Source organism: Macaca fascicularis, chromosome 10, assembly GCF_037993035.2.
Source record: "Macaca fascicularis isolate 582-1 chromosome 10, T2T-MFA8v1.1".
NCBI classification, from domain to species: domain Eukaryota; kingdom Metazoa; phylum Chordata; class Mammalia; order Primates; family Cercopithecidae; genus Macaca; species Macaca fascicularis.
In genome coordinates, this window is record NC_088384.1 from 51,977,575 (window position 1) to 52,049,663 (window position 72,089).

General features: G+C 37.7%; 1 pseudogene; it reads right to left on the minus strand.

Annotated features, from left to right (window-relative positions):
• Nucleotides 1-11,515: 11,515 nt before the first annotated feature.
• LOC102117549 (general transcription factor II-I-like) lies at nt 11,516-28,697 on the minus strand (annotated as a pseudogene).
• Between the last annotated feature and the right edge of the window lie 43,392 nt (nt 28,698-72,089).

The following is a 72,089-nucleotide window of genomic DNA, read 5'->3' on the forward strand; positions in this document are numbered from 1 at the left end:
AAGAGCAATGATTACAGTCTGAAAAACTGTCATTAAGCGATTAGTATTCAAAGTGCCATACTGAGGCCAAATCTTTTTGGCTTTCAATATCTAGCTTTATTATGTCACAATGACATTCAGATTCTTTTCCACTTACATTGTAAAACTGCACATGAACTCAAAACTCTAGGTAAATCTATAAACATATACCTATGAATCAACCTTTAGTTCATTAAAAAATATACTTTCTCTACACACACTTTCTTTCCCTTTCTAATGTGCATTATCTTATATAATCCTCAAAGCAATCTCTTGAGCTGGATTTTTTTTTTTTAAACGGATACATGTGCAGAACATGCAGGTTTATTACATAGGTATACACGTGCCATGGTGGTTTGCTGCACCCATCAACCTGTCACCTACATTAGGTATTTCTCTGAATGTTATCCCTCCCCTAGCCCCCCACCTCGCACAACCCCCGGTGTGTGATGTTTCCCTCCCTGTGTCCATGTGTTATCATTGTTCAACTCCCACCTATGTGTGAGAACATGCAGCGTTTGGTTTTCTGTTTGTGTGTTAGTTTGTGGAGAATGATGGTTTCCAGCTTCATCCTGCAAAGGACATGAACTCATCCTTTTTACGGCTGCATAGTATTCTATGGTGTATATGCACTACATTTTCTGGGAGTGTAAATTAGTTATTCCTTTTTTTTAACCTTAAAATTTGAATTTATGGAGCATTAAGTTCCGGACTGTAAAATCAAAAAGAAAAAAGAGATGTGAGGTCAAAGGAAGGAGAGATAGTGAAAAATGAGCCAGCAGTTGAAAAGTAAAATTTTTCAGTAAAGAGTAACAGTTAAGATGGCCGTTCATGTTGTTATCGAAACAAAAGAGGTTTGGTCTGGGTCCTGCTTCTCACCGCACAGAAACCCAGTGACAAGTATTGCTAAGAAAGAACGCTGTAACCCGGGTGGTGCAGCCAAGGAGAGGGAAGCTCAGTCTTAAATCCATCTCCTTCACTGACTAAAACTGGGAGTCTATTTGGCAGGAAGAAATGTAACATTGTATAAGAAAACAGGAATTAGGGAAGAGCAAGGAAGCATCTGGCACTGTGATCTGGTGAGTTTCAGCTCTTTGATACTTCCTGAAGGTCTTTTTTTGAGGGAAGGCAGATAAATACAAGTTTCAAGCTTTAACAGCAGGGTTAAATTTCTGTTTATCCTATGGGACTACCGGGCTGGTTTCAAAGTAAGCAATGATTCCATAGGCCCTTTCTGTTCTTTTAAAATCTGAAATAAACAACTGAATATATGTTATACGCTGAACCTAATGAAAATCCATTTCATGTGCTAAAAACCAGAGCAGATCGAAGTAAAAGCTGTTACAAATAGCCTGTAAGTATCAAGTTTGGGAACACCAGGAAAAATTCCAAAAAAGGTAATCAATTCATGAAACTTACAGATGAACAAGTGAATATTTCAGAATTCTTCTCAATACTAAGTATCAACATGACCTTATCAATATTTGCATTACTAATCATACAATAAGAACCTGACTTCTGACTATTCTAAGGTATAAATGTGTACTTTACCTTAAATAGGAAAATGTGTCATGTATCCATTTTGAGATTCATTACAAGATTCACAGAAGAGAAAACTGATAGCCCTGTATCGATTAAAACATTTTTTTTTTTTTTTTTGAGATGGAGTTTTGCTCTTGTTGCCTGGGCTGGGGTGAAATGACAAGATCTTGGCTCACTGCAACCTCCACCTCCCAGGTTCAAGTGATTCTCCTGCCTCAGTTTCCTGAGTAGCTGGGATTACAGGTGTCTGCCACCATGCTGGGTTAATTTTTTGTTGTTGTTGTTATTGTATTTTTAGTAGAGATGGGGTTTCACCATGTTGGCCAGGCTGGTCTTGAACTCCTGACCTCAGATGATCCACCCACCTCAGCCTCCCAAGAGATGGAATCTCACTATGTTGCCCAGGTTGGCCTAGAACTCCCAGGCTCAAGTGATTCTTCCACCTCAGGTTGGGGAGTGACAATAGGGTGCACATCCAGATGAGGGTAATTTTTGTAACAAAGGGAGGAAACTTACTATCAGAGAAACCTCAAGGCCCAGAAGGTTTCACTGGCATATTTTACCAACTTATTAAAAAAAGAACGTGATTAATTCCTAATGTCACAAGCAGTAAATTACTGAAAACTGCTAAAAACATGAAATTCACTTGGACATGGCTTAATATGTGTATACACATACTCACATAATTATGAGCCAGATTTACTCAAAACACTTTCAGTGTTCTCTAGACCTCATAAAAGCTATCCTTTGAGAGAAAATAAACCTATTAGGCAATTGCAAATTAAAACCACAATGAGCAATCACTGCATATCAACTTAAGATGGTAAAAATAAGATTGACCATACAAGTATTCACAAGAATGTCAACCAAAACTCTCATACCGTGCTGATGGAAATGTAAAATAAACCGTTTGGCACTTCCTTCAAAAGTTATATACCTACCATAGATCCCAGCTGTTCCATTCCCAGATATCTACTCAAGAGAAATGAAGGCCTATGTCCACACAAAAACTTGTACACAAATGTTCATAGTAGCTCTATTTGCATTAGCCCCAAACTGGAAGAACCCAAATGGCAATCAACAGACAAATGGATGAACAAATTTTGACCCAGGTATACAACAGTGTATTAATCAATGACAAAATGGAATCTCCTATTGATACATGCAACACTGGATGAATTTCATAACAACTATGTGAAGTAAAAGAAGCCACAATAATCTCCACCCCATGAAAATAGTCCACATGTTGTCATATCATATATCATATATATGGCTTTCTAGAAAATGCAAACTAAGCTTAAATGGAAAATCAGCATGTTGCCTAAATACTGGGCAGGGTCATGAATTACAAGGCGACACGAGAAAACTTTTGGGGGTATGGATATTTCAGTATCTTGGTGGCAATGAAGATGGTTTATTAGGTATGTGCATCTCAAAACTAACTGGATTTTATACTTTAAATATTTAATTTACTATAATTAAGCATTGATATAAAATTAAGCTGATTATATCGGCACTTGCCTAATAGGTTTATTTTGCAACACTAGAGACTGGGATTGAATTCTAAATTGTGCCACAACTTCTGTTTATACTTTTACAAACATGAATGACTATTTTACATATCCTCTGAATTGTGTGAGTTGACTTTATATCCACATTTAAAAAATATTTTATCCCAGTGACTGATTTACAAATACACATGTCAATCAAGAACTAATCGATAAAATACTACTTTAGAAGTTAAAGCAACTGATAAACTTTAATTTTAACCACAAATATTTTTTATAAAAAAATTGCATTAACCCTTATTACCTTGAATGTGGTATAAATCATAATCGGGATCTTGATTCTTCCTTTCCTGTCACTGCTGCCACTTCCAGGGAAATGCCTATAAAAGCAAATGAAATTATATGATTGCGTGTCAGGGCTTTCAGCTAGATTGTGTAGGGAACTCCTCTCCATGCTCCCTATAAATACAGCAATCTATACCCATTTTAAATAAAGACTTTAAAAGTCTTAGAAAGGACACAACTTTGCTAGGTAGCAGAGTGTAGGAATTGCCTATAGTCCCAACCAAGACAAAGTTTTAGCCACATATTAATATTCTGCAATTACCTGCTAATTTTTTTTCTCCAGCAAATTCTTATCTTTAGAATTAAAGAAAATTCAGTCACAATCCACGTTCACTGAATACTAAAAATACTATTATTAAAACCATTGAAAAACCCTTATATACATCAGTTTTAATAACTCAATATTTCAGCCAGGCGTGGTGGCTCATGCCTGTAATCCCAGCACTTTGGGAGGCTGAGGCGGGCAGATCATGAAGTCAGGAGATCGAGACCATCCTGGCTAACACGGTGAAACCCCATCTCTACTAAAAATACAAAAAATTAGCTGGGCGTGGTGGCAGGTGCCTGTCGTCCCTGCTACTAGGGAGGCTGGAGGCTGAGGCAGGAGAATGAATGGCATGAACCCGGGAAGCAGAGCTTGCAGTGAGAACACGCCAATGCACTCCAGCCTGGGCGACAGAGCGAGACTCCGTCTCAAAACAAAAAACAAAACAAAACAAAAAACTCAATATTCCAGAGTAGAGATGGTATAATTTTTGGCAATTTCAATGATGAGATACTTTGCTTTTTTTTTTTCCTCCTCATAAATCTCTTTTATTAACAAGAGGACAAAGCATACCTTTCTGCATAAAGCTTTGCCCACAATTAGGATAGGTAATTTGAAGCGGACTTTTGTGGCCAGATACAAAAGAGTGCATACTGGGTAATGTCTCTCATTTGAAGGTCAAAATAGGCAAACAAAATCCTTGTTATTGAATATCTAGGCTGGGAGTAGTGGCTCATGCCTGCAATTCTAGTACTTTGGGAGGCCGAGGCAAGCAAATCATCTGAGGTCAGGAGTTCAAGACCAGCATGGCCAACATGGTGAGACCACGTCTCTACTAAAAATACAAAAATGTAGCTGGGTATGGTGGCACATACCTGTAGTTCCAGCTACTTGGGAGGCTGAGGCAGGAGAATGGCATGAACCCCAGAGGCGGAGCTTGGAGTGAACAGAGATCGTGCCACTGCACTCCAGCCTGGGTGACAGAGCAAGACTGTCTCAAAAGAAAAAAAAAAAAAAGCCGAAAAGCCGGGCACGGTGGCTCATGCCTGTAATCCAGCACTTTGGGAGGCTGAGGTGGGTGGATTATGAGGTCAGGAGATCAAGACCATCCTCACTAACTTAGTGAAACTCTGTCTCTACTAAAAATACAAAAGATTAGCCAGGCATGGTGGCAGGCGCCTATAGTCCCAGCTACTTGGAAGGCTGAGGCAGGAGAATGGCGTGAACCCGGGAGGTGGAGCTTACAGTGAGCCAAGATTGCACCACTGTACTCCAGCCTGGGTGACAGAGCGAGACTCCATCTCAAAAAAAAAAAAAAAAAAAAAAAAAAAAAAAAAACTAAAAACGTTAATGTAAGGTAGTAAACTAAATAAGGAATCAATTTTTGTGACAATTGACAGCAGATTAGAATGACTATAGTTAACAACAATGCATTGTACATTCCAAATTAGTTAGAAGACAGAACTTGAAATCATGAATAGTCAAGGTTATAGACACCCCAGCTACTCTGACTTGATCATACCACAGATGATACATACAACAAATATCACAGTTACCCTATAAATATGTACAAATGTATGAATTAAAAAGGTTAAATCCAAAAAAAGTCTTGGAAGTTGCAGAAACATAGGCTGTAGCAACTATACGTATTTTCTTCCTTTCTGTTATGAATGTGTTTGTATGCAGATTATGTATTTGCATATATTAACTATTCCCTTCTTTTGTGCAATATTTTACAGAAGTTTTATTGGAGGTTTCTTTTCCATTTGTCCATTAGACTAGAGATTACTCAAATAGGCTAGGATTGAATTTGAAGAGTACGTGATACGCCTCATGACTAGTCAGTCTCCCAGAGACAGGTGTGGCTGTTGGAACACTACATCTCCTCATTTTGAGTAGATGGTAAAAAGTGATTTATCTGTAGGAAGTTGCACTTTGTTGGATGGAACAGTTGTGTTGTACAGAAAGTCACATGTGCAGGGAAGGGTGTGTATATTTCCTGAGTAGCCAGAGGGTAGCCGTGGCTAGCCATCAAAGCTGATGTCTCTCAGCTGCAAACCCATCCTCTGGGTTTGTGTTGAAGCTTGCGCTCTGCACAGCAACTGGCTTTGTGTGAGTCTCTGCCACAAGAACACACTATGTGGAGACAACAGGCCAGAGAAGGCAGAGGGATCTGTGCCTTCTTTTGGTCTCCTTGTCTGCACCCTAATCCCATCAAGGTCACTCCTTGGTACCCTCATTCTGCCTGGTGAAGGAAGGCCCTCCAATAACAAGATATGCGTCTGGTTGGCAATGCCTCTGACACTACCGAGAGCTTCACTATGCCCCAAAGCCGCCAGTGCCAGCCACACAGTATCCCACCTCCAAAGTCAAAAGGAGAGTGGGTGCAGTGGCAGCCATGGCCTAGAGTTGTTCCTCAGACACCTTAGTATTCTAGTTTTTTGGAAGAGGCCAGGGCAGGTGGATCATTTGAGGTCAGAAGTATGAGTTCAGCCTGGCCAACATGGTGAAACCCAGTCTCTACTAAAAATATAAAACTTATCTGGGCATGGTGGCACTCACCTGTAATCCCACCTACTCAGGAGGCTGAGGCAGGAGAATCACTTGGACCTGGGAGACGAAGGTTGCCCTGAGCTGAGATTGCACCACTGCACTCTAGACTGGGCAACAAAGTGAGAGTTTGTTTCAAAACAAAACAAAAAATAATAATACTTCTATAGTTTCTTGCAGCTCTCCCAAAATACACTTACATACATAAAAGCTCATTCACATGCATGCACACACTCATATTATCACAGTCCTTCCCCTCTCCCCAGCAATTCATTCCAGATGCCATTACATGGTGCTAAGTGTGGCAGGTGGTTGCCCCGGGAAGCACAGCAGGATGAGAAGGTTCAGGAGGAGCAGGAGAAGTTGCCAAGTCCCTGGGCAGACAGAGGCAGATGAGTGGCAGGCAAGGTGGTAACAGCCCACCAAGGAGTGTCCCATGTGAGTAAAGGACATGGGTCAAGCAGCGGGAGGCTCGATGGTGGCACTAGTACGCAAGATAAACACTGGGGAAATGATGGAATAAATCAACAGGCTGAAAATATCTGGTTGGTATGGTTCTATGAAAGAATTATAAATAGGAAAAGAAACAAACCAGCAAACAAAAAACAAGCCCTGGATGTTAAGAACAGAAGTGAAGATACAGGTATGAGCTTTTGGCCTTCAACCTGTGTAAGAACACAGATAAATACAGATGTAAACGTGCGCATGCACACGATGATTTTCCTTATTGTGCTGACTGTATTGTGGTTACACAGGCCAATGTCCTTGTTTATAAAAATTACACATGGAAGTAGCTGAGAGATAGGGCATTGTGCTGGCAACTTACTGTCAAATAGTACAGGAAAAAGTTTATTGCACCATGTACATGGATGCTTTCTGAGGGCTTTCTGTTAGCTTGAAATTGTTTCAAACTGTAACTGATTTTACAACAAAAATGTAAAAGAATTACAATATTATTTATCTCTTCTATATCAAGCTTTTCTCTTGTGGTCTATCTTACAGGTATTTCCATATGAATATAAACAGAGCCATCACTTTGTGTTTACTGGCAACATGAATAGAATTTCCAGAATGGAACTATAGGTTAATTATCTTTTTTATAAAGCAGCAATGGGTTAAAGAATATACATATCTTGAAAATAACAGATTTCATCAAAGTACCATCCACAAGATAGTTATAGTCTACATGCACATAAACAATGTCTTAACCTGCCTTTTTTTCCAAACCCTTTGCTAAGACTGAGCATAAGCAAAATTTACCGTCTGCCAACCTACTAGGTGTCAAACATTTTAATTCTTAGATTTTTAGCTCCACTTCTTTAATTAGATTGAGAATTTCTTGAGTCTCTTCTCATTTATTTTGTGGATTGCTTCTTTTAAAAAACTATACAGTGGGGGTCTTCCTTTGTTGCCCAGGCTGGGTTCAAACTCCTGAGGGCAAGCAATCCTCCCATCTTGGCCCCTCAATGCACTGGGATTACTGGTGTAAGCCACCGTGCCTAGCCTGGATTTGTTCTTTGCAAATCGAACCCTTTGTCATCTTCTTGCAAATAGCCTACCCTTTCTCTTACATGGCCTTTGACACATTTTAGTTGGTTTTGCCATACAAAACATTTAGATTTTTGGTCAAATGTGTGCATAGAATACATTTAAAGAAACTGAAGTGTATTTTTTTTCACCTGTTTTTAATCTAAAGTCTTATTATATCTGGATTTTAACATTTCTTGAAGTAATGTCAGATTATAAATGTTTGGATTTTATTCATTTTCTAAATGATTCTGACTGGTTTCCTACATATATAATCATATAACCTGCAAAAGAAGATGTGCCCTTTACTTTCTAATTATTTACAAGTAATCTGCACTGGTTTAAGCATCTAGGAAACTGATGAGTACCTGGGGGGAATGTGTATCTGTTTCATATGAAGCATGCTTCTAGTGGTTCACTATTAGATAATAATGGGTTGGCATTTGCAATAATATTATTGCAACCAATTATATTAAGGATTTCTGCTGCTTTTTCATGAGATACCCAGATGATACATTATTTCTAGTTAGTTCAATAATATGAGAAAATGAATTAAGATTTTTTATAAAATTATCCTGTGTTTCTGGATAAATCCTAAACCTGAAATTCACTGTAGAATATACATTTTTATTTTTTAAAGACAGAATCTTGCTCTATTGCCCAGGCTGGAGTGCAATGGTGTAATCCTAGCTCACTTCAGCCTCCAATTCCTGAACCCAAGTGACCCTCTTGTCTCAGCTTCCTGAGTAGCTGAGGCGACCGACATGCACCACCACACCTGTCTAATTTTTGTATTTTTTATAGAGGTGGAGTATTGCTATGTTGCCCAGGCTGGTCTCTAACTCCTTGGCTCCAGCAATCCACATGCCACAGGCTGCCAAAATGCTGAGACTACAGGCATGAGTCATCACACTGAGCCGGAAGATATTTTTTGAACTCATGTGAAAGCACAGTTAAAAGCCCCACGATGCCAGGATCTGCAACAGTGAAAATTCAGATAGAACACAACCGACAACTGGCTCTCATCCTCTGCAAGAGGTTAAGCCCAGAGACATCAACTATTTTTCAACAATGTAAAATTGTGTTTCATAGATTAAAATTTTTGGGCCCCACATATAACCTAAAGACAGGTTAAAGCGCTTAAAGGAACATATAAGCTATAAATCCCTTAATATACAAACTAGTGCCAGGCACGATGCTGCGTGCTTGTAATTCTAGCACTTTGGGAGGCCAAGTTGAGTGGATTACTTGAGCCCACAAGTTGATTTCTGAAAAAGGTTTTATGGTAAGTAAGTGGAGAAGGAATGGTCTTTTCAACAGATGCTGCTGGTACATCACGTGCAAAATGATGACTTTAAACTCTTACCTCACAATATGTGCAAAAAATAACTTACAATGGATCTTACCCTAAACATAACAGATCAAACTATAAATTTCAGGAAAAAAATCTGAGTTTAAACATTTGTGACCTTAGGTTGGACAAAGATTCTCTAGATACAACACCAAGAGCGTAGTAATAAGAGGAAAACTTGAAAAACTGAATTTCACCAAAGCAAAAGCTTTTGAGCTATAAGGGATACCACCAAGAAAATGAAACAACTAGCCAGACAGCAACAATATGTGCAGACTCTTATTTCTGATAAAAGACTTGCATCCAGAACATATCGAGGACTTAGCTATAACTTGTAAAAGAAGAACACAGTTTTTAAATGCGCAGACACTTATATAGACATGTCACACACAATAAAAGTAAAACAAAATAAAATCTTCATGCTTTTGGGTTAGGCAATGGTGTCTTAAATAGGAAGTCAAGGCTGGATTCGGTGGCTCATGCCCGTAATCCCAGCACTTTGGGAGGCCAAGGCAGGTGGATCACGATGTCAGGAGATCGAGACTATCCTGGCTAATACAGTGAAACCCCATCTCTACTAAAAGTACAAAAATTTAGCCGGGCACAGAGGCACGTGCCTGTAGTCCCAGACACTTGGGAGGCTGAGGCAGAATTGCTTGAACCCAGGAGGCGAGGTTGCAGTGAGCCAAGATCACGCCACTGCACTCCAGCCTGGGCGACAGAGCGAGATCCGTCTCAGAAAAAAAAAAAAAAAAGTGAAGTCAAAGGCACAAGTGCCAAGAGAATAATCTGGTTTCTCTCAAAATTAAAAACTTTTCTGCCTCAAAATGATACTACCAAGAAAGAGAGAAGACAACTTATATATTAAGAATAATGTAGAATTATTAGAATTGGAGAAAATATTCCCAAATCCTACACCACAGCCTGCATGAAAGAGCGACATCCTGTCTCACACACACATTTTTTTTTAAATCATCAATCAATTAGGGACTTATATCGAGACCATGTAAAACACTCTTCTGACTCAATAATAAAAACATACCCAATTTTAAAATGGGAAGAGGATCTAAATAGACATTACTCCAAAAAATATACGTAAATGACCAATAAGCACACTGAAAGATAACACAAACCTGTAATCCAAGCACTTTGGGAAGCCTAGGCAGGTGGATTGCTCGAGTCCAGGAGTTTGACACCAGCCTGGGCAACGTTGAGGAAAGCCCATCTCTCAAAAAAAAAAAAAAAAATTTCAAAAATCAGCCAGGTATGATGGCGCACATCTGTAGTCCCAGCTACTCAAGACCTGAGGCAGGGGGATCATCCGGTTGAGGCTGCACTGAGCCCAGATCATGCCACTGGACTCTAACCTGAGTGACAGAGTGAGACTCTGTTTAAAAAAGAAAAAGTGAAAGGTAACACAACATCAATAGTCATTGGAGAAATACAAAACAAAAGAAAAAATACCAAAATGAGATACCACTTCACACCTATTACGATGGCTAACATCAAGAAGACAGTAAGTTGGTAGCGATGTGGAGAATCTGAACGCTCATAATGTGCTGCTGGAATATAAAATGGTACAGCCACCTGGGAAAACAACTGGTCAGCTTCTTCAAAGTTCAGTGCAAATGTACCCTATTCCTGGAAATTATACTCCTAGGTATACATACAAGAGATATTCAGGTATATGTCCAGACAAAAACTTTCTCAAGTATGGTCACTGCAGCATTATTCATAACAGCAAAAAATGAAAACAACAGAATCATCAAGTGATGATGAGATAAACAGGTGGTATGTTCAGAGAATACTTAATGCTCAGCAATAAAAAGGAGCTACTGATACACGCAACAAGCCCAATGAGCCTGAGGTGAATTATGCTCAGTGAAAAAAAACTAATTTCAATAGAAACACACTATACATTCAATTTCTGTATCATAATTCAGAGACAGGGGTAATAAAAGCATCCTAAAATTAGATTGTGACAATGGTTGTAAAATCATTTTTAAAAAAATTTAAGACTGTAAATTTACCATCAGTGAATTAAATATTTCAGATGGGTGATTTTCATGGTGCATCAATTATACCTCAATAAAGCTGCTAAAAATTAATCTTTTCACTACAATGAGAATAAAACAAAGGTTAACAGAAAACATAATGTGTGTGTTCATGTGCATGAACACCCAAACTTGTGCCCAAAAACACCATGCCTATTCAGTGACATGAGGTCAATTAATCATACTCATAATGCTTGGAAGTGGGGGCAGATCTATGATCTTACCTAGAAAACAAGCAGCTGATCTGAAAACAAAAAACAAGTCTCTACTTTCTCAGCTCAATGAACTTTTCTTGGTTTATATAAATATCTAAGGATAATAAATGAAATCCCGACTGTGTTCTGCAAAATCCATTTCAGGGTTGCAAGATCACAATTCTCAGGGTGTTTAAAGGTAAAACCATCTGGAAGCCCCGTCCTATCAAAGCTGACTGGTCTTGTAGCATCTTCTCATATGGTACAGGCACCTCTGTGGGGTTTTGTAAAGCTTCCCCTGGGGCAGGTGAAAAGCAGATAAATGTCATTAAATTGTAAGATTTACAAAACCATCACTACCTTATTGTGGCTTAATAAAGACATACATGATCATTTGTAATATGTGATTTTAAAATTACTTAATACTACAGCGCCCTATTCACATGTAGGAAGTTCTAAACCTGACGCCGATCCAAAGGGCCAAAATGAAAAGTATACTAAATATATGACTTTTAAAACCACAAAAAAGGAGAGAGAAATGTCTGATTTCTTGCATTATTGTCTTTAAGATGGTCCTACTGTGGCGTATTTCTTGGGTTCCTCCTAACTAGAAATGGAAAAAGTAAGGTTATTCCTCATCCATTCAGTTTGTGAAAATGTGTGTTATATGACTGTTAAGTCAATGGCATAACATTAGAAAATTCTACTATATCATGTATCTTTTATAAAATTGCCTTTGAGATAGCAAAAGCAGAAATCGTCCTCAACTCTTTTTTCTGAGTGTTGCCATTTCTACAGCTTCTACACTCATCTGATTCGCCTGGGTTGTAGACTTCATTTTATGCATCTCTGCAACCTTTTCTTCTTCTTCAACACCTGTAACAAATATTAAGGTGCATATATATTCTCTTAGCATTTATTTGGCTTTTAATAAAAATAGTATTTCCTGTGTTCCAATATTTGTGATCTGTTTTACAAACAAAACATAAGAAAAATGAGGTGGCCCACACTTATAATCCCACCACTTTGGGAGGCTGAAGTAGAATTGCTTGAGCCCAGGATTTTAAGACCAGCTTGAGCAACATAGAAACAACCTATCCCTACATAAAAAGATAAATAAAATCAGGTGTGGTGGTGCGTATCTGCAGTCCTCGCTACTCTGGAGGTTGAAACAAGAGGATTGCTTGAGTCCAGGAATTTAAGGTTACAATGAGCTATAATTATACCACTACACTCCAGCCTGGGTCACAGAAAGAGACCCTGTGTTTAAAAAAACAAAAGCAGGGGGAAGATTTTAAAGGGAGCTTTTAAAATAAAAACCTAACATAAGAGTAATTTATTGGCTATAAACTGAAATATGGGAAGACTATCATCAAGAAAAAAATTCTAGGCTTACAAAGTCCAGCACAACAACCACTAGACACGCGTGACACTTGAAATGTGGCCAGTCCAAATTCAGATGTTCTGTAAGTGAACAACAGACACTGACTTTTGAAAACTCAGCACAAAAAGTATTCCAAATATCCCATCAATAATTTCTATATTGATTACACATTGAAATATTTTAAAGTATTGCCACTAAAATGATTTTCACTTGTTTCCCTGTATATTATAATATTATAACTAGAAAGCTGTAAATCATGTGAATGACTCACATTATATTTAGTTCTATTCAATAGCACTTCACTAAATCCCAGAGAAGGGCTCAGAATTCTCCTGAAGAATTTCTACAACTTCCTCATGAACCTATTGATCATGTTTCAGAAGAACATTATTGTAAACAAATAAAAGGTACTTGAGAATTAGGTACAAAAACCATTCTTCATGGTATCAAATTAGTAGCAATGTAAACAAATTACAAATACCAATAGACCGGGACTACAACTCGCAACGAGAACAACTCCCCTAATGCTTAGTTCTAATCAATGGAGAACCATGTATAACCATGGAGCACAGGAAGGGGAGAGTAAGCACAGCTGCCCGCAAGACTGTGGGATTTGTGGGTCAGAGGGCAGGTGATACACACACAATCAAAATAGCATTATTAGTATAAAGACACATACAGTCACGGACTTCACATTTCTCAAAATTATAATATTGGCAAAATTTAAAAAATAGGTTACTACCATAAAGCTTGGAAGATTGTATCACAGGTGGTGAGGGGAGGGTTACAGTGGCAAGGATAGTTTTTTTAAGAAACTAAAAATGCTACACAGAATAGGAATTGGCAAAAAATGCTACACAGAATAGGAATTGGCAAATAGTGAATTGGCAAAATTTTTAATACACTAGTAATCTGCTCAATTTATCATGAATTGAATCTAATCTGACGACAGAAATTTAAGTTTAAACCTTAGTGGCATACAGACATCTGTGGGAGATACTGTAGGTTCATTCCAGACCACCACAATCATGGAAGTATAAAGTGAAGTTACACAACTGTCTTCATTTCCCAATGCATTTAAAAGTTATGTTGAATCTTTCTTTCACAAAAGATCTCTGGGAGGTATGATGCTATTGGATACCATTTTATACACAGTGGAACTTCTTTCCAAATCGGAGTCAATCCTACGAAACCCTGCCTTTGCTTTATGAAGTAAATTTATGGAATATTCTAAATCTTTTGTCATTTCAACAATATTCATGACATTTTCACAAGGAGTAGATTTCATTTCAGAGACCACTTTCTTTGCTCACTGTAAGAAGCAACTCCTTATCTGTTCACATTTGATCATGAAACTGCAGCAGTTCAGACCCCTCTGTAGGCTCCACTCTTTTTTTTTTGAGACAGAATTTCACTCTTGTTGCCCAGGTTGGAGTGCAATGATAGGATCTCGGCTCATTACAACCTCCACCCACTGGGTTCAAGTGATTCTCCTGCCCCAGCCTCAAAAGTAGCTGGGATTACAGGTATGCACCACCATGCCTGGCTAATTTTGTATTTTTAGTAGAGATGGGCTTTCTCCATGTTGGTCAGGCTGGTCTCAAACTCCCAACCTCAGGTGATCCACCCACCTCGGCCTCCCAAACTGCTGGAATTATAAGCATGAGCCACTGTGTCCAGCCAGCAGGCTCCACTTCTAATTCTAGTTCACTTGCTATTTCCACCACATCTGCAGTTCTTTCCTCAACTAAAATCTTGAACCCCTTAAACTCACCAATGAAAGATGGAATCAACTTTTTCCAGTCCTGTTAATAATATTTTGTTCTCTTCCCGTGAATCAAAAATGTTCTTAATGACACCTAGAACAGTAAATCTTTCCCAGAAGGTTTCTGATTTACTTTGCCCAGATCCTTCAGAGGAATCACTATCTCTGACAGCTATGGCCTTACAAAATGTCTTTCTTTCTTTTTTTGAGATGGAGTCTTGCTCTGTTGCCAGGCTGGAGTACAGTGGTGCGATCTTGGCTCTCTGGAACCTCCGCCTCCCTAGTTCAAGCGATTCTCCTGCCTCAGACACCCAAGTAACTGGGATTACAGGTGCACACCACCACACCCAGTTAATTTTTGTGTTTTTAGTAAAGATGGGATTTCACCATGTTGACCAGGCTGGTCTCGATCTCCTGACCTCGTGATCTGCCTGCCTTGGCCTCCCAAATTGCTGGGATTACAGGTATGAGACACTGTGCCTGGCCTACAAAATATGCTTCCTAAAGAATAAAACTTGTAGGCTGAGTGCAGTGGCTCACACCTGTAATCCCAAGCACCGAAGAAGGCCGAGGTGAGCCAACTGCTTCAGCCCAGAAGTTTGAAACCAGCCTAGGCAACATGGAAACAAAACATCTCGACAAAAAAACCCCACAAAAATTAGCCAGGCGTGCTGGTGCGCCACCTGTGGTCCCAGCTATTCAGCAGGCTGAAGTGGGAGGATCACCTGAGCCTGAGAAGATTGAGGCTGCAGTGAACTGTGATTGTGCCACTACACTCAAGCCTGACCAACAGTGAGTTGACCTTCTCAAAAAAGAAAATATAATAATCATAAGACTTGAAATTACTCCTAGATCCATGGGCTGCAGAATGGATGTTGCATTAGCAGGCATGAAAACGACATTCATCTCTTTGTACACCTCCTTCAGGGCTCTCAGAGGGACTGGGTACAGTGTTAATGAGCAGTAATATTTTGAAAAGAACTTTTTTTTTTCTGGGCAGTCAGTCTCAAAAGTAGGCTTAAAATATTCAGTGAACAATGCTATAAAGAGATGTGCTGTCATCCAGGCTTCATTGTTCCACTGATAAGAGCACATGCAGAGCAGATTTAGCATAGCTAAGGGCCCTAGAATTTTTGGAATAGTAAATGAGCAATGGTTTCAATTAAAGTCACCAGCTGCATTAGCCCCTAACAAGAGTCTCAGTCCATCCTTTGAAGTCTTGAAGCCAGTAATAGAATTCTCTCTAGCTAGCAAAGTCCTAGATGGCATCTTCCAATGTAAGGCTGTTTTGCCTACATTAAAAATCTGTTTTTTGAGTGTAGCCATCTTCATGAATTATCTCAGTGAGATCTTCTGAAGAACTCGCAGTTCTTACACCAAGCACTTGCTGCTTCACTTTGCACTTTTATATTACAGAGACTGTGTCTTTCTTTAAACCTCATGTGCCAACCTCTGCTGGCTTTCAGCTTTTCTTTTGCAGCTTACTCACTTCCTCTCGGCCATCACAGAATTGAAGAGTTAGGGCCTTGTTCTGGATTAAGCTTTGACTTACTGGAATGTTGTGGCTGGTTTGATCTTCTCTCCAGACCAAAGTTTCTCTATCAGCAATAAAGCTGTTTTGCTTTTTTATCATTTGTGGGTTCACTGGAGCAACACTTCTCATTTCCTTTGATAACTTTTCCTGGGCATTCACCACCTGGCAAACTGGCCTAGCTTTCAGCTGCCAATATGTCTTCATCACTTTCTTTCTTCATCATTTTTATCTTTTGATTTAAAGTGAGCAGACTGCAACTCTCTTTTACACGAACACTTAGAGGCCACTGGAGGGCTGTTAACTGGCCTCATTTCAATATTGTGTCTCAGGGACTAGGGAGGCCTTAGGAGAGGAAGCGATGGGAAACCACCTGATTGGTGGAGCAGTCAGAACACACAACATTTGCCAATGAGGTTTGCCATCTTATATGGGTGCGTTCATGGAGTCCAAAACAAATTCAACAGTTACATCGAAGCTCACTGATCTCAGGTCACCTGAGGTCACATATAATAATCATGAAAAAATCTGAAATATTGTAAGAGTAACCAAATGTGACACCGAGAACCAAAGTGAGCATGTGTTGTTGGAAAAATGGCACCACAGACTTGTTTGACACAAGATTGCCACAAATCTTCAATTTGTAAAAACTGCAGTTTCTGCAGGGCTCAAAAAAATGAGTTATGCCTGTATGTATTCTGTGCCTATAGATGCCCCGCCTTTTTTTGTTCCCTTTCAGTGTTTTTAAGAAAATGCTGTATCACTCAGTTAACATGAAACCTATCGATAGTGTTAGGTTACATACAGATATGAAACCTGTCATACTGTGAAAGGCCATAAGTGTTAACACCCTATAGTAAATGCTGTGTTCCAATGTCAAATAAGCTCACTGCTCTAAATGAGGATTACAAAACCCACTGAAGATTCAGATAAGGTGATTCCACTCAGTGAGTTCAGAACTGTTTAATTCTGTACCATGCTTAAACAAACTCATTTGCACAGTGAATTTCTTGTTTTCAGTTCACCATCTTTATCTAGAACTCCTTATCTGAGTAAGAACTTTTAATCTATTCACAATTTCCCAAACTTCATTACTTTCTCTCTAATGTGTCTCATCAATCCAGAGGGAAGCCAAACAAGGAGCCCCACACAATAAACACTTGCCATTTTCCTCAATTCCTCAGTATCTACCCTGACATATTACCACCTCAGTGATTCCTTTTGAGCATTGTGAAATGTCTTCATAAACATTTCAGAAAATCATTCATAGTTTAGGCTGTGCACAATGGTTCACACCTGTAATCCCAGCACTTTGAGAGGCCGAGGTGAGTGGATCATTTGAAGTCAGGAGTTCAATACCAGCTTGACCAACATGGTGAAACCCCATCTCTACTAAAAATACAAAAGAAAAACAAAATTAGCTGGGTGTGGTGCCATGTGCCTGTAATCCCAGCTACTCAGGAGGCTGAGGCAGGGGATTTGCTTGAACTCAGGAAGCAGAGGTTGCAGTGAGCCGAGACCTCACCACTGCACTCCAGCCTAGACAACAGAATGAGACTCCATCTCAAAAAAAAAAATATATATATATATATATATACACACACACACACACACACACACATACACACACACACACAGTTTAAACTTCTTTCTGCTTTAGAAGAAAATATGACTAGTCTTATCTATAAAAATTTAGGTTTAAAATTCATGAAATAAAAATGACAAAAATACAATGCTTACAATATTTTACAAAGTCTATTTGAAAATTCTTTCTGGTATTGAAAAAAATTGTGTCCTCTGTCCTTCAGTTCCTCTTTATAATCTGTGATGCAGGTCACTTTGACCTTAAACTTGGCCAGTTCTTTAAACTACAATAAGAACAGCAAACATTATGTTAAAGGCAGACATTTAAAAGCACCATTTCTGCTAGATGAATTTAAAAATCTAACACAAGCCTGGGCAGAAAGCCTCACACCGGAAGTCCCAGCACTTTGGGAGGCTGAGGCAGGTGGAGCATGAGGTCAGGAGATCGAGACCACGGTGAAACCTGTCTCCACTAAAAATACAAAAAATTAGCTGGGTGTGGTGGTGGGCACCTGTAGTCCCAGCTACTCGGGAGGCTGAGGCAGGAGAATGGCGTAAACCCAGAAGGTGGAGCCTGCAGTGAGCCGAGATCGTGCCACTGCACTCCAGCCTGGGCAACAGAGCATGACTCCATCTCAAAAAAAAAAAAAAAGAAAAGCAAAATAATAATAATAAAGAAAGAAAGAAAGAAAGAAAAAGAAAGAAAGAAAAGAAAGAAAGAAAGAAAGAAAGAAAGAAAGAAAGAAAGAAAGAAAGAAAGAAAGAAAGAAAGAAAGACAAAGAAAAGCCGGATGTGGTGACTCATGCCTGTAATCCCAGCTACTTGGGAGGCTGAGTCAGGAGAATTGCTTGAACCTGGGAGGCAGAGGTTGCAGTGAGTCGAGATCATGCCAATGCACTCCAGTCTGGGTGACAGCGCAAGATTCTGTCTCAAAAAAAAAAAAAAAAAAAAAAAAAAAAAAAAAATATATATATATATATATATATATATATATATATATATATATATCTAATACCATTTTTTAAGTTACCACTCTTTCTAAATAGATTTCTGCCTGATTTTAAACAAAAGACAAGACAAAATTTATAAGAAAAAAATGCAGAAATCCCTTGTAATCTGTTATAGGTCAGATTCTTGAAGAAAAAGACTGAGATTTCAAGCAGGCTTGCTGGGGAGCACTGTCAATAACAGCACCCAGGAATGGGAGGCAGGCATGGATGAACAGGCAAAGTGCTGAACAGGATGCAGCTGCACCAAGGGCTCAGAAGCCAGTGTGGCCCTCCCCAGGGAAAAGGTGGACAAGGTGACTCAAACACTGGCAGCAGCTGGGGAAATTAGTGCCATCAGTATTGAAAGAAGGGACTGAAACCCACACTGCAACATTCAGTACATAATCCCCTCCTCCAGAAGTATTCCTCCATCTACACATAGCCAGAGTCACATTTAGGTGATTACTTACCGACTTTCACTAAGTATATTTCTATAAAAGTCAAATTCTTTAAAAACGTTATAGAGTACATAGTATTCCATTTTATGGATACACCATAATTCATTTAGTGCTAACATTATTTCAAAGGTCAGTAATTCAAACTTTCCCTCCTAAAAATAACACTATTGTAATAGCCTGGGAAGAAAATATTTATGTACATCTTCAATGACTTTCTCAAAAAAGACATGAAAGTCAAAAAAAACCACCATTGACTTGGAGAGCTTCTGCCAAGAGATCTGCTGTTAGTCTGATAGGCTTCCCTTTGTGTGTAACCCAAACTTTCTCTCTGACTACCCGTAGCATTTTTTCCTTCATTTCAACTTTGGTGAATCTGACAATTATGTCTTGGAGCTGCTCTTCTTGAGGAGTATCTTTGTAGTATTCTCTGTATTTCCTGAATTTGAATGTTGGCCTGCCTTACTAGGTTGGGGAAATTCTCCTGGATGATATCCTGCAGAGTGTTTTCCAACTTGCTTCCATTTTCCCCGTCACTTTCAGGCACAAGAATCGGACGTAGATTTGGTCTTTTCACATAATCCCATATTTCTTGGAGACTTTGTTCATTTCTTTTTACTCCTTTTTCTCCACACTTCTCTTCTCACTTCATTTCATTCATTTGATCTTCAATCGCTGATACTCTTTCTTCCAGTTGATTGAGTCAGTTACTGAAGCTTGTGCATTTGTCATGTATTTCTCGTGCTATGGTTTTCATCTCTATCAGTTCTTTTAAGGTCTTCTCTGCATTGATTTTTCTAGTTATCCATTCATCCATTCTTTTTTCAAGGTTTTTAGTTTCTTTGCGCTGGTTACGTAGTTCCTCCTTTAGCTCTGAGAAGTTTGATCGACTGAAGCTTTCTCTCAACGTGTTGAAGTCATTCTCCGTCCAGTTTTGTTTCGTTGCTGGCAATGAGCTGCGTTCCTTTGGAGGGGGAGATGCGCTCTGATTTTTTGAATTTCCAGCTTTTCTGCACTGCTTTTCCTCATCTTTGTGGTTTTATCTGCCTTTGGTCTTTGAAGATGGTGACGTACTGATGGGGTTTTGGTGTGGGTGTCCTTTCTGTTTGTTAGTTTTCCTTCTAACAGTCAGGACCCTCAGCTGTACGTCTGTTGGAGTTTGCTAGAGGTCCACTCCAGACACTGTTTGCCTGGGTATCAGCAGCGGAGGCTGCAGAAGATAGAATATTGCTGAACAGCGAGTGTTGCTGTCTGATTCTCACTCTGGAAGCTTCGTCTCGGGGTGTACCCCACCGTGTGAGGTATGAGGTGTCAGTCTGCACCTAGTGGGGGATGTCTCCCAGTTAGGTTACTCAGGGGTCAGGGACCCACTTGAGAAGGCAGTCTGTCTGTTCTCAAATCTCAACCTCCGTGCTGGGAGAGCCACTGCTCTCTTCAAAGCTATCAGACGGGCATTTACTTCTGCTGAGGTTTCTGCTGCTTTTTGTTTAGCTATGCCCTGTCTCTATAGGAGGAGTCTACAGAGGCAGACCGGCCTCCTTGAGCTTCGGTGGGCTCCACCCAATTCCAGGTTCCCGGTGGCTTTGTTTACCACCTAAGCCTCAGTAATGGCGGGCACCCTTCCCCCAGCCTTGCTGCTGCCTTGCAGTTAGATCTCAGACTGCTGTGCTAGCAATGAGGGAGGCTCCGTGGGCATAGGACCCTCTGGGCCAGGGATATAATCTCCTGGTGTGTCGTTTGCTAAGACCCTTGGTAAAGTGCAGTATTAGGGTGGCAGTTACCCGATTTCCCAGGTGTTGTGTGTCTCAGTTTGCCTTAGCTAGGAAAAGGGATACCCTTCCCCCTTGTGCTTCCCAGGTGAGGTGATGCCTCGCCCTGCTTCAGCTCTCGCTGGTCATGCTGCACCTGCTGACCAGCACTGATTGTCCAGCACTCTGCAGTGAGATGAACCCGGTACCTCAGTTGAAAATGCAGAAATCATCCGTCTTCTGTGTCACTCATGCTGGGAGATGGAGGCTGGAGCTGTTCCTGTTTGGCCATCTTGGGTGCACCAGAGTGGGGACCAATATTCAACATTCTAAAAGAAAAGATTTTTCAACCGAGAATTTCATATTCAACCAAAGTAAGTTTCATAAGTGAAGGAGAAATAAAATCCTTTATAGACAAGCAAATGCTTAAGAGATTTTGTTACCACCAGGCCTGCCCTACGAGAGATCCTGAAGGAAGCACTAAACATGGTAAGGAACAAAAGGACCAGCCATTGCAAAAACATGTCAAAATGTAAAAGTCCATTGATGCTAGGAAGAAACTGCATCAACTAACAAGCAAAATAACCAGCTAATATCACAATGACGAATCAAGTTCACACATAACAATATTAACCTTAAATGTAAATGGACTAAATGCTCCAATTCAAAGACACAGACTGGCAAACTGGATAAAGAGGCAAGACCCATCAGTGTGCTGTATTCAAGAGATCCATCTCACATGCAGAGACACACATAGGCTCAAAATAAAGGGATGCAGGAAGATCTACCAAGCGAATGGAAAACAAAAAAAAGCAGGGGTTGAAATCCTAGTCTCTGATAAAACAGACTTTAAACCATCAAAGACCAAAAGAGACAAAGAAGGCCATTACATAATGGTAAAGGGATCAATTCATCAGGAGAGCTAACTATCCTAAACATATACAACCCAATACAGGAGCACCCAGATTCATAAAAAGAAGTCCTTAGAGACTTACAAACAGACTTAGACTCCCATACAATAATAATGGGAGATTTTAACACCCCACTGTCAACATTAGACAAATCAATGAGACAGAAAGTTAACAAGGATATCCAGGAATTGAACTCAACTCTGCACCAAGCAGACCTAATAGACATCTACAGAACTCTCCACCCCAAATCAACAGAATATACATTCTTCTCAGCACCACATTACACTTATTCCAAAATTGACCACATAGTTGAAAGTAAAGCACTCCTCAGCAAATGTAAAAGAACAGAAATTATAACAAACTGTCTCTCAAACCACAGTGTGATTAAACTAGAACTCAGGACTAAGAAACTCAATCAAAACCACTCAACTACATGGAAACTGAACAACCTGCTCCTGAATGACTACTGGGTACATAACCAAATGAAGGCAGAAATAAAGATGTTCTTTGAAACCAATGAGAACAAAGATACAACATACCAGAATTTCTGGGACACGTTTAAAGCAGTGTGTAGAGGGAAATTTATAGCAATAAATGCCCACAAGAGAAAGCTGGAAAGATCTAAAATTGACACCCTAACATCACAACTAAAAGAACTAGAAAAGCAAGAGCAAACACATTCAAAAGCTAGCAGAAGGCAAGAAATAACTAAGATCAGAGCAGAACTGAAGGAGATAGACACATAAAAATCCCTCCAAAAATCAATGGATCCAGGAGCTGGTTTTTGGAAAGATCAACAAAATTGATAGACTGCTATCAAGACTACTAATGAAGAAAAGAGAGAAGAATCAAATAGATACAATAAAAAAATGATAAAGGGGATATAACCACTGATCCCACAGAAATACAAACTACCATCAGAGAATACTATAAACACCTCTACACAAACAAACTAGAAAACCTAGAAGAAATGGATAATTTCCTGGACACTTACACTCTCCCAAGACTAAACCAGGAAGAAGTTGAATCCCTGAATAGACCAATAGCAGGCTCTGAAATTGAGGCAATAATTAATAGCCTACCAACCAAAAAAAGTCCAGGACCAGATGGATTCACAGCCAAATTCTACCAGAGGTACAAGGAGGAGTTGGTACCATTTCTTCTGAAACTATTCCAATCAATAGAAAAAGAGGGTATTCTTCCTAACTCATTTTATGAGGCCAGCATCATCCTGATACCAAAGCCTGACAGAGATACAACAAAAAAAGAGAATTTTAGAGCAATATCCCTGATAAACATCGATGTAAAAATCCTCAATAAAATACGGGCAAACCGAATCCAGCAGCACATCAAAAAGCTTATCCACCATGATCAAGTGGGCTTCATCCCTGGGATACAAGGCTGGTCACATGATTATCTCAATAGATGCAGAAAAGGCCTTTGACAAAATTCAACAGCCTTTCATGTTAAAAACTCTCAATAAATTCGGTATTGATGGAAAGTATTTCAAAACATTAAGAGCTATTTGTGACAAACCCACAGCCTATATCATACTGAATAGGCAAAAACTGGAAGCATTCCTTTTGAAAACTGGCACAAGACAGGGATGCCCTCTCTCACCACTCCTATTCAACATAGTGTTGGAAGTTCTAGCTAGAGCAATCAGGCAAGAGAAAGAAATAAAGGGTATTCAGTTAGGAAAAGAAGAAGTCAAATTGTCCCTGTTTGCAGATGATATGATTGTATATTTAGGAAACCCTACTGTCTCAACCCAAAACCTCCTGAAGCTGATAAGCAACTTCAGCAAAGTCTCAGGATACAAAATCAATGTGCAAAAATCACAAGCATTCTTATACACCAGCAACAGACAAACAGAGAGCCAAGTCATGAATGAACTCTCATTCACAATAGCTTCAAAGAGAATAAAATACCTAGGAATCCAACCTACAAGGATGTGAAGGACCTCTTCAAGAACTACAAACCACTGCTCAGTGAAATAAAAGAGGACACAAACAAATGGAAGAACATTCCATGCTCATGGATAGGAAGAATCAATATTGTGAAAATGGACATACTGCCCAAGGTAATTTATAGATTCAATGCCATTCCCATCAAGCTATCAATGACTTTCTTCACAGAATTGGAAAAAACTGCTTTAAAGTTCGTATGGAACCAAAAGAGACCCTGCATTACCAAGGCAATCCTAAGCCAAAAGAACAAAGCTGGAGGCATCATACTACCTGACTTCAAACTATACTACAAGGCTACATAAACAAAACAGCATGGTACTGGTACCAAAACAGAGATATAGACCAATGGAACAGAATAGAGCCCTCAGAAATAATACCACACATCTACAGCCATCTGATCTTTGACAAACCTGACAAAAACAAGAAATGGGGAAAGGATTCCCTATTTAATAAATGGTGCTGGGAAAATTGGCTAGCCATAAGTAGAAAGCTGAAACTGGATTCTTTCCTTACTCCTTATACTAAAATTAATTCAAGATTGATTAGAGACTTACATGTGAGATCTAAAACCATAAAAACCCTAGAAGAAAACCTAGGGAATACCATTCAGGACATAGGTATGGGCAAGGACTTCTTGTCTAAAACACCAAAAGCAACGGCAACAAAAGCCAAAATTGACAAATGGGATCTAATTAAACTAAAGAGCTTCTGCACAGCAAAAGAAACTACCATCAGACTGAATAGGCAACCTACAGAATGGGAGAAAATTTTTGCAATCTACTCATCTGACAAAAGGCTAATATCCAGAACCTATAAAGAACTCAATCAAATTTACAAGAAAAAAACAACCCAAACAAAAAGTGGGCAAAGGATATGAACAGACACTTCTCAAAAGAAGACATTCATACAGCCAACAGACACATGAAAAAATGCTCATCATCACTTGCCATTAGAGAAATGCAAATCAAAACCACAATGAGATACCATCTCACACCAGTAAGAATGGCAATCATTAAAAAAATCAGGAAACAACAGGTGCTGGAGAAGATGTGGAGAAATAGGAACACTTTTACACTGTTGGTGGGATTGTAAACTAGTTCAACCATTGTGGAAAACAGTGTGGCGATTCCTCAAGAATCAAGAACTAGAAATGCCATTTGACCCAGCCATCCCATTACTGGGTATATACCCAAAGGACTATAAATCATGCTGCTATAAAGACACATGCACATGTATATTTATTGCGGCACTATTCACAATAGCAAAGACTTGGAATCAACCCAAATGTCCATCAGTGACAGACCGGATTAAGAAAATGTGGCACATATACACCATGGAATACTATGCAGCCATAAAAAAGGATGAGTTCATGTCCTTTGTAGGGACATGGTTACAGCTGGAAACCATAATGCTAAGCAAACTATCAGAAGAACAGAAAACCAAATACCGCATGTTCTCAGTCATAGGTGGGAATTGAACAATGAGATCACTTGGACCCAGGAAGGGGAGCATCTCACACCGGGTCCTATTGTGGGGAGAGGATGGGGGGAGGGATAGCTTTAGGAGATACACCTAATGTAAATGACGAGTTAATGGGTGCAGCACACCAACATGACACATGTGTATACATGTAAAAAACCTGCACGTTGCGCACATGTACCCTAGAACTTAAAGTATAATAATAAAATAAATAAGCAAATGATTAGTTGTGTAACTAAAAAAAAAAAAAAAACAAAAACAAAAACAAAAAACCGTTTAGAGTCAATATTCCAAACACTCAAAATCCACTAAAATTTGCTTTCTAATAATGTTCGTAATATCCCAGCAAATGTTACCACGTGACTTTTCCAGAAATCTTGAAAAAGGGTATCTTAGTATAATAAACATACTCCACTGATTGGTGTTAAAATTAAAGAGCATTGCAGCATAATTTTCTGCAAATTACTATATCCTTTGTCTATTTATCAAATGTGTTAGTGTATCTCCGACTGACCCATAAAAGTACATCACTTATTTTAGGCATAGAGAAGCCATTTATGGAATTAAATAATTACATAATAATTACATATATTTTGTTTTGGTTTTAAAATTTGTCTCAGTAAAACTATTTTTGCTCATCTAGAATTTAACTGATTACATGATGAAGACTATACGTTGAAGCTTGTTTTTACCAAAATTTTAACTTTTTACCAAATAGCCTATTTTCTCAATATCATTTGTTGAAAACTATAAGCTTTCCACTATTTGTTTTTGATTTGTACAATAATTCCCCTCTAATTTTTTAAATGGAGATTATTTCTGCATAATATTGCTTTAAAATGTTATCTTCAGTAACTAATTTAGCAGTTAGTGAGGGGATCAGAAATCTTTTGAGCTATAATAAAGCCATGGTAGAGAACTTCTGACCTGCAGGTGGCCCAACAGTTGTCCCAGAGTGAAGAATGATGGGCCACGGTAATTTCCTTCCATTGCACTTACATGACATGTGCTGTGACTACTCTCCTGTAAGGAACTATTATTTACTTACCTTGCAGTAAATGAGGGTACATTCTTGCTTCACTATCCGCACTCTTAAAACAATCCTGTTAACAATGGCAATGTTTATGAAAGAGTAAAGCAAGGTTCATGTACTATCCACAGATTAGCTAAAGGACGTCTACTAGCCAAGGAAGAGATAAAGTCAGCCTGGATCTGTTTAGCACTCAAGCCAGTGAAGCACTCACTTCAAGCCAGTGAAGAGCTCAGCAGTTTCTACACCTTTACTTATAGTGTGTAATATACAAGTAGAAATAGGAGAAGAAATAGTCTTACTAATGCTGGGGAGGAAGAAGTAAAGGCTGAGAATAGTGGAATGACTATGCCAAAGATGAGGGAACTGTAAAGAAATTCCAAGGAAGTGACTGGATCTTATGAGGCCCTATGGTACTCTTTGCAGAGATCAATATTTTAAAAAATGATTTTATTATCAACAGAACCGCATTTCATCTCCAAATTTTTATTTAGAATTTACAGTCACAAAGTTTGGCTGATTTTATGACAACAAGGAAGAAACAAGTCATTCATAAAACAACAATAGATTAATAACAAACCATTCTGAAATTTCTTTAGGGAGATAATTTTATAAAGTTTTTAAAACTTTTTTTAATGCCCTAATAAGAAAACAGAAAAGATGGTCAAGCACAGTTGCTCAAGCCTATAATCTGAACACTTTGGGAGACCGAGGCAGGAAGGTCACTTGAACCCAAGAGGTCAAGGCTGCACTGAGCTATGATCAAGCCACTGCCCTCCATTCAGAAAGAGTCAGATCCTGTCTCAAAAAAATGAAAGAAAAACAAAGCATCCACAAACTATGTCACACAGAGCTCTGTGAGGTTAAGCACCACCTAATACTTTTCAACCACTTAAGAGGAGGAAAATGCATAGCTCCTCCTGCTTAAAATGTTTACATTTAATATGTCAGAAAATACCTAAGGCCGTGCATGGTGGCTCATACCTGTAATCCCAACACTTTGGGAAGCCAAGGCAGGACAATTGCTTGAGCCCAGGAGTTTAAGACAAACCTGGGCAACATAAAGAAACCCTGTTTCTATAAAAAAAAAAAAAAAAAAAAAAAAAAAAAAAAAAAAAAGCTTAAAAATTAGCTAGGCCAGGAGCAGTGGCTCATGCCTGTAATCCCAGGACTTTGAAAGGCGGAGGTGGAACTGATTGAGCTCAAGAGTTAAGAGACCAGCCTGGGCAGTATATTAAGACCTCATCCCCATTAAAAAGCAAAACAAAGCAGCCAGATGTGATAGGACATGCCTATAGTCCCTGCTACTCCGAGGCAGAGGTAGGAAGACTTGAACCCAGGATGTCCAGGCTGCAGTGAGCCATGATGACATCACTGCATTTCAATCTGGACAATACAGTAAGACCCTTTCTCAAAATAAAGTAAAAAAAAAAAAAAACAGAAAACACCTAAGCCTGATACTTTTTATAATAAATACTAGTTTCAGCCATATACCCATAAAAATATAAATTAAATGTATAACTGCCATGATAGTAATATAAAAATACAAAACTACATAATCAGTACTCAATATTTCACTGTAATTATGCAGATGATAGGCTTTTTTTAAAGTAAAGAGGTGGCCAGGTGCAGTGGTTCTCACCTTCAATCCCAGCCATTTGGGAGGCCAAGGCAGACAGATCACTTGAGCTCACGAGTTCAAGATAAGCCTCGCCAACATTGTGAAACCCCATCTTTAGCAAAAATACAAAAATTAGCTGAGTACGGTGGTGCACGTCTGCAGTTCCAGCTACTAGAAAGGCTGTCAGGAGAATCACTTGAGCCTGGGAGGCGGAGGTTGCAGTGAGCTAAGATCGCACCACTGCACTCCACCCTTGGTGACACAGTGACACTCCATCTAAAAACACACACACACAGACACACACACACATATAAACAGCTAACACTAAACAATTTAGAAAGAGGTGGTTAACGCAATAGTGAATGTGTAAGCAGAAGAAATACAGATACACAATAGTAAAGATGCCATCACGACCCCAAATTCCGGAAATCTACATACAGATACAATAAAACTCCAGTACCACACTCTAGTATACAAACTCATTCTGAGTAACCACAAATATTAGATATAATTTCAAAGTTAACACTTGCAAAACAAATGATTGCCTAAAATAATGGTAGAAAATTATTTGAGATTCAATGTAAAAATTAAACACTCTGAAGCATGGTAATAAAATGTGATTTGAAAAGCAAAACTACTATCCAAGAAAAGAAAACTATTCCTTAAAACTAAAAAAAAAAAAAAAAAAACCCATAAAATTATATCTTCTACAAAAACAAATCAACTTTATCTACAGCCTAGTTCTACCCAACTATGGAATGTCAGAAGAGAAGGTCTCACCACGGACTCAAGAGCTGACATGAGGAATATCACCACTATCCTGCTGAGGACTCCTCATCTTCAACGGCCAGGGTGGACATTTTTACTTGGGCCATGATCTTTGTGAAACACAAGTAATAAGAAAGTGAGTGGTAAAAATCTGGTGTTCCAAACCCACATTCAGAGCTCTGAGGATCTCCCACTGGCTGTCTAATTTACTGCTTTTTTTTGCCTATGAGAAAAAACAAGACTCAAAAACTAAGCATGTGATTTGTCTAAAACTCTCATCACATAGAGAATCTATTCCATAACTTTGTATCTAGTGTTATTTCAATAACATTAGGTTAATATCACACCCAAAATAAATGCAGATGGCACTCAGAATCAGTGAAATTTCTCCCAAGGAGGAGGAGGAGGAGAGATAGACGGACTATCACAGACCAACGTGGGACAGAGCTGCCCAGCTCCCTCTTTCCCTTGCACATCCTGACATAACGAAGGGTGGGTGCAGTGGACTGAGGCTGGGGGGAGACACATTTCCCTTCTTACTGAGAAAACAGATCACAGGCATCAAGAAACAAGTAAGATGATTTATATTACAGCACGTTGCTCTATTTGAAAAATGTTTTGTAATATTTCGGTAACAACAAATACCCTCAAACGAATTTCAAACACTATCAATATTCAACACATAAACAGAAAATATGAACTGTCAGCAAGGATATCGGAAAACCGGACCTTGTACGCACTGCTCCTCAGAACGTAAACTGCTGCAGCCCCTGTGGAAAATGGTTTGGCAGCTCCTTAAAACATTAAGCACAGAATTATCACACAATCCAACAACTCCCTTTCAGGGTATATACCCAAAAGAACTGAGAGCAAGGACTCAAACAGGTATTTGTACATTCATGTTCACAGCAACATTATTCACAGTGGCCAAAAAGTACAACCAACCCTAAGGCCCATCAATAGGTAAATGGATAAACAAAATGTGATACACACACATACATGGAATATTATTCAGCTGCATAAAGTAAACAACGATTCTGGCCAGGTTCAGGGTCTTACTCCTGTAATCTCAGCACTTTGGGAGGCCGAGGCAGGCAGATCATCTGAGCCCAGGAGTTGCAGACCAGCCTGGGCAAAATAAATAGCAAGACCTCATCTCTGTAAGTTTTTTTTTAAAGAAAATTCTGATAACGCTATAGATGAACCTTGACAGCACTATGCAATCTACGCATGCAACAAAACCGTACTCATACTCCACAAATATGCAAAGTTGTTTTAAAATGGGGAATTCATCGAGGAAGAAACGTGACCCACAGAGAGCAGAGAGGAGTGAGACAGAAAAGCCACCCACCCAGAATCAGCGTGGAGCCCAGGGGTCTCCCCACGGCAGGGAAATGGTAAGTAAGCAAGGGCCACTGCTGACTCACCCTTCTGCCATCAACTTTTGAAATCCTGGGCACAGAAAATCCTCCGACACCCTCCCCACAGAGCTCCCCAACTGACACAGAGAGCTGCATGGAGTCTGGTAAGAGCCTCCAGTCAGGCCCACACGGAACCCTAAGGACGCTGGACCCCTGAGCACCACAGTGCCAGCTGCTATAGCTCTGCCACCAGAAGAGGCCAGACTCGCTCACATGCTCCCAGGATAGGGGCCATATCTATAGTGCTGAGGAGCAGACAGACTCACCTCCTGTCTCCACTCTACCTCCTGTAGAGGCCTCACCTCCACTACACCTCGCCTGGTAATGCCCACTGGCCTGGGTCTCACTGCAGCCACTTACCCCCCGCCTGAGCACTCAGGCTAACTGCAACTCTGTAGACAGACCTCCCAGAGGTACCTGTCAGGTCTGCTGTTTCTGCAATTGCCATGGCCCCTGCACTTTTACCTTTCTGAGGCTAGGGAGGGACCGAAGAGCCCAAGAACTGTCACAGGTTTCTAGCACACCACAGCTGCCTTACAGAGAGTGCACAAACTGTTTCCACGTTGGTCCCCCTCTCTGCTATGCCTCACTGGGAAGGTCTCCTGACCTGGGCCCCCAGCACAGCCATCCTGCACCCCCACCCTGACGAACTGCTTCAGTCAGTGGCATCTCTGCATCTCTCTGAGATGGAGCTTTCAGGGGTAACCCACAGGCTCTCTGCTATTGCCACTGTAGCAGTACCACCATTGCTGCCCTTGGTCTGGGCAAAGAATAAAGACCCTGATTGCTTTGCCAGCACCTCCAGCATGCCACAGCCACCAGAAGGAGAAAATTCCAGTTTCTCTTCTCTGTGAGCTTTCAGCTTCCTGCTCTTCACCAGAAGGAGCCCCAGGTTTAAGTCCACAGTTCGGCCACCTCACCCTTGGCAGAACATTCTCACTGGCAGTGGCTCTGTGTCTCTCTGGGGTGGAGTTCCCGGAGGCAACTGACAACCTTTCTGCCATTATTGCTGCAGTGATGCTGCCCTTGCTGCCCTCAGGTTGGGGAAGAAACAAAGTGCCTCAGTGCTTTGCTCACACCTGCAGCAGGCCACAGCCACCATATGGAGGGAAGTCCAGTCTGTCTTCCCTGTTGGCCCCAAATCTCCTGCTCTTAACCAGGCAAGGGTCCCAGCTTAGGCCCACAATGCAGCTGCTCCTTTTCTCACTGATCATTCTGATTGGCAGCAGCTCTGCATGTCTCTGAGGTGGTAGCCCAAGAGACAAGTGAAAGGCTGTCTGCCATTGCCATTGCCGAGGTCCCCAACCCTGCTGCTCCCAAGTTGGGGAGAAAATGAAAAGCCTGAGTTCACCCCAGAGCTATGATGCACAGGGCTATGGGATGGGAGAGCCAACCCAAGACCTATGGCTAGTACTCAAGTGGGGGACCAGCATAAAACTGCTGAAATGGCAGAGAATTCAGAGCCTGGATGCCAATGAAGATTGTCAAGATTCGGGAGAAAGTTCCAACTCATTTCAAGGAATCTAAAAAATTCAGTAAAACTATTCAAGAGGTGAGAGATGTAACAGCCTTCTTAAAAATGAACAAAATTGATCTGATAAAGCTGAAAAACTCATAAAAAGAATTTTGTAATACAATCAGAAATATTAACACCAGATGAGACCAAGCTGAGGGAAGAATCTCAGAGCTCAAAGACCAGTTCTTTGAATTAATTCAGTCAGACAAAACTAACTGAAAAAGATTGTTTTTCATGAATAAAAACTTTAAGAAATATGGGATCATGTGAAGACTCCAAATCTACAACTCATTGGCATCTCTAAAAGAAAGGAAGAGAGAAGAAATAACTTGGAAAACATTTTTTTAGGATACTGTCCAAAATAATTCTCTTTACTTTCCTGGAGAGGTTGAAATTCAAATTCAGAAAATTCAGGGGACCCCTGGGAGATAGTACACAAGATAACCATTCATCCCCAAGACATATAATCATCAGATTCTCCAAGGTCAATGTGAAAGAAAAAATATTAAACACAGCTAGAGACAAGGGGCAGGTCACTTATAAAGGGAACTCCATTAGGCTATCCGCAGACCTTCCAGCAGAAGCCATACAAAGACAAAAGCAATTGGGGGGTCCTATGTTCAGCATTCTCAAAGAAAACAAACTCCGACCAAGAATCTAAGCACACCAAACTAAGCTTCATAAACAAAAGAGAGAAGATATCCTTTCAGACAAGCAAATGCTAAGGGAATTCATTACCACTAAACTTGCCTTAAAAGTGATTCCTAAGGGTATGGTAAGCATGGAAAGGAAAGACTATTACTGGCCACCACAAAAAGCACACTGAAGTACATGGGCTATTTACACTATAATGTAAATACACAATCAAGTTTACATAACAAACAGCTAACAACACAATGTCAGGATCAGATCTGCACATGTCAATATTAACCTCGAAAAAGAATGTGCTAAATACTCACTGAAAAGGCACAGAGTGACAAGTTAAATAAAGAAGGAAGACCCAACTGCATGCTGTCTTCAAGAGACCTATCTCACATGCAAGGACATCCACAGACTCAAAGAAAACAGATGGAGAAAGATCTACCAAGCAAATACAAAACATAAAAAAGCAGAAGTTGCTATTATTTTTTCAGACAAAACAGACTTTAAATTAACAATGATTGAAAAAGACAAGGGGATTTCAAAATAAGGGGTTCAATTCAGTAAGAAGACTTAACTATTCTAAATACTAATTATATGCACCCAATGCTGGAGCACCCAGATTCATAAATCAAGTTCCTAGAGACTTATGAAGAGACTTAGATAACCACACAATTACACTGTGAGACTTGAAAACCCCACTGAAAGTACTGGACAGATCACCAAGGCACAATACCTACAAAGATATTTAGGACCTAAATTTGACACTTAACCAAATGGACCTAATACTCATCTACAGAACACTCCAGCCAGCAAAACCAGAATATACATTCTTCTCACCTGCACGGGACACATACTCTACAATTGACCACCACGCACTTGGCCATAAGGCAACTCTCAATATATTCTAAAGAATCAAAATCATACCAACCACACTATCTATTGGACCACAGTGCAATAAAAACAGATATCAATACCAAGAAGATCTCTCAAAGCCATACAATTTTGTAAAAAATTAAATAAGCAGCTGCTGGATGACTTTTGGGTAAAGAATAAAATTAAGGCTGGAATCAATAAATTATGTGAAACTAATAGAAACAAAAATACAACGTACCTAAATCACCAAGAAACGGTTTAAAAAAAGTGTTGAAGGGAAAGTTTGTAGCACTAAACACCCACATTGAAAAGTTAGAAAGATATCAAATTAAGAACCTAATGTTGTATCTTTTTATTGTATTTATTTATTTTTGAGACAGGGTCTTGCCCTGTCGCACAGGCTGGAGTGCAGTGGAGCAATCTCAGCTCACTGCAACCTCCATCTCCCAGGTTCAAGCAACTCTCCTGTCTCAGCCTAGTTGAGACTACAGGTGTGTGCCATCATGCCCAATTAATCATTTTATTTTTAGTAGTGACAGGGTTTCACCATATTGGTCAGGCTGGTGTCGAACTCCTGACCTCAGGTGATCCACCCACCTTGGCCTCTCAAAGTGCTGGGATTACAGGCGTGAGCCACTGTGCCAGGCAATATCTGGAGGAAACAGAAATGTAACAGCAAATCAACCCCAAAGCTAGAAGACAAGAAATATCAAAGCTGAACTGAATGAATGGAGATAAAAAAAAACTGTACAAAAAACTTATTTCTGAAAGAATAAATAAGATTGATAGACAGCTAGTTAAAGAAAAAAAGATGATCTACCTAAACACGATAAAAAGTGACAAAGGAAATATTATCACTGATGCCACAGAAATACATGAAACCATTAGAGACTATTATGAATACCTTTATGCACACAAACTAGAAAACACAAAAGAAATGGATAAATACCTGGAAACATGTAAACTCCCAAGACTGAATCAGGAAGAAATTAAAACCCTGAATAGACCAATACTGACTTCTGAAATTGAATCAATAATAAAAACTTTACCAGAAAATGCTCTGGACCAGATAGATTCTCAGCCAAATTCTACCTGACATATAAAGAAGAGTTGGAAGTTCTAATGAAACTATTCCAAAAAAAGGAGGAGGAGAGACTTCTTCCTAACTCATTCTATGAGGCCAGCACCATTCTGACACCAAAACCTAGCAGATATGGGGAGGGGGGGGAAGGCAAATTGGTCTGGGCGTGATGGTTCATGCCTGTAATCCCAGCACATTGGGAGGCAGAGGTGGGCAGATCACCTGAGGTCACGAGTTCGAGACCAGTCTGGCTAACAAGGTGAAAATCCGTTTCTACTAAAAATACAAAAAATTAGCTGAGCATGGTGGCACAGGGCTGTAGTTCCAGCTAATCGGGAGGCTGAGACAGGAGAATCCCTTGAACACAGGAGGCGGAGGTTACAGTGAGCCGAGATCACGCCATTGCATTCCAGCCTGGGCAACAAGAGTGAAGCTCCATCTCAAAAAAAAAAAAAAAAAATATATATATATATATATACACACACACACACACACACACACACACAAATATATAAATACATATTTATATATTTATACATACATTTATATTTATTTATATATATTTATATTATTTATATTTATTATATGTATGTATCAAACCGAACCCAGCAACACATCCAAAAAGCTAATCCCCATGATCAGGTAGGCTTTATTCCTGGGATGCATGGTTAAACACCCTAAAAAACTAGGCATCAAAGGTAGGTACCTCAAGATAAAAACAGCCATCTATAACAAACCCACAGTCAAGATCATACTGAAAGGGCAAAAGCTTGAAATATTCCTTTTGAGAATCAGAACAAAACAAGGATACCCTTTCTCACTATTCCTATTAAACAAAATACTGGAAGTCCCAGTCAAAGCAATCAGCCAGGGGAAAGAAATAAAAGGCATCCAAATAAAAAGAGTGGAAGTCAAATGATTTCATTTCACAAATGATATAACTCTATACTTAGAAAAGCCCACAGTCTCTGCCCAAAGGCTCCTAGATCTGAAAAAGAACTTCAGTAAAATTTCAGCATACAAAATAAATGTATGAAAATTAGTAACATTTCTATACACCAATAACATCCAATTGAAAATACAATTCTATTCACAATAGCCACCAAATGAATAAAATACCTGGAAACACAGCTAACCAGGGAGGCAAATGATCTCTACAATGACAATTACGAACCACTGTTAACAAAAAAATTAGAGATGACAAAAACAAATAGAAAAACATTCCATGCTCATGGATAGGAAGAATCAATACTGCTAAAATGGCCACACTACCAAAAGAAATTTACTTTTGAATTCAATGTTATTCCTATCAAACTATCAACAACATGTTTTACAGAACTTGAATACTCAAAGCTATTTTATGCAAAGGAACAAAGCTGGAGTCATCTTACTACCCAACTTCAAACTATACTACAAGCCTACAATATCTAAAAGAGCATGGGTACAGGTACAAAAATAGATACATAGACCAAAGAAACAGGCTAGAAAACCCAAAAATGAAGCCACACATCTAAAACCATCTGATTTTTCACAAAGCCAACAATAATAAACAATAAGGAAAGGACTCTCTGCCAGGCACGGTGGCTCATGCCTGTAATCCCAGCACTTTGGGAGGCCAAGGCAGGCAGATCACCTGAGGTCAGGAGTTTGAGACCAGCCTGGCCAATATGGTAAAACCCCATCTATACTAAAATTACAGAAATTAGCCGTGCGTGGTGGAGGGTGCAATCTCAGCTACTCTGGAGGCTGAGGCAGGAGAATCACTTGAACCTGGAAGGCGGATGTTGCAGTGAGCTGAGATGATACCATTGCACTCTAGCCTGGGCAATAAGAGTCAAATACCATCTTAAAAAAAAAAGGGAAGGAAGGAAAAGACTCTCTATTCAATAAATAGTGCTGGCATAACTGGCTAGTCATATGCAGAAGATTGAAACTGAAACACTTCATTTATACCAGATAGAAAAATTAACTCAAGATGGATTAAAGATTTAAATATAAAACCTAAAAGTATAAAAACCTTAGAAGAAAATCTAGGAAATACCATGCTGTACATTGGCCCTGGCAAAGACTTCAAGACTCTAAAAGCAACTGAAACAACAACAAGAAGTTGACAAATGAGACCGGATGAAGCTAAAGAGCTTCAGCACAGCAAGAGAAACTACCAACAGAGTAAACACACAACCAAAAGAATGAGAAAAACAAAAAAACAAAAAACTTGCAAACTACGTTTTTCAGCAAAGGTTTAATATGTACAATCTATTAAAGAAATTGTAATTCACCAAGCAAAAAAACAAACCTTATTAAAAATGAAAGAAGAACAAGAACATACATTTCTCAAAAGAAGATATACATGCATCCAACAAGCATATTAAAATGCTCAATATCACCAATCATTAGAAAAATGCAAATTGAAACTATGAGATACCATCTCACACCAGTCACAGCAGCCACATTAAAAAGGCAAAGAATAATAGATGCTGCTGAGTAGTGAAGAGAAAGCTTATGCACTGCTAGAGGGGATGTAAATTTTTCTAGCCACTGTGGAAAGTACTCCGGAGATTTCTCAAAGAATTTAAAACCAAACTACCATTTGACCCAGGAATTCCATTATTGGTATATACCCCCAAAATAGAAATCATTCAACTGTAAAGACACATGCATGCTTATATTAATCACAGATCACAGTACTATTACAACACTATTTACAAGAGTACACAGTACTATTCATAATAGCAAAGACATGGAATCATCTGATGTCCTTCAATAAATAAATGGATTTTACAAATGTGGTGTGTGTGTGTGTGTGTGTGTGTGTGTGTGTATACATAATTTCACTGTATATATACACAGAATGTAATATAGATATGTTACACAATAATGTAAATACACAATCGTATTTCATTGTGTATACATACCATTATACACACACACACACACACACACACACACACAATGAAATAGTATTCAGCCATAAAAAGATAAAATTCTGTCCTTTGCAGCAACAGGGATGAACCTGGAGGACACTGTGTTAAGTAAAATAATCCAGGCATGAAAAAAATATACTGCACATTCTCACTAATATATAGAATCTAGAAAGTTGATCTCATGGGATTAGAGAGTAGAATGGTGGTTACTAGAAGCCAGCGTATGTAAAAGAGCGCAAAATGAGGAGAAAATGGTCAATGGGCAGTAAGTTACAGTTAATAGGAGGAAAATATTATAGGGCACAGTAAGGTGACCATGGTGAACAGTTTTGTATTGAATATTTCAAATGGCTAGAAAAGAGAATTTTGAATGTTCTCACCACAAAGAAATAATAAATGAGATGTTGGATATGCTAAATCCCCTAATTTGATTATTACATATATAAACACATATCTAAAGCTCACATTGTACCCCATCTACATATAAAAGTATTGTGTCAATTAAAAACAAAATTAAAGGCTGGGTGTGGTGGCTCATGCCTGTATAAATCCCAGCACTTTAGGAGGCTGAGGTGGGCTGATCACGTGAGGTCGGGAGTTCAAGAAAGCCTTGCCAACATGGTGAAACCCCGTCTCTACTAAAAATACAAAAATTAGCTGAGCATGGTGGCGGGCGCCTGTAATCCCAGCTACCCAGGAGGCTGAGGCATGAGAATTGCTTGAACCCAGGAGGTGGAGGTCGCAGCGAGCCATGATCATACCAGTGCATTCCAATCTGGGCAACAGAGTGAGACTCCGTCTCAAAAGAAAAGAATTTAAAAGGAAAAATGAGGTCATGAGCTAAACATCTGCCGCCCAAATTGTATGGAAAGGTATATGAATAAAGATAATCACGACTCACCAGAAGAGAAACCTGTAAGAAAAAACTTCAGTAGCAATTAGTACTGTGGTAGGAAACCTACACGGTAATGGAGGAATTGCTGAAGCCTGAGAGTGGACAAGTGTGAGAGTTAAAATCTCCAGGGAGGCCAGTCTTAGTTCCTCCTTCTCACTTTTGAGAGTTTTATCTTCAGAAGCCTTACCAGATTCTTATAGTAGAGAGAAAAATCTCTTGTTTCTGGCATAGGGAAAGAAAATGCACCCATTCTAAAAGCCACCTAGAACATTCTATTCTTCTTACCAAGCTCTGTCATCAGAAAACTATTTTAGCAAAGCCTAACCTACTGGGGTTTTGTCAGAGTTTATATGACTCAGTTAAGGGAAACACCCATCACCAGACTGCTCTAGTCTTCAGTGGGGAAGAAGAGAAATATTCAACTTCAGACCACCTGAGCCCTTCATGTGAGAGAAGAAACATGTGCAACTCCCATCCCTCCAGCCTCCCTGTTAAATCTAAGGGGTGGGAAATGTGAAGCATTTTTTAAGATGACAAGACAGAGGCACAGACTCAGTAAAAGACACAGAACTCAGTGGCTGGAATGGAGATGTCCTTCTGTTCTCAATAAATGCATCAGGACAAATTGATGGGAGCGGAAGTAATAAGCAACCTAGGTTTCCTCCCTGTATCTCATGTTCTGTGTCATAGACGTGTCCTCTGGAGGATGGAGCACTTCTCTTATGTAGCTCTGAAAGAAGTAACATTTTTCTGACTTCCAAAATGCTTTTGATCTAGTTCAATTCAGAAAACAAAAATTCACTAAGGAACATATTTGAAAAACACTACAAATCACCTGTAGAGAACCCATAGAAACACATTAGCAAATGTGATATTGTGTTGTGCACGTTTTGAAGGCTGGATTATTTGGGAGGTACATTTTGTTGACAAGTTCTGAGAACATACAATCCATTAGGCAGAAGCTGCATAGAAAAATGAGCTTTCACATTAAAAAGTATGGAACCCAGACGGTACAATAAAAGTTTAGAAATTGTACACTCTGTGGATGTGTTGATGTTTTATATTATTTGATGTGGAAATGAGTGAAGAGGCTAGATTATCCGGAATGTATATGAGATAATCAGAGTTAACCAAGGTAAAATTAAAATGATCATGGTAATTATTTGGAGCACTAAAGAACAAACATTGATAATGCGAGATCTGTTGTTTTTTCCTAGATACATGAAATACATTTCTTGTTATTAAGATGAACATACTTTAAGCATAATGCTTCTGTTACACTTAAAAATACCTTTCTTCAGTCAGGCACGGGGGCTTACGCCTGTAATCCCAGCACTTTGGAAGGCTGAGATCATGCCACTGCACTCCACCCTGGGCAACAGAGCAAGACTCCTTCTCAAAAACAAAATACAAAAACCCTTTTTCCCCAACCTGTCTTTGGACTTTTAACCAACATCTCTTACCTTTTCTTCAACATCTTCACATTCCTTCATGATCAGAAATCGAAGCCCCATGACCTCATCAGCTGTAACTCGGCCTTCATTCATGTAGTGATGTTCCTCACTGTGGTGGATGCTTGGCCTCCAGATATGCTTGAATCACTGCACTTAGGGAATGAGTTCAAATGTAAGTCCTTGTCTAAACAGAGTGAGGATGGGCCTGTGTGTCTGTTAACACCTGTCTCTTGAGTGTACACCAGGCCGGCACCATCAGCCCCAGCAACTGCTGTTTGGCAAGGCTTCAACACAAATTCACAGTAACATTAGCAGTGTTAATTTTTTTTCTGGTCTGTCACTTTGTCTTTCATTTATAACATAATATTCTTCGCTGTGGCTTCTGCTAATGTGACCCAGACCAACCTACTTAAGGTCAGCAAATACTGTTCACTTTCTCCCATGAAGTCCTTCAGGAGAAAAGTATTCTTTACTCTGACATTATCCAGGGATGTCTTCATTATAGGAATGACACTGCATTCAATTGCACACATGGTGATCCTTTTCTCCAGGCATCAGAGGCGATCTCCTCACCTCTACAGCATCAGCATCTCTCCACCACCCTTCCCAGAGAAAAGGACCACTCAGACCATCCCGCTGTTAGTGAGCTACTTTCTCGTCATAAGCTGGGTGGAACTCACCATCTCATCTTCTTCAACCCTGCTGTGGACGCGTAACCCAGTCATCCTGAGTATGTAGAACCTTGTGGGCAATGTCTATGCCACTGTTGTTCCACCAGTACAAATCAGCTCTGATAAAAAGATAGATGACATTCTCCAAAATATGCGAAGTGCTATAAAGCTTTAACAAGTTGGTGACGGAAAACATTTCTAAAAAATAGTCTTCTCCTACAGTTAAATTGTTCAAGTAGCCCTGGAGTTCCTTTTATCTTATTTAATAAAATGCACGGAATCACACTTCTATTGTATTTATATGCTTTCAAAACTGATGCATCCAAGGACCATGTAATTTAATTCCAAAGTCTACCATGGGTTGACATTTCTGTATCAAGTTTCTTTCATTTTTATTTTCATTTTGATAGCAGAAAATGTTTCTCCTGAAGTATTCCTTTTTTTTTTTTTTTTTTTTTTTTTGAGACAGTGTTTCTGAGGCTGGAGGGCAGTGGTGCAATCTCAGCTCACTGCAACCTCCACCTCCTGGGTTCAAGCGATTCTCCTGCCTTAGCTTCCTGAGCAGCTGGGATTACAGGCACGCACCACAACGTCCAGCTAATTTTTGTATTTTTAGTAGAGATGGGATTTCACCATGTTGGTCAGGCTGGTCTCGAACTCCCGACCTCGTGATCCGCCCGCCTCAGCCTCCCAAAGTACTGGGATCACCATATTGGCCAGGCTGGTCTCGAACTTCTGACCTCCTGATCCACACACCTTGGCTTCCCAAAGAGCTGGGATTACAGGCGTCAGCCACTGCACCCGGCCCCTTACCTGTAGTTAATAATGCTTCAATAAACATAAGAGTGAAAATATCTCTTCTATCTCTTCAAGATAGTGATTTTATGTTCTTTGGATATTTACTTAGACGTGAGATTGCTGAATCACATGATAGTTTTATTTTTAATTATCTGGTGAAACTCCATGCCATTTTCCATAATGGCTTTACCAATTTACATTCCCAGTGACAATGTACAAGGGTCTCTTTTCTCTATATTCTTGATAACACTTGCTGTCTTTTGAATTTTTGATAAATATCACCTTAATATGTGTTTGAATGCTAACTCATTGTGGTTTTGATTTGCAGTTTTCTCAGAATTACTAATGGCTTCTTTAAAAAAAAAACTAGCTTTCTGGCCACTTTTTAAAACAATGTGTTACTTTTCATTGTTATTTTTATTTGGGGGGCTTAAGTTGTATGAGTTTCTTGCAGATTTTGAACACTAATACTTTATCTGATATTTGCCACACAGATATTTTTCTCCAATTCTGTACATAGCCTTTTAATGTCACTGACAGTCTTTTGCTTTGCAGTAGAAACTTTTTAGTTTGATGTAGTCCCACTTTTTTTTCCTGTGCTTTTGGTATAAAATACAAAAAAAAAGGAAAAAAAAAACTATTGCTAGGATCAATGCCAAAGAATTTTGCTTAGTGTTGTCTTCTGGAAGATTTATGGTTTTCAAGTCCAATGTTTAAGTCTTTAATATATTTTAAATTAATTTTATGTATGCTGTAAAGGTTGGGTGCAATCTGTTTTTGCATATGGATATCCCATTCTCCCATCACCATTTATTGAAGAGTTTATTCTTTCACCATTGTCTGTTTATATGCCTTTGTTGAAAATGTATTGACTGTATACAGATGGATATATTATATATATATATCTCTCTGAGCTCTCTATTCTGTTCCATTGGCTTATGTTTTTGTGTTTATGCCAATATTTTGCAGTTTTGATGACTACAGCTTTGCTATATAGCTTGAAATTAGGTAGCATACTGCTTCTCGCTTTGTTCCTCTTGCTCAAAATTGCTTTATTTGAGGTCTTTTATAATTCCATACAAACTGTGGATTTTAAAAAAATTTTTGTTGAAAATGCTATATACACCAATTTCAGTAGTACGAATGTTTTTTTTTTTTCTCTTGGTCTTGTTTTTTTGAGATGGAGTCTCACTCGGTCACCAGGCTGGAGTGCAGTGACGCAATCTCAGCTCACTGCAACCTCCGCCTCCTAGGCTCAAGCGATTCTCATGCTTCAGCCTCCTGAGTAGCTGGTAGTACAGGCATGTGCCACCACACTACCTAATTTTTGTATTTTTAGCAGAGACAGAGTTTCACCATTTTGGCCAGGATGGTCTCGATCTCCTGACCTCATGATCCACCCGCCTCAGTCTCCTAAAGTGCTGGCATTACAGGCGTGAGCCACTGTGCCTGACCAGTATGAATGTTTTAATACTAATTTTTCTAATCCATGAACACTAAGTATTTTTAAATTTGTCTTGTCTATAACTGTCTCCACTAATAGTTTACAGTTTTTGTTGTACAAATCTTTTACCTTCTTTATTTCTAAGTGTTAGGTTGGTGCGAATGTAATTGTGGTTTTTGCCATTAACAACCTAATACTTTATTATTTTAGACACTGTGGCAAATGTAACTGTCTTCTTGATTTTTCCCAGATACTTGTTGTTGGGGTATAAAAATGCAATTGATTTTTTGTGCATTGATATAGTATCCTGCAAACCTACCAACTTCGTTTACTAGTTCCAAAATTTTTTCATGTAATGATGAGCACACTGGCCTGTATTTATACATTGATAGTTTTTATTAACATATCACAGTGCCTAAAAGTGTGTTCTGTTGTATTTTTGTTGTGACAAATTCTATGGCATCTTTTAGTCCTAATCTTTTTTTTAAATGCTTTTGTTTGGTATTTGATAATAATGTGTCTATGGTTACTTTTCAATTGTGCAACAATTTATCTCCATGCCAAGTCAAACTTTCTAATGAAGTTAATAGTTTTATGTACATTTAGTTATTGTAAATCAAAACAGTAAATTTTTATGACAGTTTTAAAATTACTAAGATTGAGAATATGTCATTTTTTCACTGCCCATGAATCTGTGGGATCCTTATTTTAAACAATTATATATGAGGTATATATATATACCTCATATATATATATATATATACACACACACATACATACAGTCTTAGAATCTTGCCTAATATATTGCATGCACTAAGCAAGCACTAGTAAAATTATTCATCAAATTATCATCTTCATACCATTCTTCAAGTGGCATACTGTTTGTTCTAATTAAAAACTATGTTTCTGTCTTATGTAAGTATCAACAAAAATTAGAAGGTCTACTTGGTCTGCCCTCTTGAGAAAATCCAAAGTTAACTGGTAGTTTTACTAATTTCCTTTAGATTTAGTACCTTATTTCCTTATTTCCTCACAAAATAAATGTAAACATTAAGTACAACATCATATTTAAATGATCCGTCCTACAACAGACAGACTTTGGGTCATTCATTGATTGGGCTGAAGCCTCACTCTATATTATTTCTGATTTTTTCATGTTAACAGCCTAGAAAATCTATTACACATGGAATGTTATAAATTAGAAATTAATATCTTGGATGTACAAATTATGAAAGTAAACAGAAAAGTATAATGTAAAATAAATATTTATATATTACGAATTGTTACCCAAGTAAAGCAAAAGCATTCATTTAAAATATTTTCACAAAGAAAAGTCCAGGGAAAAATAATCTATATAAAACGTTCTACCAATATTCAATAAATAATTAATACTAATTCTTCAGCAGAAAATACTTCCAAAAAATGAAAGAGAAGGAACATTTTCCAATTCATTCTAGAGGCCAGTATTACTGTAATACTAAGGCCAGACACAAGAATAAACAGAAGGTCTGTGGGCAAATGTGCTATATTCATGTAGACGCATACAGCCTCAGAAAACTTCAGCATGCTAAATCCACGCACATAAAATATGACTATACACCAAGAACAAATGTGATTGTTTCGTAAATGTAGTTGTGACTTAGTATTTGAAATTCAATCAAGATAAGAACAAAAAGTGATCCTTTAAATAGGTACAAAGTTACAAATATCTAGCATCCTTTCCTGACAAAACCCCAGAAAACCACTAATAGAAGATTATGAGACCCACTAAGAGATATCTATAAAAAACCTACAGCTAACATCATACTTAATGGTGACAGACTTGTGCTTCTTTACCTGAAAGTTTGAGAAGTCAAGAGTTTCCACTTTAACCACTCTATTCAGCATTGCACTGGAGGTATTAGCTAGGGAAATTCTACAACAGAAAAAATTGTCCAGATTGTAAAATAAAAGTAGAACTGTCATTATAGCAAATGAAATAATTTTCTGATAAAAAAAAAAGGATTCACTAAAATATCACTAGAATTAATACACAATTTTATCAGGGGTTTTAAAGAACTGTGCAGGGTGGGACTCTAGAGGCACAGGTTCAGTGCATAAACATACATCTTTAGGAGGCCGAGGCGAGTGGATTACCTAAGGTCAGGAGTTCAGCCTGGCTAACATGGTGAAACCTGGTTTCTACTAAAAAAAAATACAAATATATATATATATATATATATATATATATATATATATATATATTAGCCGGGCGAGGTGGTATACACCTGTAATCCCAGCTACTTGGGAGACTGAGGAGGAGAATAGCTTGCACCTGGGAACCGGAGGTTGCAGTGAGCTGAGATGGTGCCCCTGCACCCAAGCCTGGGTGACAGAGTAAGACTCTGTCTTAAAACAACAACAACAACAACAAAAAACAGATCTAAAAGCAACTAGGGGTCACCTGTTAAAGTCTGTGCTGGTTGGGGATCCTACCTCCTTCTGATATCTGGTCAGGGGTGGAGAAGCTCTGGCGCTGTTGGGCCATCTGGCTTCTTTATATAGCTGTGCCTACAAATAAAATAAAGAAACTAAAGAAACAAAGTAAGAAAAAGAACTTTTGCAGTTATTTCATCAGGGTGGCCCTGGTAACATTTTTATTAATTTTTCTTTTATTTACTTATGTAGGTATTTTTATGTATTTATTTACTTTTTGAACTGGTGTCTTGCTCTGCCACCCAGGCTGGAGTGCAGTGGCTCGATCTCAGCTCACTGCAACCTCCACCTCCCACCACATTCAGGGGATTCTCCTGCCTCAGCCTCACACCCGGCTAATTTTTTGTATTTTTAGTAGAGACAGGATTTTGCCACATTGGCCAGGCTGCTCTCGATCTACTGACCTCAAGTGATCCTCCTGTGCTGAGATTACAGTCATGAGCCACCATGCCCGACCTTATTTTTCTTACATTTATGGAGAGCTTGCATTTATTTCAGTGTTTAATATTGTAAGTGTTTTGGGCCCTTGTAACTTTGGTGATGTTTTTGTGATCAGAAATATGCCATAGAAAACGAACTATTTCTATCAATTAGGCTATGGTAGAATGGAAAAATGGTTTAATTACAGGTCACAGTTTTCAAGAATGTATTAAATCCTCACACTAAATAAGAACTTACTGTATTCAGCACACAACGGATAGTCAGAAAAGCTTAAGCAAAAATGTGTAATTCTTTTACCAGAACACAGTTGATAAAGACGTTATTTTATGAAGCATCAAGTTTATAACAAAGTTATTAAATTATGTAGATAGTATTAGGGCTGTGAAAATAAAGGCCACATAGGTCCATTTGTCTGCAAGTCAGCACATAAACATAAGATGATTAACAATATAAGCTGTAGCTTATGCTAAATGTTGGCTGGAACAGACAATAAATTATGGAGAACTTCAGAGGTCACTAAGCTTGGATGGGATCTTGGAAGATTTACAGGTTAATGTCACTCCATCTATTGGCTGATTTTCACTAGTTTAATAAATGGACAACGAAGATAACATATATCAGAAGTTAAAATCATTTCATTGAGTATCTGCCACGTCTGTGCCATTGGAGTGTACTAGGTGCCTTATAGCACTCATGAGTCCTCTACTTACAAAATGCTTTTCACAAAATATGAAACTCCAGGCAAAGGTTCAGACATATGAAGTTTGTTTTTGAAATCTTTATTTAAATTAATTAATTAATTAATTAATTTTTGAGACGGAGTCTCGCTGTGTTGCCCAGGCTGGAGTGCAGTGGTGCGATCTCGGCTCACTGCAAGCTCAGGCTCTCAGGTTCAAGTGATTCTCCCGCCTCAGCCTCCTGAGTAGTTGGAACAAAACATGTGCGCCACCACACCCAGCTAATTTTTGTACTTTTAGTAGAGGCGAGGTTTCACCATGTTAGCCAGGATGAGTCTCGATCTCCTGACCTCGTGATCTGCCCACCTCGGCCTCCCAAGGTGTTGAAACTCCAGGTGTGAGCCACCGTGCCCGGACTGTTTTTAAAATCTTTATACAGCCTGGTATCCTTTTTCCTTTCCTTCCTTTTACTCTTTTATGAGTTTTATCTTAGACTAACCTCTGTAATGTTGCTATATGCCAGTATTCAGTTGCTGTGTTTGATGTATCATAAAATGGTGTAAACTTCAATTAATGTTCTTTTTAAGTAAAATATTTATGAATGCATCCAGCAAAATGCTTAAGATTTGGATATTCACAAAGTATTAGTTTTCTATGGATCTCTCTAACAATAATGTGAAAACCCAAAATGAATATAAAATATTAGCTAATATATATTTCAAAGTATTCTACAAGTATAAAAACTATGACATTATTACTTTCATATACATAAAACATTAATAAATTTTAGTCAACATAAACATGACCTTTACATCTAAACTTGTATTAATTCAATTAAGAGTTAATACAGTATCCTAAAGTCATCAAATACTCAAAAATAGAATGTATTCTGACTTGGAATGTGCATAAAATTAATTATTTTAAGCTGAGTGCAGTGGCCTATGCCTGTAATTCCAGCACTTTGGGAGGCCGAGGCAGGTGGATTGCTTGAGGTCAGGAGTTTGAGAACAGCCTGGCCAACAAGGTGAAACTCTGTCTCTAATAAAAATACAAAAGTTAGCCAGGCATGGTGGAGCATGCCTGTAATCCCAACTACTCTGGAGGCTGAGGCAGGAGAATCACGTGAACCTGAGAAGCGGAGGTTGCAGTGAGCCGAGATTGCACCACTGCACTCCAGTCTGGGTGACAGAGATTCCATATCAAAATAAAAATAATAATAACCATTTCCTGTGACTCCCAAGATAAAACAACATTATAGAATACTGAATAATCCTGAATTTGGTTTTCTTCATTTTATTTTGCTTTGTCATTATTTTTGTTCACCTTGACCAGTGGGCTGGTGGTTCTTAGGTGCACCTGAGTGTTCATTGTTACGTTCAAAATTTTAAAACTTTAATATGGTAATTTCTCTAATTTTTTTTGACAGTTATTTCTCAGGTTGCAAGTTAAAATAAAATTTCCATTTTACTAAAGTCTTTGATTTATTAATGATTTTATAATGACTTAATATATAATTTAATGGGTAATGAGGGGTACTACAAAATTTCAGAAATCAAAACTAAAGAACTTATTCATGGAACCAAACACCAAATGTTTCCCAAACACCTATTATAATAAAAAATATAAAAACAATTTTTTAAATAAAAACTAAAAATGAAAATGAAAAAATATATACCCAGGTTAAAAAAGAACTATTTCAGTTAAACAACAAATACTTTTTTGGGGGACTTTACTACAAAATTGTCTGTTGTTATAATTAAGACAGAAAAAAAAATCTAAGTTTTTAAAAATAAAAAATAGTAAAAAAAAAAGATATAACAAATATTGGTATATTGGTGAAGACTGGGCTCAGTGGCTGTTTTCCAAAGTGGTTACACCAGTCAGGTGTGGTGGCACACACCTGTAATTCCAGCACTTCAGGAGGTGGAAGCAGGCAGATCACTTGAGCTCAGGAGTTTGACACAGACCTGGGCTACATGTCAAAACCCAATCTCCACCAAAAAATGTAAAAATCAGCCACACATGATGGCATTCAGCTGTAAGTCCCAGCTACTTGGGAGGCTCAGGTGAGAGGATCACTTGTGCCTGGGAGACGACAGCTGCACTGACCATGTTCATACCACTGCACTCCAGCCTGCATGACAGAGCAAGGTTTTGTCTCCAGAAAAAAAAAAAAGTTGATGACAATGTGGAAGAATTGGAACCCACATACATTACTGGTGGGAACATAAAATGGTGTAATCAGTTTGAGTGTTTCTTTTCTCGTCATTTGATTTTTTAAAAAACCAAGATATTGTCTCCCTATGTTGCCCAGGCTGGTCCTGAACTCCTGGGCTAAAGCAATCCTCCAAACTCAGTCTCTCAAATACCTGAGATTAAAAGTGTGAGCCACTATGCCTGACTGGTATAACCACTTTGAAAAACAATGTGACCATCTCTCAAAGGTTGAATGTATAGTTATCACATAATGCAACAATTTCACTCCTGGGTGTAAATCCAAGAGAAATAAAAATATATATTCACAATAAAACTTGCATATGCTTGTTCATAGCAGCATTACTCATGATGGTCAATACACAGAAACAAGACAAATGTCCATCAACTGATGAATGGATAAACATAAGCTATTATTCAACTACAAAAGGAAAAAAAATACTGATACACACCAGAACATGAAAGAAATTTGAAAATATTGTGCTAAGGGGGAAAAAAAAGCAAACTACAAAAGCTCACATATTGTATAATTCTATTTCTATAAAAGATCCAGATTAGGCAAAACTACAATGACAGAAAATAAATCAGTGGTTGTCTATAAAGACACAGGAATGTGGAGGAAGTAGGAGGTAGTAGCTAGTAAGTGAGGGTTTCTCACTTATAAATGGGTAACTTGTAAGTGGGCAATCACTTCTAAAAGTGACTGTGGTAAGGAGTACACAGCTCTTTGAATATAAAAACCACTTAATTGCAAACTTTCTTTTTTTCTTCCTTCTGTCACCCACGCTGTAGTACAGTGGCACCATCTGGTCTCACTGCAACCTATGCCTTCTGGGCTCAAGTGATCTTCCAGCCTCATGTCCCCGAGTAGTTGGGACAACAGGCATAAGCCAGCGCACCCAGCTAATTTTTGTATTTTTAATAGAGATGCTGTTTAGTCTTGTTGCCCAGGCTAGTCTCAAACTCCTGAACTCAAGTGATCCACCTCCCTCAGCCTCCCAAAGTCTTAGCATGATAGGAATTAGCCACTGCACCCAGCCTGAATTGCATACTTTCATAAATGATTTGTATGATATTAATCATATTTCAATAAAATCATTATTTTAAAAAGGGACCATGTGCTGTGGCTCATGCCTGTAATTCCAGCAAATTGGGTGGCCGAGATGGATAGATCACTTAAGGTTAGGAGTTTGAGACCAGCCTGGCCTACACGGCAAAACCCTGTCTCCACTAAAATACAAAAAATTAGCCAGGCATGGTGGCATGTGCCTGTAATGCCAACTATTCATGAGGCTAAGGCAGGGGAATTGCTTGAACCAGGGAGTTGGAGGTTGCAGTGAGCTGAGATCATGCCACTACACTCCAGCCTGGGCGACAGAGCAAGACTCTGTCTCCAAAAGAAAAAAAAAGAAAGAAAATAGGGGTTGAACACAGATGGCTCCCACCTGCGTATAATCCCAGCACTTTGGGAAGCTGAGGCAGAAAGATCACTTGAGGCCAGGAGTTTGACACCATCCTGGACAACATAGCAAGATCCCATCTGTACAATTAAAAAAAAGAAAGAAGTTAGCTGGGCATAGGGGCAAATGTCTGCAGTCCCAGCTATTTGGGAGGCTGAGGTGGGAGGACCGTTTGAGCCCAGGGGTTTCAGGCTGCAGTGAGCCATGATCGCACCACTGCACTGCAGCCTGGGTGACAGAGCAAGACCCTGTCTCTAGGAAGAAAAAAGAAAAAGAAATGCAAGTTTTTATCACTTTCTGAGAGTAATGGACTTTCAGGAAGAATAGAGCAGAACAAAAGATCACTCAGTGGTTGAGGGTGGGTTGCTGGTTAGGTTCAGTTCTGAGCTGAGTAGTATCTGAAAAATTCATTAGTAAATTTATGGTTCTAGGGGTGAGTCCTGCAGTCAAATGATGAATGCTAAATCCATTACAAATGCCCATGGTCTTTCTTTACATGAATTCCAGTGAAAAATTCCTAAGTTCCTAAATAGCAAGTGAGTAACTAGAACTATAGGCACATGTTACTGTACCTGGCTAATTTTTAGAAAACTTTTTTGTAGAGATGGGTTTTCCCCCTGTTGCCCAGGCTGGTCTTAAACTCCTGAGCTTAAGCGATGCTCCTGCCTCAGTCTCCCAAAGTGCTGAGATTACAGGCATGAGCCACTGTGCCCAGCAAATACAAAAGAACGGACATCATGACAGTCTCTCAGACCACAGTGCAATCAAAATAAAACTCAAGATTAAGAAACTTACTCAAAATCACACAATTACATGGAAACTGAACAACCTGCTCCTGAATGACTACTGGGCAAATAACAAAAAGAAGGCAGAAGTAAAGCTGTCCTTTGAAACTAATGAGAACGAAGACACAACATACCAGAATCTCTGGGACACATTTAAAGCAGTGTGAAGAGGGAAATTTATAGCACTAAATGCCTACAAGAGAAAGTAGGAAAGACCTAAAATGGACAGCCTAACATCAAAATTAAAAGAACTAGAGAAGCAACAGCAAATAAATTCAAAAGCAAGCAGAAGACAAGAAATAACTAAGATCAGAGCAGAATTGAAAGAGGTGAAGACACAAAAAACCCTTCAAAAAATCAGAGAATCCAGGAGCTGGTTTTTTAAGAAGATCAACAAAATAGATAGACCGCTAGCCAGACTAAAGAAGAAAAGAGAGAAGAATCAAATGTATGCAATAAAAAAATGATACAAAGGATATCACCACTCATCCCACAGAAGTACAAACTACCATCACAGAATACTATAAACACCTCTCCACAAATAAACTAGAAAATCTAGAAGAAATGGATAAATTCCTAGACATATACACCCTCCTAAGACTAAACCAGAAAGAAGTAGAATCCCTGAATAGAACAACAACTAGTTTTGAAATTGAGGCAATAATTAATAGCCTACCACCCAAAAAAAGCCCAGGACCAGACGGATTCACAGCCAAATTCTACCAGAGTTACAAGGAGGAGGCAGCACCATTTCTTCTGAAACTATTCCAAACAATAGAAAAAGGGGGAATCCTCCCTAACTCATTTTATGAGGCCAGCATCATCCTGATACCAAACCTGGAAGAGACACAACACAAAAGGAAAATTTCAGGCCAATATCCCTGATGAACATCATTGTGAAAATCCTCAATAAAATACTGGCAAACCAAATCCAGCAGCACATCAAAAAGCTTACCCACAAGATCAACTTGGCTTCATACCTGGGATGCAAGGCTGGTTCAATATACACAAATCAATAAATGTAATCCATCACATAAACAGAACCAATGTCAAAAACCACATGATTATCTCTATGGATGCAGAAAAGGCCTTCAACAAAATTCAATAGCCCTTCATGCTAAAATCTCAATAAACTAGGTATTGATGAAGTGTATCTCAAAATAATAACAGCTATTTATGACAAACCCACAGCCAGTATCATACTGAATGGGCAAAAAATGGAAGTATGCCCTTCGAAAACTGGCAGAAGACAAGGATGCCTTCTCTCACTGCTCCTATTCAACACAGTGTGGGAAGTTCTAGTCAGGCTAGTCAGGCAAGCGAAAGAAATAAAGGGTATTCAAATAGGAAAAGAGGAAGTCAAATTGCTTCTGTTTGCAGATGACATGATATTATATTTAGAAAACCCCATCGTCTCAGCCCAAAATCTCCTTAAGCTGATAAGCAACTTCTGCAAAGTCTCAGGATACATCAATGTGAAAAAATCACCAGCATTCCTATACACCAATAACAGACAAGCAGAGAGCCAAATCATGAGTGAGCTTCCATTCACAATTGCTACAAGGAGAATAAAATACCTAGCAATACAACTTAAAGGGATGTGAAAGACCTCTTCAAGGAGAACTGCAAACCACTGCTCAAGGAAATAAGAGAGCACACAAATAAATGGAAAAATATTCCATGCTCATGGATAGGAAGAATCAGTATTGTGGAAATACCCATACTGCCCAACATAATTTGTAGATTCAGCTGTCCCCATCAAGCTACTACTGACTTTCTTCACAGAATTGGAAAAAAACTATTTTAAACTTCATATGGAACCAAAAAAGAGCCCGCGTAGCCAAGACAATCCTGAGCAAAAAGAACAAAGCTGGAGGCATCACACTACCTGACTTCAAACTATACTGCAATGCTACAGTAACCAAAACAGCATGGTACTGGTACCAAAACAGATATATAGACCAATGGAACAGAACAAAGCCCTCAGAAATAACACCAGGCATCTACAACCATCTGATCTTTGATGAACCTGACAAAAACAAGCAACGAGGAAAAGATTCCCTATTTAAAAGGTGTTGGGAAAACTGGCTAGTCATATGCAGAAAACTGAAACTGGACCCCTTCCTTACACCTTCGACAAAAATCATCTCAAGATGGATTAAATACTTAAATGTAAGACCTAAAAACCATAAAAATCCAAGAAGAAAACCTGGGCAATACCGTTTAGGACATAGGCATGGGCCAAAGACTTTATGTCTAAAACACCAAAAGCAATGGCAACAAAAACCAGAATTGACAAATGGGATCTAATTAAACTGCAGAGCTTCTGTGCAGCAAAAGAAACCATCATCAGAGTAAACAGGCAACACACAGAATGTGAGAAAATTTTTGCAATCTATCCATCTGACAAAGGGCTAATATCCAGAATTTACGAAGAACTTCTCAGCAAACTATCGCAAGAACAGAAAACCAAACACCACATGTTCTCACTCATTGGTGGGAATTGAACAATGAGATCACTTGGACTCTGGAAGGGGAACATCACACACTGGGGCCTATTATGGGGAGGGGGGAGGGGGGAGGGAAGGCATTGGGAGTTATACCTGATGTAAATGATGAGTTGATGGGTGCTGAAGAGTTGATGGGTGCAGCACACCAACATGGCACTAATATACATGTACCCTACAACTTAAAGTATAATAAAAAAAAAAAAAGAACTTAAACAAATTTACAAGAAAAAAAAACAATCCCATCAAAAAGTGGACAAGGATATGAACAGACACTTCTCAAAAGAAGGCATTTATGGAGCCAATAAACACATGAAAAAAAGCTCATGATCACTGGTCATTAGAGAAACGCAAATCAAAACCACAATCAGATACCATCTCACGCCAGTTAGAATTGCAATCATTAAAAAGTCAGGAAATAATGGATGCTGGAGAAGATGTGGAGAAATAGGAATGCTTTTACACTGCTGGTGGCAGTTGAAATTAGTTCAAACATTGTGGAAGACAGTTTGGTGATTCCTCAAGGATCTAGAACTAGAAACTCCATATGACCCAGCAATCCCATTATTGACTGTATACACAAAGATTGATAAATAATTCTACTATATAGACACATGTATACGTATGTTTACTGAGGCACTATTCACAACAGCGAAGACTTGGACCCAACCGAAATATCCATCAATGACAGACTGGATAAAGAAAATGTGGCACATATACACCATGGCATACTCTGCAGCCGTAAAAAAAAAAAAAAAAAGGATGAGTTCGTATCATCTGCAGGGACACGGATGAAGCTGGAAAGCATCATTCTCAGCAAACTAACACAAGAAAAGAAAACTAAACACTGCATGTTCTCATAAGTGGGAGCTGAACAAGGAGAACCTGTGGGCACAGGGAGGGGAACATCACACACTGGGGCCTTTTGGGGGATTGGGGGCTAGGGGAGGGACAGCATTAGGAGAAATACCTAATTTAGGTGATGAGTTGACGGGTGCAGCAAACCACCATGGCACATGTATACCTATGTAACAGACCTGCACATTCTGCACATGTACCCCAGAACTTAAAGTGTGGAGGGGAGTAGAGAGAGAGATTAGCATCTTCTATTTCCTGTCCCTTGGAAGACTTGCTTTTAGGATACTGCCACTATGCCATGGAGAACATAAGCTGTTCCGTAGAGACTCTCATTTGGAAAGGAAGTGAGGCTCCTGAATGACAGTTACAGCTGAGGTACCAACTGACAGCATCCATCACCCACATCTGTGAGCTGTCTTGAAAATTATACCTGTGGCCCCAGTGGAGTTTCCTCAGCTGACCTGATTGACACAGACAGAGATGAGACCTTCACACTAGGCCCTGCCCAAAGTTCAGTTTCAGGAACAAGATAAATTATTTTGTTTTAAGCCATGAACGTTTAACAGGGCAGTTTGTAATGAAGAAACAAATAATAACAAACGATCTATCAAGCTAGAGAAAGATCCCATGCTCATTTCATTTTGCCTTACTTCACTAGTATTGCAAAGGGAAAGTGAGAAAGAAAAAGAGAGAGGGAGAGAAAGAAAATTGAGAGAAAAAGAGAGACTCCAAACAAAATGATTATGTCGCAAAATAACATTTTTCATCTATTTGTCTAACATACACACACACACACACACACACACACACCTCTATTGCTTGGTATCCCACCCTATTTTGTATCCCTGAGGATTTGAGTCCTTGAGAAAGCCCCTTACGAACATTAGAGCTCCTCTTAGGGTTAGTGGGGAAGGGGTATAACTGAGCTTTCCCTATAGACTGGAGTAAATGTGCTAAGCCAGAATGTCTTCTTCTTCCTCCTCCTCTTCCTCATCTTTCTCCTCTCCTCCTCCTCTTCTCAATTTAAATAGTCTATATATGATTTTTATTTCTTATGTAATTGAGTTCCTAAACATGTCCCAGACTTAGTTTCTCCACACTCTTAGAAACCTATGCTTTCAGAAATCCTTAGGTTCCGGAGTCCCCTAGTCTTGCTTGGTATCTTCTTGTGCTATTTGCTATTTTTATATTTGTCATTTACTAGCTGAATTAGTTCATTTCCTCACTGCTATGAAGAAAACCTGAAGACTGGTAATTCGTAAGGAAAATAGATGTAATTGACTCATAATTCCATCCGCTGTTAAGGAAGCATGATGCTGACTTCTGCTCAGCTTTTGGGGAGGCCTCAGGAAATTTACAATCATGGCAGAAGGCAAAGGGGGAACAGCCCTTCACATGGCTGCAGGAAGAGCAAGAGAGAGAGATGGGAAAGGTGCCACACACTTTTGAACAACCGCATGTCATGAAAACTCGATCACAGGACAGCACCAAGGGAAAGGTGCTATACCATTCATGAGAACTACACCTCCATAATTTAATCACCTCCCACCAGGCCCCATTTCCAGCACTGGGGATTACAATTCAACATGAGATTTGATGCCGTCAAAGATCCAAACCATATCATTAAATCTTTTCTATGAATCAGGTTTAAAAAAAAATCTGTTAATAATGGCACCTATAATTTGCTGTGAGGATTTGATAAATTAAACTTATCTGTCAATAACAAAAATGTTCATGAAAAAGTTGATTCAAAGTTAAATAAGAAAATCCTTCTATGCTTCCAGTAAGCATGAGTTAATAAATGGTAGTTTCTGTTTCTTATTAGTTTTGTTAAAAACAGTATCTTCTACATGTGAGTAATGGTGAAATGGGACAACAATGTGATTTGTTTCAAATAATTTATTTTTATGCTGGCATTTCCTACTTTAGAATAAATGAAAATATAAATTATTGAATCTGACAATAAATCATATTATTTATAAATAAAAGCAGAATGGAAGATTAATTTGGATTCAGATATTAAGAAGACTGAATAACTGATACTAAATATTCCTACACACTAGTTTTAAAATTATGTTCTACAAGGTAATTTTGAGGATTTTTTGAAATGACATGTTTATGGTAGACAAATGTATCGTATGCTCTTATGAATATTCAGTATGTCAGGAAAAGATCCAAATCTAAATTTTCATGTTAGAGTCAGCTTCCTGAGACCACTCTATGCATAACTGTGTTACACAGGTTTCCTGAAACAGACCTTGAAGTGGAGGATTGCTGGCAGAATCTTTGTTGTGGAGTGCTCTTGAGATACACACCTGCAAGGAAGGGAGAAATGCAAGGTTAGACAAGAGGGGGAAGCTGCCAAACAGTAAGGTGACAATCGAGGATTCTGCTGATTCTATAAACAGCTCTGGACTTAAAATGAGCCTTCAACACAGTTCCAAATAGAGTTATAAGAGTTCAACTTTGGTATCCCCACCATAGGACAACAATGGATCTCAGGATGCATTCACGCAATGGGCATACTCTTGACATATGCAGGTTCCTGTGGTTGAGGGCAATTCCTAATTGAGTGATGAAGCTGTAAATGGTCTTCCTCATAAACTGGGAAATGAGTTTCTTGGAGGCCCCGAAGATAAAAACTGAAAGAGTATCACAATAACAGCTACAATATCCTAGATCTAAAACAATTTTAAAATATTTATTAGGGTGATTCATTTTCTTTATTTCTTTCAAAACACGTTTACAAAAACATGTTTTGAAAACATTAAATATCTTTGATATAGTTTAGTAGGAAAATACTCAAAATCAAAATTGTAAAAAAATGTATTTCTTATACAATTAAACTACATTTCAAGTAGATGGCAATGTAACACAAATCTTGAAAAGGTTTTCTTTTCTAAAACAAGGGTCCCAATGATGTACTATACTGTAATTAACACTGAAATTCTGGGAACTACTTTATCATTTCCAGCCACTATAGTTGCAAAGCTGGGAAGTAAACACTGTACATAAGATGATTGATTTCCCATGGAATACAACAGGCTGAAGTTCCCTTCATTATACAAATTAATAAAATTCAAACTATATAAAATATGTATTAGTCATTGATGATTAATTCATCCATATCTGGGTACCAGAGGTCTGGGCTACTTAAACCATGTAGATTCAAAATTCTAGATTGGGAAAAATTGTACGGAAACGTGAAGCTTTCATATAGTGTGAAAATTATTCAACACATATGGGTAATTTTTGATGTTTGAAATAAGCAGAAAGATCTCTAATGGAGATGACTTTATGACATTGTTTAGGAACAGCATAAAAGAAACATTTTAAAGTGCTGTTATATAAAAACAAAAAAACAGTTATTTCTCTATGTTTTGAAAGCTACAACTAAATAAATGTGAGTAGGAGCAGAGGTGCTTTGTGACAAGTGCTTCTCAAGCACTTACAATTAATACCTTTAATGGCGGAGGGAAAAAAATCTGCTTCAACAATATAAAGAGAAAGCAGTTCAAAGTGGCAACCAAGCAAGATATTACTTTGGCATGCCCTGCTTTAACAGCATACCTGGGGGACTCTGCATTCTCCTCTAAACTGGGTTTAATGTGAAGCAAATCCCACCACAGCTGTCTTCAAGCTTGCCAGTAAAATGGCCCTCTGGAAAGATGATCTTTGTTGTTAACCCCTGTCAAAATGACAGCTTGCCAAATGGAGAAGTCAAATCCCAGAAGAAAACAATAGAAAGTTTCATAGAAGTTAGTGAAAAAATAAAATTTTGAGTGCTAACTGATTCTCACATACTAAATACCACTTTACTTATTTTCTCTAACAAATCCATTCATCAGTATCATGATAATTTATGACCCTTAATGTAGTACAATGCTATCCTTTCATAAAGGTACTTCAATGAAGTAGGATTACTCCTGTATATTGCGACTATGGATACTACAGTCATCCTTTTTTTGTGCTCAAGTTGCCATGAGCTAAAGTCTCATTAAAAAAGGTAGATGTATTTCTAGATATATCTATTGCTATATTTTATCAAATATGTATGTATGTATGTATGTAGGTAGGTATCACAATATCTAAATATTAACAAGCATATGAAACAGTGATATTGATAACAATAATTTCAGTGGAATTAAGATCTTCTTTGAGATCAGAAAATAAAGCTATGTTAGATTTAGCTTAGAATATGTATACCTAAAAAATTGCTTAAATTAGTTTATAAGTGAGAACTATGATAAGTATGTTAAGCAAACAACTTACTGGATGTGATTTCTTCCCCTCTGTATACTCTTAACTACCACATATCATAAAGTCCTAAGAATCTAGTTTAGGAAAGCATAATGGAAGACTGAAGCAATTATTTAGATCATTTAATCTAAAAAAAGTCCCATCATTGTGCCAATTCTTTGGTATTTCAAGGAAAATAAGATCAATGCTCTCCATGATTATTGTTAGTATTATTTTATCATTAATTTTCATTAATTTGTCATTTATTTCATACTTTGAGAATATCGGTATATCTTAAAATCCTGCTAAATTTTACATGTGTAAATTCTGGATATTACTAAGCTGACCTAAACTACATATCTCCAAAAAGAAAAAACAAGGTGACAATACAGCTAAAACTAAATTTTAGTTTCAGATTCTGAGAAAATAATGTATAAATCTGAAAAATAGCTATGTTCTTATATAATTATAAAATAAAAATGTTATTTCTATCTAAATTAAACATGCAATGTATTAATCTAGATTAATGAACATGCTCTAAATACTCTGAACCAAATTACTGTGTTCCCATCTATTACAGCATATGATTTGTACTACTTTGTACATACATGTATTATTGAAATTTAACTATTATGTCTCCTTATATTTTAATTGTAACATTTAAAACATTCTCATTATTTAAAAAAAGTATATGCTAATACTTATGAAAAGGCTTTTTTTGTGCCTGAGATTTACATAACTGTGAAAAGCATAAGGGAGAATTTCCTTTCCAAAAACATAGACATTAATGAAGTTGATTTTTGTTTTCTTTCACAGATGGGGCCTGTTCTGCATAACGGTTTTCTAGGTGATGGACTATTTATCAACTTGCTCCATAATCCATTTAGAGTTAAAGAGGGCCACAGAAACTGCACATACAGGTGTCACAGGTTACAAAACTAATAATTAAAAAAATTTTAAAACTTATCTCAGATTCCCTCCTGGAGTCTACCGCCTTGTTTACACAGGTGGAGGACAAAGTCAGCCACTGCCTGAATTCATATTCTGCACTACGCGATTCAGGAAACAGTGAGTCCAAGCATTTCTTACTCTTAAAATTGTGTTCAATGTTTGCAGTCACTTTCCTATCCCTGGTAGTATCAGGAAAGGGACTGCAATTTTCTTTCTACTTCTCTGAGTCAGCTGCAAAGTCTCAGATGTTTTCACAGTTGAGACAAGAGAACAAGCAGCACCAATGAAAACCATGGGGTTCTATGGAGGCATCATGGTGTAGTAAGTAGAAGCATGCTGCTCTAGCTGTATCTCACTGGGTTCAAATCCTGACTATACGGCTTATGGTGCACTAAGGGCCAGGTGACCACAGGAATTTCCATGCTGGTAAAATAGGTTTATAATAATGCCAGTTAATCTAAAGACGATTTAAGTAAAGACTATCCAGTATTTTTCAAGGACTCAATAATCATTAGCTGTGATCATGATCTTCCCGTTACCTACTTTCAATAAGTAAATAATTTACATTTATTAAACAAAAGAAATTTAACCTTGCTTTTCTAAAACAACACAATTCTATTTCAATTTTCTTTACATAGAGAGAAGGAACATCTCACCACAAATAAAGGTGTATGTATATTTTTCTCCACTCAAAATTATGCTGATACTCAAAAACAGAAATATGTAGTATGATATCAATTCATGTATCAGTTATGTTTAGAAGGAATTGGGCTGAACATGCAGCATTCATTTAAAATGAAGGCCTCCCATCATACTTTGCTGATGGTACTTAAGTATTGAAAGCCAACTTCTTCTACCTGTTTACTATCATGTCATAGTAGCACGATTTCCCAGATGGCAGATACTTTGTCTTTTTGTACATAGATAGGCATTTGATGCTTGTAACAGTGACTTTTCAATAATTATGCATTGCCAGGGAAGATAATTACTTTAAAAATTTATTTAGGAAATTATTTAGCAAATAGTAAATAAATAGTATTAGTTGGTTGCTATTATTTCTGAATATCTTCAGTTTCCCTCAATTTTCTCATCTGAAAATGGAGATATGTATCTCACAGCAGCATTGTGAGAGGTAACACAGTCAATATAGATAAAATTCTCCAAAGACAAAAACTTTATCTAGCTCATAATACGTTCTGCGTAAGTATTCATTTTTTTAAATTACTGTATCTTTTTAACTCATTCTGACTAAAATTTAAAAATGTTTTCTCTTTCCAAGAACTTATGCTTCTCCTATGTTCCCAATATGCTGGACATCAGGTGTGGGTGATAATAGTACCATGATTTTCCTTTGGAGACTCCAAATCCTCAGTCCGAATTACTTTATTCCACCTATAACTCCACAGACGCCATGAAATCCAGAACTCAGTACAGAGAGTGACTTCCATGAACTTTGCTAAAAATGTTGGACAACCTTTACTCCCTTTCGATTCTAAATGGATACGGTAATGTTGTCTCAGTGCAGCACATTCACAGCCTACTGAAGCAGGAGCCGATGTTGAAGCAGAACTGAAAGATGTAGAGGCAGAGTCCGGATGACACTGTCTGAACACCTGAAAACACGTGAACACTGATGAACTTTACTGTTCTGTTTTAGTCCAAGGTCAGTAAGCATCTTCTGTAAAGGGCTAGATTGCAAATATTTTAGGTTTTTATGGAACATACAGTTTGGGTGCAACTATTAAGCTCCAATGATGGATATGGCTGTGTTGCAATTAAACTTCATTTACAAAAACAGGTGGCAAGATCAATTTGGCCGTGGACCACAGTATATTGACTCCTGCCTGTTCCTGACAAAGTAGAATTTCTTTACCTGGCAACCAAAGCAGTTAGTCTTAACTAATATCCCCTGTATCAGGAGCTGGATTAACAAATTTTTAAGCCAGAAATTTGAAAAATAATTATTTATTACTTTTCTCTGTTCCCTTGCAGCATAAATATAATATCAGAAAGTATGTTTCCCTCAAATGTTTCCTTGGTCTATTTACTCTTTCCATTCCCACCTATAACTTGTTATTTCAAATGACAATCATCTCCTGCTTAACACTCTACAAAAACTTTTTACATATTCGTTTGAGTCCAGGATTCCTTTCAATTCTTTTTCACACAGAAGGTCTTATATTTCCACAATACATATATTGGCATTACATGGCCATATCCAGGTGATTGTTTATGAAACTTTGACATGGATAATATCTCCTGTCATGAAGTACATATTATTTGACTTATTTATTAAACTGTATCTATTGTTTCTAGAATATAAATTATGTGAGGATCAGAGCAATTTTTTTTTGTTTACGGCTTTCTTCAATTGTTTATACATGTGGTTGATATAATGTGAATAACCAATATACGTTTCTAAAAAGAAGGCCAAATGACTCATCAGGGAAAGTAAATATAAGAATAATGCATTTTTCTGAATAAATACAGACTTAAACCATATAATAAACTTCTGCATTTAGAAAACCATTAAGGTCTATAATACATATTTACTATTCTATGGTAATCTCTTAGATTTATCTTCCACCAACATACTAACATTTTATTGGAATAAAAACAGAAAAGAGGTTTTCAAAAAATATTATTTTCATATACCTAATTTTTCAATTGTCTTTCTATTCCCATTGGCTCTTAAAATTTACTTATTGTTCAATGTCCAGTCCAAGTACAGATTCTCATTGTCTTTCTAATTTACTTCCTGTAGGGCTAGTTTATTTTTGACACGTTTTCTGTATCACACATTTTTATAGTTCCTATTGTATGTAAATTAAATTGTTGCAGATTCTTCCTATGTGCATGTCTTTGATGCACATGTACAATGAATGTTCCCAGAAAGTATTAATAAAGAATACATTTTAACTTCTTTTTAAATCACCAATTTCAGTATGAAGCAGTGTACACAGAATATATTCACTAAATTCTAAATGAGTGAATTTCAAAGGAAATTGGAAAATGGATGATCATAAAATTACATCTGGAAGGAAATCAGGCCCAGAAAATTTATCTGATGACTGCGCACACAATTTTTGCAAATACTGTGCTGAAGAAAACAAGTGTGTTACAATAACATGAAACATAGCCAATGGTTGGGTTACACTTCACATCATTCACTTGGTATTTTGGTGTGGAGAAATAATATTTGATCATAAGTTAATAGAATTTAAAATTGTCTTTGTTTTATCTTTATTCTAACTAGTGATATGAATCACACAAAAGGTGTTTAGGACCTTTTCTTCTATGGCATAAGAATATTTTTAAAAATATATTTAGCTATTCAAAAAGTACAATGATATAAACAGAATATGGAAAACTTAGCAGAAAAAGCAGGAATTATAATTAATGACATATTCAATATAAACTTACAAACCATAAAATGAAGTGCCAATCTCAAATCATTTTTAAAAATATGTGGTCTGAAATCATCAAAACTGACTTTAGAAGAAATCAATACTAAAATATTTGTCATACAAATAATTAATGAGAAGATTATCAAAATTTCATCAAAGAACTCCTATAATAAAGTTCCTGGGCCAAGAATTCATAGTTCAGAAAGGAAAAGAAAGAATACATAATTTCCTTAATATATAAATGGATTCAAAATAAAAACATGAAAAACTAGAAGTTACTTTTATACAGCTAGCATAAACTCAAAACAAGTGTACCTGAGTATGCTTATGCACACAGATGATGGCATATGTGTACGTGTGTGTGTGCACACCTCATGTGTATGCACTACACAGGCAAGATGAATTCTATTTAAAAACATATATGCAACAAATCTAGTAAGAGAAAATAGTAGAAATTAAATCAACAAATAATTATCTCAGTGACGTCGGATTTTCACTATCATATACATGTCACAGATGGATGTGATCTGTGATCATTTGACTGAGGGCACAAAAACAAATGCTTAACTGTTTCAGCATAGTACAGCATTTACAGCTGTGTGCTATAAACTATATTGAATAATATCATTGATTTGAAAGACCAAATTTAACAAAATCTTAACTATAATACATCTATTTCGTCTTCCTCTTTCATTATTTAATTTTGCTATTCCATCATTATTTTCTGGTTTGAAATAACATGGTTATCATATGTTTAGATAAACATCATATTTTTATAAGTATAGGCAGGGATCCTTAAAATTGGTAAAACATTTTACTCTTTTTTAATGTTTCTTTGTAATTCTCACTTCCACCCATCTAGTCTTCCACAGAAACTTTAGAAAGAAATTATTAGGTTTCAAAAAGTATCCAAACAGAACAGACTGATATGGCTGTGAATTAATAGTAAAGGCCGAGCATGGAGGCTCATGCCTGTAATCCCAGCAATTTGGGAGGCGGAGGCAGATGGAGCACTTGAGGTCAGAAGTTTGAAACAATCCTGGCCAAATGGTGGGACCCCGTCTCTACTAAAAATACAGAAATTACTTGGATGTGGTGGTGTGTGCCTGTAGTCCCAGCTACTCAGGAGGATGAGGCAGGAGAATCGCTTCAACCCGGGAGGTAGAGGTTGCAGTGAGATCGCACCACTGTACTCCAGCCTGGAGATAAGAGCAAGACCCTGTCTCAAAAAAAAAAAAAAAAAAAAAAAAAAGAGAGAGAGACAGAGAGAAACTGGAAATAATTGAGGTCTTTAAATATTGAGTTACACCATGCATTAAAAGCAATTCTCTTTTTTTTCTTTTACATACCTAATTTTTTCTTTCACATAGTTAAGTAAATTTTAACACATTATATTCCAATGTATTTATTGTTAATTTATTCCTAGGTAATTTGTATGTAGACATAAATTTCCTATAGTAAAATGAATTTCTTATATAATTTTCATTTTTCTTTTGATAATGTATAAGAAATATGTTATTTGTTTTATGCTGACCTTATAATTAGCCCTGTTTTATACATTCTTATTAGTTCCTTTTATCTTAACCATATCATTATGACTTCTGCAATACAAAATAATCTAGATTCTTTCTGCTTGATATTCACTCTTTTATGTACTTCCTAGTTTTATTGCTATTTTATTGAAAATCATCTCAAATTTTCCATTTAAAATTAGTCATAACAGGCATCCTGGTTTCCAAAAGAAAAGATATCTTTCTAATGTTTTGCTTTAAACATAATATGCAGTAAATATTTATTTTTAGTGTATTTTTCTGAAACTATGGAGGTAATCGTATAATCCTTCGTCCTTAATCTTTTAATATGACATGCTTACATAAGTTTTTTAAAATTGTATTATCCTTGAGTTCCTGATGTAAGTGTTTTTGTAATAGAGTAAAAGGCTTAATTTATAAATTTCATTTTGGCATAATTCCAGACTTACAGAAAAGTTGACTTAAGAGTACCAATAATTACTACGTATCAAAAGTCCCCAACTATAACATTATACTATTAATTCCTCTATCATTGTCTTTTTCCTTAAATGATGCAGACATTGTGTTCCTTCAAGGCATTCTCTTAAAGTTGTACTTGAATCAAAGAAAAAATTCACAGAGAAGTTGGAAAACCTTTCGTACTGAAAAATAATACTACTATGTACCACAATTTGTACAAACACAGTAGTATTTAAAATATTTATATTTCTGTGTATTGATCCTAAAAAAGATAATGCAAAATCAATTATCTAAACATCCACAATAAGCTACAAAAACAGATTACATTAAAACTAAAGTAAGAAGAAAATGGCAACAGCAAATATAAAAGTAGAAATTAAAGACACAGAAAAATACAAGGAAAACTTGGTTCTGTGAAAGATTAATATATTTGTTTGACATGTGGTAAGTCTAATAACACACACACACACACCCAATATAAGGAATTTTTAAAACAACATTAGATACAGAATGTACAGAGGTGCATGATTTCTTTCCCAGATAGCTTGTGTTTTTCTAAGTATCTTATTTTTATTTATTTCTAACAATATGCTTATGATCAGAGAATGTACTTTATTGAGACAATGTATGGCTCATCATATATTGTATCTTGTTAAATGTTTGGTAACATTTGCCAATTGAAAAATATATATATTTTGTTAATTGGTTATAAATGTCGAATATTTATTTGGTTTTTTTTAACTCTTCTATTTTCATACTGATATCTTATTCATTTGATGAAGTGGTGATGGAAAGGTGTTAAATTATCTTTAATAGTTTTTAGGGGAAGAGGTGGTTTTTGGTTATACGGTAAGTTATTTAGTAGTGGTTTCTCAGATTTTTATGCACCCATCACCCAAGCAGTGTACACTGTACACAATGTGTAGTCTCCTTCACTCTCTTACCTCCCTTCCCTTCGAGTCCCCGAAGTCCATTATATCATTCTTAGGCTTTTGTGTCCTCATAGCTTAGCCCCCACTTATAAGTGAGAACATGCAATGTTTGATTTTCCACTCCTGAGTTACTCCACTTAGAATAATAATCTCCAACTCCATTCAGGTTGCTGCAAATGCCATTATTTCATAATTTTTTCTTTTCATTTTTTGTTTTTGGAGACAAAGTTTCACTCTTGTTGTCCAAGCTGGAGCACAATGTCACGATCTCGGCTCACTGCAACCTCTGCCTCCCAGGTTCAAGTGATTCTCCTGCCTCAGCCTCCCGAGTAGCTGATCTTACATGTGCCTGCCACCATGCCCTGCTAAGTTTTGCATATTTAGTAGAGATGGAGTTTCACCATGTTGACAGGGCTGGTCTTGAACTCTTTTTTTTTTTTTTTTTTTTTGAGACAGAGTCTTGCTCTGTCGCCCAGGCTGGGGTGCAGTGGCTGGATCTCAGCTCACTGCAAGCTCCGCCTCCCGGGTTTAGACCATTCTCCTGCCTCAGCCTCCAGAGTAGCTGGGACTACAGGCGCCCGCCACCTCGCCCAGCTAGTTTTTTGTATTTTTTAGTAGAGACGGGGTTTCACCGTGTTAGCCAGGATGGTCTCGATCTCCTGACCTCGTGATCCGCCCGTCTCGGCCTCCCAAAGTGCTGGGATTACAGGCTTGAGCCACCGCGCCCGGCCGCTGGTCTTGAACTCTTGACCTCAGATGACCCAACCGCTTTGGTCTCCCCAAGTGCTGGGATTACAGGCATAAGCCACCGGGCCTGGCCTATTATTTTATTTCTTTTTATGCCAGGATAGTATTCCATGCCACATTGTCTTTATTCATTGGTTGATGGACATTTAGATTGGTTCCATATTTTTACAATTGCAAACTGTGCTGCTGTAAACACACATGTGCATGTCTTCTTCATATAATGACATCTGTTCCTCTAGGTAGATACCCAGTAGTGGGATTGCTGGATCAAATGGAGGTACTACTTTTATTTCTTTAAGGAATCTCCATACTGTTTTCCACAGTGGTTATACTAGTTTACATTCCCACCATTAATGCAAAAGTGTTCCCTTTTCACCACATCCTTGTCAATATCTATTATATTTTGATTTTTAAAGTATAGCCATTCTTGCAAGAATAAGATGATATCTCATTGTGTTTTTAACTTGTATTTCCCTGATAATTACTGATGCAGAGCAGTTTTTCAAATATTTGTTGGCCATTTGTATGTCTTCTTTTAAGAATTTTCTATTCATGTCCTTAGCCCACTTTTTGATAGAATTTTTTTTTTGTCTTGCTGTTTTGTTTAAGTTCCTTGTGGATTCCAAATATGAGTTTTTGTCGGATGCATAGATTGCAATGATTTTCTCCTACTCTATGTGTTGTCTGTTTGCTGATTATTTCTTTTGCGTTGCAGAAGCTTTTTAGTCTAATTAAGTTCAATTTATTTATCTCTGTTTTTGTTGTGTTTGATTTTGGTTTCTTGGTCATGAAGAACCAAGACAATGTTTTGAATGTTTTTTCCAATGTTATCTTGTAGAATTTTTATGGTTTATGATCTTAGATTTAAGTCTTTGATCCACCTTGAGTTGATTTTTGCATAAGATGAGAGATGAGAATTCAGTCTCATTCTTCTTTATGTGGCTTTCCAAATATTCCATTACCGTTTGTTGAATAGGGTGTCTTTTCCAAACTTTACGATTTTATTTGCTTTGTCGAAGATCAGTTGGCTGCTAAGTGTTTGGTTTCATTTCTGGGTTCTCTATTCTGTTTCATTGGTCTATGTACCTATTTTTATACAAGTACCATGTTGTTTTGGTAAGGATAGCCTTCTAATATAGTTTGAAGTTGGGTAATGTGACACCTCCAGATTCATTATTTTTGTTTCATCTTGCTTTGGCTAGGCAGGATCTTTTTTGGTTCTATATGAATTTTAGGATTGTTTTTTCTAGTTTTGTGAACAATGATGATGGTATTTTGATGAGAATTGCATTGAATCTGTATATTGCTTTGGACAGTATGGTCACTTTCACAATATTGATTCTACCCATCCATTCGCATGAGATGTGTTATCTATTTGTTTCTGTTGTCAATGATATTTTTCAGCTTTTTTTTGTAGTTTTCCTTGAAGAGTTCTTTCACCTCCTTGGCTTTGTATGTTCCTCAAATATACATATATATACACACACACTTATATACGTGTATGTACACACATATATACGTGTATATGCATATATGTATATATATACACGCGTATATATGTGTGTGTATATATATATGGCAATTGTTGGAAAAGGGATTAAGTTGTTGATTTGATTCTCAGCTTGGTTGTTGCTGGTATATAGCAGTGCTGATGATTTGTGTACACTGATTTTTGCATCCTGAAACTTAACTGAATTTATCACATCTAGGAGCTCTTTAGATAAGTCTTCAGAGTTATCTAGATATAATAATATCATTAGAAATCAGTGACAGTTTGACCTCCTCTTTACTGATTTGGATGCCCTTTCTTTCTTTCTTTTGTCTGATTGCTCTGGCTAGGACTTCCAGAACTATGATTAATAGATGTGGTGAGCAGGCATCATATTCTTAGGGGGAATGCTTTTAAACTTTTCCCTATTCAGTATGATGTTGATTGACTGTGGGTTTGTTATAAATGGCTTGTATCACCTTGAAGTATGCCCCTTCTATGCCAATTTTGCTGAGGATTTTAATCATAAAGGGATTCTGAATTTTGCCAAATGCTTTTTCTATGTCTATTGAGATGATCATGTAATTTTTGTTTTTAATTATGTTTATGTGATGTATCACATTTATGACTTGTATATGTTAAACCATCCCTGCATCCCTGGTATAAAACCCACTTGAAATCGTTAGATTATGAATTTGGCTGTTCTTTCTAGCTATATAAAAATTTAACTTTATATAATTTGAAGTTATGTTATTAAGAGCATATGCATTTCAAATTGTTTTGTCTTTTAAATGAATCAATTATTTTATCATTATAAAATGTTTCTCTTTCTCTTTTGTACTGATTTTCCTGTGAAGTCTACTTTGACTGGCATTCACATTAGAATTCATATGTTTTTATAACACTGGAACTTATTCCAGACACACAGCATAATAAGGACTAGGTTTGTATTCTTGCCGTAACTAAACTAAGAAATTTTTGATAAAATATACATACCAATAGTCTTCAGACGGCAAACATGAGATAGGATACCTCGAGACAGGGAAAACGAAGGTAGGAACTAAATCATCCATCCATCTTATTGCCTTTATTGAATACAGAATAATTTTTCTGAGATTGGATCTATAGAAGTATAATCACAAACACAAGCAAATGGATATAGCACATTGAAGAGGTATTAAATTTTTTATGCATAAGAAAGAGTATTGAAATGAGTTAAGTTTACATTTAAGTCTTTAATTCATCTTGAGTCAATTTTTTTGTATATGAGGTAAAGAAGGGGTCAGTTTCAATTTTCTATATGGCTAGCCTCTTATCCCAGCGTCAATTATTTAATAGGGAGTCCTTTCCCCATTGTTTGGTTTCGTCTGGTTTGTCAAAGATCAGATGTTTACAGATGTGTGGTCTTATTCCGAGTTCTCTATTCTGTTCCACTGGTTTATGTGTCTGTTCTTGTACATATACCATGCTGTTTGGATTACTGTAGGCCTGTAGTACAGTTTGAAGGCGGGTAGTGTGATGCCTCCAGCTTTGTAATTTTTGCTTAGGATTGCCTTGGCTATTTGGGATCTTTGATGGTTTCATATGAATTTTAAAATAGATGTTTCTAGTTCTGCAAAGAATGTCAGTAGTAGTATAATGGAATAGCATTGAGTCCATAAGTTGTTTTGGGCAGTATGGCCATTTTAACATTATTGATTCTTCTCATCATGTTTTTCATATTTGTGTCATCTCTGATTTCCTTGGGCAGTGGTTTGTGACCTGTAAAAGCTTTCAAAGACCACCTAGGCTATACCATTCAGAACATAGGCATGGGCAAAGATTTCATGATAAAGACACCAAAAGCAATTGTGACAAAAGCAAAAATTGACAAATCGGATTTAATTAAATTAAAGAGCTTCTGCACAGCAAAAAGGAAAAACAAACTATCATCAGAACAAACAGACACCTACAGAATGGGATAAAATTCTGGCAAAATATGCATCTGACAAAAGTCTAATATCCAGCATCTACAACGAACTTAACCAAATTTACAAAAAAAAACAAGGCCATTAAAAATCGGGCCAAGGACATGAACAGACACTTCTCAAAAGAGGACATACATGTGGTCAACAAGCACATTTAAAAAGTTCAACATCGCTGATTAGAGAAATGCAAATCAAAACCACAATAAAATACCAACTCATGCCAGTAAGAATGGCTATTACTAAAAAGTTAAAAAGCAGATGCTGGTGAGATTGTGGGGAAAAGGGAACACTTTACACGGTTGGTGGGAGTGTAAATTAGTTCAACCATTGTGGAAGACAGTGTGGTAATTCCTCAAAAACCTAAAGACAGAATTACCATTTCACACAGCAATCCCATTAATGGGTATATGCCTAAAGGATAACAAATTGTTCTACTGCAAAGATACATGCATGCATATGTTCCTTGCAACACTATTCACAATAGCAAACACAAGGAATTAATCCAAATGCCCACCAATGATAGACTGGATAAAGAAAATGTGGTACATATACACCATGGAATACCATGCAGCCACAAAGAAAAAATGAGATAATGTCCTTTGCAAGGACATGGATGGAGTTGGAGGTCATTATTCCAAGCAAACTAAAGCAGGAACAGAAAACCAAATACTGCATGTTCTCACTTTTAAGTGGAAGCTAAATGATGAGAACACGGACACATAGAGAGGAACAACACAGACTGGGGCCTATCAGATGATGAAGGGTTGGGGGAGAGAGAGAAGCAGGAAATATAACTAACGGACACTAGGCTTAATACCTGGGAGATGAAATAATCTGTACAATCAACCCTCATAATGCACGTTTACTTATGTAACAAACCTGCATATCTTACACATGTACCCCGATCTAAAAATAGAAGTTTAAAAAAGAACAAAATGAGTTAAATTCTTGGAAAACTATTTCAAATCAAATTACATATAGGAACATGTTAAGAGCTACTCACTCTAAAGAACTCTTTTAATCATCTGACAAGCATTTAGTGTAAGTGTTCTATTTGCCAGGCAATAGGAACTAGAGGCTGGAAAAAGAATGCTGAAGAAAATGCCCATGCCATTAAGAAATTTGTACATATATGTGTGTATATATATATATAATATATATATGTATCATGTATTTATTAGAACAAATTAAGACATTATTGAACAATGGTGCAAATAGCAATTAACAATAACTAAAGGCTAAAATACAAAATTATTAAAATAATAAAAACCTAACAATTTTTAAATTGAGAGGCAATATAATAAGATACTGAAAAGATCCAAATGTCAAAATGTGTGTGTGTGTTGAGGGGGATAGAGTTACAAGGTAAATGTTTATATCTTTTCATTTCTCTCTTTTTTATTCTTTGCAATCAAAGTTAAGTTTTCTTCAGTTTAAAATTACTTGTTACAATGATATTCTTTAGCCTCATGGTAACCAGAAAACAAAATTCAGTAATAGACACTTTAAAAATAACAAGACACCTAAAAAGCAAGGAATTAAATCACGCTACCAGAGAAAATTACCTCACTATAAATACAGACGGGAAGAAAAGGAAGGAGGGAGGAAAAGAAAGGAAGAAAGAAAGAAGGAGAGAGAGAAGAGAAAGAGGAAGAAATGAACAGAGAAATAACAAAAGACAAAAGAGAGTAGCAAAACGACCAGAAAATAAGTAAAACTGGCAGTAGTATATTTTTACCTGTTAGTAATTACCTTGAATATAAATTAATTAAATTCTCCAATTGAGACAGAGTGGCCGAATGGATTTAAAGACAAGATCTAACTATATACTGCCTACAAGAAACTCAGTTCACATATGAAGACATACATAGACTGAAAACGAAGGGATGATAAAAGATATCCCATACAAATGGAAACAAAAAAACAAGAGTAGCTATACATATATTGATAAAACCGAAAAATAATTGTACAATAAGGATATGAACAGATATTTCTCAAAAGAAGACATTCATACAGCCAACAGACACATGAAAAAATGCTCATCATCACTGGCCATCAGAGAAATGCAAATCAAAACCACAATGAGATACCATCTCACACCAGTTGGAATGGCAATCATTAAAAAGTCAGGAAACAACAGGTGCTGGAGAGGATGTGGAGAAATAGGAACACTTTTACACTGTTGGTGGGATTGTAAACTAGTTCAACCATTATGGAAAACAGTATGGCGATTTCTCAAGGATCTAGAACTAGAAGTACCATATGACCCAGCCATCCCATTACTGGGTATATACTCAAAGGATTATAAATCATGCTGCTATAAAGACACATGCACACGTATGTTTACTGCGGCACTATTCACAATAGCAAAGACTTGGAATCAACCCAAATGTCCATCAGTGACAGACTGGATAAAGAAAATGTGGCACATATACATCATGGAATACTATGCAGCCATAAAAAAGGATGAGTTTATGTCCTTTGTAGGGACATGGATGCAGCTAGAAACCATCATTCTCAGCAAACTATCGCAAGAACAGAAAACCAAACACCGCATGTTCTCACTCATAGGTGGGAACTGAACAATGAGATCACTTGGACTCGGGAAAGGGAACATCACACACCTGGGCCTATCATGGG